We start from the raw sequence: 60,948 nt of genomic DNA on the forward strand, positions 1-60,948 counted from the left end.
ACGAGCTGGACCCGGCTCTTCCCTACCAGACAAGGCCCTGCCTTCCCAGGCTGCAACCTCGGCTTTTAGGGACAAATCATCTCTTTTCCGTGAAAAGCACCGGGTCTAACACAGCAGCGCTGGGTTCCGCGGCTCTGCCGCCGCTCCAGGCACCTCCACTCGCTCCGCTGCCTCCCCGGAGCCCCGCGGCCGCCCCTTCCACCAGCACCGACTCACCCCATTCCTGGCTATGGAGCCTCCCTCTCCGGCTGCCACGGGATGAAGGGGAAAGGTGGAAGCATCAGCCCGCGGGGAGCGTCACTCCCAGCACCTCAGAGCTGCTTCCGCATTCACGAGCCCCTGCACTCAGAGATGGTCCTAGAAATGCATCAAAACCCATGTGCTAAGAATAAAGTGGTAAACGGGAGAGTGACTGAAATTAGTCCGACTTTATTATGAAAAACAGAATAAAGTTGACTGATCCTATGTGAAAGGAACTGCCGTTTCTTCAAACAAGCTATACAGATACGGAGCAGAAACTCTATGGAATGTCCGAAGTTGGAGAAACATGTATTTAATAAATAATATAAAATGTTTTTCTTTCGTTAAAATAGAATTCTTGGTTTTATACCTACATCGAATAGCAACCTTTACATAAACAAAATAAAGCTGAGTCTGTGATGATTAGTTTAACACAAAATAAAAATACAATTTAACAATAGTATTAAAACAGCCAATGTCCAATCCACACAATATGTACACCATGGAAGAGAAAGGAACAGAAAACAGAAGTAGATCATCCTGAAATTCTCAGACACTTGGATATACATATGTTCTCTGTATATTTTAGCTATCTTTCCATTTTTTACAATATTAAAATTAATACTATGCTTTTTCAAAATATGTTTTTCAGATCTTTTTTCATTCGTAGAATTGACTCGTTTCTTACATTAATCAACACAACTAGCAGTATTTACTCTCTACTGTACAGCTCAAGATAGTCCTTCCTCCGTAGCTATTTCGAGCGGGGACGTTTTGGAGCTAAAGTGACGGCATCGCTGACACCTGCTGCGGGGGACAGTAAAATAAGGAGGTGATTTCAACCGGCCGCAGCGCGGAAACGCGTGAGCGGAGCGAGCGGGGGGTCCAGCGCTCCAGCTGCCCGAGAGGAGCAGCCTCCAGGGACTCCCCTCCTCGCCAACACGGTTCTCCCGCGGGGAGCGCAGAGCTCCGCGCTCCGTCCTGCCCTTCCCGAGCCGACGGCGCCGCTCCGGAGCGCGGCACCGACAGCCCAGCGGCTCTTTGGACGGCAACAGCAGCCGTTTTTACGGATCGCAACTCGGATAAAGCGTTTTTTAGCACCAAGTACTCCGTATTTCGTGCTACCTACTCACCGGCCCGCAAACGTGTTTATAGCACACCAAGGCAATCCCATGCCCCGTGTGGGTTTGTTTTCCCAGCAGCAGTGAGCAAAGCGAGTCCCAGGGATCGCCGGGCCCGAGGACGGGCTGTGCCCAAGGGAGGTCCCCAGTGTCACCTGGCCACAGCCCTGGCACCGGATCGGGCCACTCTGCAGCCCGGCCCGCTGCCCCGGTACCGGCCGCCCCGGCGGGACCCACCGCAGCAGCGGATGGACCCGGCGCCGCAGACCTTGCTGGGCCCGGGAGCAGCACAAGGGCAGCCAGGAGCCTTTCGGGACCTGGAAAATCGCAGTGAGAGCCAGAACGGGAAGAAACACTACGAGTTTGGCACATCTGCAGCAAGAGCCCTGTCTGGACTTGAATAATAAAATGTGCTTCATCACCTGCAGCAAGGGACACCCCGGCCCACCCGCGCTGCCCGGCGGACGCTGGACAACTGGGAACAGCCTTTTCCACCCTTGTTTTGCAGCTCAGAAAACCTCCCTGATCTTGGTGAGATTTTGCTGTGTGGCCGTCTGGAAGAGCAGCATTAACCTACAGCAGAACTGCCTAGAAGGGAAAGCCCACGGAACGGAGCTGCAGCTCCTCCGAAAGTCACTGCAAAGTGCTCAGCAGCCAAATCCTCCAGAACCCTCTTGTTGCAGCCCCACAACTCGCACGCTTGTGTCTACAGCTCCCATCCCACCGCACTGACCGGCCGTAACGCTGCAGACACAGGCGGTCGGACGCGATCCCTGCGCTCCGGAGAACACGGGCTACGCCAGGGCATCTACCGTGACCCCGACTGGAACACCTTCCTTATGCTTCAAAATATAAGGCAGAATCTGCCTATGCGCACCAGTCTTCACTACAGCTGCAATTTTCCTTCCTGAAAGTCTACCAAAAACACAGAATGTGAACGTGGATAGACAAAAGGCAACACTCATGGCTCTAAAAGCAATGTTTGTCCAAGAAAAAAAAAAAAAAAAAAAAAGAGAGAATTTGGTGTTTCAAATAGGAACTGCCCATTAAAAGCAGTAGCAAACACTGTTTTGAATGGCTGGATTTCAAAGCTCTAGAGATTTAGTTTTTTCCACTGGGAACAGTTACTATCCCTGGGATAGTAACTATCCAACGTGCACCTGAGGTTTGGCTACGGTCACGCTCTCCCGAGTAGCAGAGGGGTCATAAACCAACGTGTGCTTCTCTCCAGCTCTGGCCTGAGGTGACTTGGAGGAAGTTTTGCACATCCGTCACCAGCCCCCGAGCGCTCCGGCCGGCAGGGAGGGACACGGGGCCGGGACGGAGCCGGCGTCGCGCCAGGGCCACGACACCCCGGCGGTGCCCGCGCGGCCGCGGCTCAGACTGCGCTCGACCGCAGACAGCTCCGTTCCAGAGCCACGGGGCGTCACGTCAGGGACCAGCAGCTGCTCCCGAAGCCTTTTACCATCAACAGCAGCTATGCCAAATAATTAACAGAAATACGGAGAAGATAGCAAACTCCAAAAACACCAGCAAAATAAGTTACATGAGAAATAAAGAGTAGGTTTTATCATAATCGGAGTCTTCAAATCAGCATGAAAAGAGTATTGCGTGGTACTGTAGAAAAAAAATGTTCAGAATACCCAGTAGACAGTCAGTGCCAACAAAAAGAGACGTTTTCTATTCCAAACTTCAGTAAATACCACGACTACTCCTTATGGAGGATGCTTAGACACTAAACATCACTTACCAGTGAGGAGGATTCCTAGCTTGGTACTCTTTTTATAAATTAATTAAAAAAATAAACGGGGAATATCATTAAAAATATTATCTGATGGACATGAGGTATTTTCTAAAATGTATTTTTCCTTCTTTGCTATGCCAGATTACAGCAAGAGAATTTGCACAGTTGTCAAAGCACGGGCTATGCAAAGAGCTCGGCCCATCCCGCGTCCAGAAGCGAACACAGCTGCTTCCATCACACCTGTGTTCAGGAGAAGGAAACACCTCCGAAACGAACCACGCAACTCTGCCCCTTTGTATTTGGGGATGGGTCTGGACGCCCTGCGAGCAGCACAACCCGGCTGCGCCAAGGGGAAACCGCGCGGGCGCTCGGCAAACCTGCTGCTCCCGGGCGGAAAACCTTCCCCGGGGGTCACGGAACCAGGAGAACGCGTCCATTCAGCCCTGCCTTCTCTGCCGTAAGGAAAATAATAATAAAAAAAACAGGGAAAAGCTGACTTCATATGCCTAAAAGCTGTCTGACAATTAGAGATTATATCTCTGCTTTTGCAAAATAACAGTTTCCACATGACATGACTGATGGCTTAAGTAAAATTAATATAGCTCTGGCATCAACTCGTTCTGTCAGCTCCAGGCTCAGTTTTCTCCAACTTTTTTCAACGTGGACGTTCTGAATTCTCTAGAAACTGGAAATGCTGCAAGCTGAGCCCTATGGGGTACACACAGCTCTTCTGAGCCCGGCTACCAGGAGAGTCGGGGAGATTTCTTCTAGAGAACACATTTGCTTACGGTTTGGTAAAAAACAGAGAAGGATCCACAAGTCCCGTAACTGCAGAGTGATCCGGAACACGTACCAAGGTAGCCATACATTTGAACCCAGTACATGCACTAGAATGCATTGGATTTGAATAACTCCTTTATAATTTTTAAAAAGTGCAGTTGACCTGAAATGGAAAAGAACTGTTTTTATATTCACTGTAAACTTGTCAAAAGGAATCTGCTCTTTAAAAACTGTGCTAAAATAGTCAATGTATACAACAGAGCACTAGATGAAGCTACCACAAATTCCTCTTCACCAATTATTACTCTATCGTGTCAGTTATAGTACTGCATATACGTAGAAGAAGCAAAACGGTGGTAGCTACTATTAGTGAGTACAACAAACCAAGTGAATAATTGGACTTCAATGTTTCCATGAAGTAGCAATAACATTTAAACCACAGGACAGTTAGAATTCAGTACGTCGAAGTGCATCAGAGTCACACTGTTGATGATCAGCAGTATGGAGAAAGGTTATAGTAAAGTCAGCAGTAACGGTCGGAAAGAACATGGCAACATGACAGCTCAAACGTCCTCCAGCACGGCAAGTCTGCAGCTCCTTCCAGAGTCGAGGGGCTTGTCGATACCAGACACGGAAGGGTGAATCCTAACCAGCAGTACCCACTTCGGTTTCCAGGCTTGGCATAAGCCAAACAAAGGTATTGCAGAGAAAACAGTATTTTCCTTCCACCGGTAGTTCTAGGGTAACAGACCGTTTCCAACACCGCCAGGGTGCAGGGACGCGCGGGAGCCACCGCGGCCTCCGCGCGCGGGAGCTCCCGCCACCGCCGCGCCGCAACTCACGTGCCAGCGTTCCCGCCCGCGCGGCGCCAGGGACCCAGTTCTGACCTCCCATGCTGTAAACATCTAATTCGTCTTCTCCTAAGGACATCCTGCCTCCAGGACTGCACAAAGTAATTCGTTAACGAGGATGCTGTGAAGCGCGACACGTAGCTCTCCCCACGCCAACGTGGTTCTCCCCGGCTGCTACAGCCCGTTGCTGTTCCTGTGGCTGAGGGGCGGCTTGGAGAGCTCCACCACCGCCGAGCGGGACTTGTTGAGGAACTTGGGAGCGCGACGCAGCAACCTCTGCGCCTCAGTAAACGCTTCTGTCAGCTCCTTTTTCCACTGAACAAACTCTGGGTCGCTCTGAGGGAGATAAAGAAGTAGTTTGGCACTTCGTAATAAACTGCCAATATCGTCTTCTCTTTATGCACTTTTAGCAACTTATTTTCAATTTCTGCATAAACAAGTACCTTGGGATATTGAAAATACGTAGCCATTTGCTTCTATCACTCAGCCCAAAGGAGGCAAGTCAAGAGAACTAAAGTTGGTCAAAATGTTTCAACACTTGCCTCTTTTATCCCCTACAAGCATATTAGCTGCCATAAACTAACCGCAATTAATCACCTGTGTCACCAAGGCCTTAGAAGCCTGCCCAGTGAGATGTAATACAAAGCTAAAAGCTGCAAAAAACAAAATTGATTTTGGTACAAGTCACACTGAAATCTGTACTTTCAGTGATGACAAACTGATATAGCTGCAGATTTTCTCCTTTCAAAATAAAGTACAGGAAGAACTTCCCTAGTTTTGCTTAGTCTTAGGTTTGCTGCATAGCCAATATGTAACGTGAGGCCAAGAACTCACATGCAAAACATCTGATCCACAGCTACTAAAAACAAGTGTCTCACCTCACACTGCAAGACAAACTGTTTTCCTCCTTTAATTCTCAGTAAGATGCATTTCTTATCTTTAATTTGCGTTTCTTCAACGGATACTATTTGCTCCATTGTCAGTAGATTTTGCTAGAGTATTAGCAGAGAAACAAACAATAAGAGATAATTGGGCAAAAAAAATGTTCTTCATCAAATAAAGCCAATAGCTAATATTTTTTGGACTAGGCATATGAATGAAGTTATGAGCACGACGGTCATCACACAAACATTTCTGTATTTCTGAAGACTGACTCATGAACTAAAAATAGATTATAAGGTAAGAGAGAGATTTAGCAAGGGGCTTGGTTGGTTAAACAGAGACAGTGAAATAAAAGCCGAAAGAGACAACAATGATAATATGAAATAGGAATCTACAAATAGGTGTGTCTACAAACAAAATACACGCTATTTTCCTACAAGAGTTGCATATATTTTTTGCATTTCCAGGTATTTACTGGAAAGAAAAAAAAGGGCAATCTTTCTATCTGTATCAAAGGCCTGAAAGGGAATAGTTGAGGTCTATATATTTACAAAAATGAGAAGAACGTTCTGAAAATCCCCAAACTTTACATAACTATACAAATGATTCATCTGGACTACATGATCACAGCTGAACTAAACTAAAGCTGCTATAGCATTTTATTTCAAAGAAAATGCTATAGCATTCATTACCTTACCAGCTTATGTTTTTTTGTATAAATAGTCCAGAAGTCCTAAATGAAAAATAACACCATGAACTACCAAATTCCTTTGAAAATACAAACGAAAAACAGATTTTTCAAGGCAACTTCACGCTTCTTCAGAGCGGCGTGGTTTCCCAGGGAGAGGTTACCTTGAGGAGACACTCGAGTCCATTGGTCTTTTATCAAGGGCAGGTTCTGCTTGCACGGGGGGACGCTCGAGCCTGGAGCTCGGGTTGGCCTCAGCGCCCGCGTGTCCCTCCTGCCCGGCCCTGCTGTCCCCGGGGCGCCCGGCCGCACTCACCCGCGACTCCCCTTCTCCTCGCCACTCCAGCCGGTTGGGGAAGAGGTAAAAGTAACGCCGCTGCCACTGGGTCAGGAAGGGATTGCCCAATTTCAGCATGTACCCGTGCATGATGCAGTCCTTGCCCAGCGCGTAATCTGCGGCGACAGGAAACATCAGTTTGCAGAGCGTGGCACAGGACCACGCGTGCGAGCACGGGGTGGCCACTGCGCTCCCATGGGCACGGGCACGCGGAGCCAGCCCTGCCTCCGCTGCTCGGGGCAGCACAGACCTTGCTTCCTTGAAAGCAAAGCAAAATAATACCTGATTTACTGTTAACAGCATTGCACAGTGCTACGCAAAGAACAATCTGCCCTGCAGCTGCCTTTGCAAACAAGTCAAGTTTTCTACACAGTTTTCCAGTCCTCTTTACCATGAAATCAAATCCTCAGGGTTCTGCGCATACACAATAAGCACGAGCAATGAAAGGCTGCACACAGTCATCCTTAAAGATTGTGCTGAAGATTTTCCAAAATGTTATATCATCACACAATGTTTCCAAATATTAAGAAACACGACACAAACTAAATGAATTCTATTCCTGATGAATGAGAGCAATATGAGAGCCTATTGTTTGGAACTTCAAATACATGAATTATTATCCAGTAATAGAAGATCAAAAAATACAAACAAAAACCACAACGTATTTGATAATTACCTTCCTCATGGCCAAGCTGCTTATTTTTAGCCCTTTTTCTGGCCTCGATTTTATCTGTGTCTGCATTCACTGCATCATAAACTGTTTCTGCTACTTCTTGTTGCCAGCGCTCCGATATTACCAGAGGGAAGTTCTTATACAATTCCTGGTCACTATCAAGCAACTTGCAATAGGAAAAACAAACAAACAAACAAACAAAAAAAACAACATTTTAATAAGTTTGACTATTCTTTACCACAGCAGTCAATGGTTTCTCATATAACAGCATTGTCTTAAAAGATGCACTGAACTGTAACCTTGTGAGAACAAATAGGTGCAAACATTAGATAGCAGAGATAGTAATTTAATCAAGGGTATTAGCTTATATAGAGAAAAGAGGCCACATATTGAAAACATTTTGGTTTAATAGCTTTAAAAAGCCTTATTTAAGGTTGATCCATCCTGTTCTGCAGTCATTACATTTAAATTATTTAAAATGTAAGCAGCTACATTCCTAACTCTGTTGCATTCTTGAATTTGCTGCATGTTAAAAATGCCAAACTGCATTAAAATCTTCTTCAGCAGAAAAACTCCAATGTAAGAAAACAAGTAAAAGAGAAGCAATGGTACTAGCACTGTAACGTGAAAAGGGATCTCTTACACAAAGACACTTCATGCTTTCCCAGCTTCACATTACACTTAATAATTCACGTTTACCTCCCCTGGTGCATCCTGCAGAGCTCGCAGCCCCCTCGCAGCGCTGGATTTGCTTCCCCTCTCCCCCCACGCTGCCACAGCTCCCGAATCGCCCCGAAGGCACCTAGTGCTGCCGGATCCCCGCTCCAGAGCACGTGCTCCTTGGTAACAGCAATATTTTGCATTTAGTCATCACACGCTCTGATGCGGTACAAAAGCAACCAGTGTTTTCCCGATGAGGTTTTAATCCGAGGTGACTTGACGCTCTGGGCAGCCTCTCCTCCGCGGCTCCCGCGTTAATCCGCGGAGCACCGGGGTTTGCGGGAGCAGCGGCTGCTCCTGAAGTGCCCGGCGAGCCCGCTAGACTGCACTGTCCGCCCGGCGCAGCGACCGCCCCGCGGCTCCGCGGAGCGCGGTGCCCGGCCGAGGGGACGCTGCGGCCAGAGCGAGCGCGGCCGGACGGGGCCCCGCGCTGCCTCGGGACCGAGGCCAAACCCTGCAGGCAGCCGAACAAGGGGGACACGGAGGCAACGGGGCTCTACGATCCACAGGTCTGTGTCGCGTTGGGAATCGATGGCCCCTGTGTGCACCTCGTTCTTCCCTGCAAAACGGCCCTTGGAATTGCAGCATTCCGCAGCCTCAGCCTTTGAAGCCTGTTAGAGCAGCACCGAAGCTGTGAGTTTGCTGGGACAAAGCCAGTCCTGGCTTCTTCACGTTTCTCTTTAAGCACGTAAAACCTTTTTTATGCCACTTCTGTGATGACAACAGGTGACACTGACAGACAAGCTCCTCTTTTAGGCACAGCAGCGAGAAGTTTTTAACTTAGGAAGTTTGGAGCAATTGGTTTCTCTCCTGCCTCATTTCTGTAGTAAAAATAATAAAGTTGGATCATCGGATGGGGTATGTCCAACCGTGGACTCCCTCTGGACGCTCCAGGGCAGGCGCAGGGAAGGACACACCAGCTCCACTAAGACAAAGGGCCAGCTCCTTCAACCCAGGATTGTTTCCTTCAAGATTTTTATTCATAAGTTTTTGAAATATCAGAACCTGAAAGTTATTATATCACTTTGGCAGTGTTTGTCAAAAATGGCAGTTTTCTTAAGATTACAACTGAATGTGCGTTTAAATCAATCAGTGTTTTAGGAATGGTAGAGATGTTTTTTCCCCCCCACACATGGCAGGAATTAATTAGAATTTTTAAAACTGCAAATTGTTAATTATTCCTGAAACTTCAGGGAAATCCTCAAGCTTATCTGATCAACTGATATATCTGCTTTATCATACAAACCTTTTGATAAGAAGGTAGATTTAAGTCAAAAAGACACAGACTTGGCAAGCAAAAGCAAACAACAACCAAGTCCAAGATACCATTTCACAACAACATGCTCTAAAATTAGCCATGATTCAGGTTCCAAACTCAAAAACAATTCTTTATGCCCTTAATGGATCCACGTCAGCACCCCCGAAGCAGAGGAATGGCACATCCCTGTGCCAGGTGAGCCACAGCCCAAGCACCGCTCTTCACCTGTCATTTAGAGCTGTGTACCTTAATGCCTTTAGTGTCCTCTTCATCAAAGGAGCCAATATCAAAAGCATCTGCTGCATTTACTTCTCCCCGGGGAGGAATCAATGGTGGAGGATACTGGAAATAAAAGTAGCATAATTACAGATAAATTAATGTACATTATTTAATCTACAGACAAATAGGTCCTTTCTATTGTTACACACATTATACGCGACTGCGTAACAGAATGTCACTTGAAATTAAATTTCAGTACAAAACAGTTCTCCATTCTTTCAGTAGATCTTCCTTATTTTTTATTTATTTATTAAAAAAAAAAAGAGAGAAAAGAGAACTAGCTTAGAGAACCATGCAGCAGAAACAAAGCAGCTGTTTGATGGCAAGTAGCTGCGCTGGGGACAGGAATCTCCAAGTTTTCTATTCTGCTCCCTGCACAGGCTTCTTTACTGCTTTACTATGAAGCTAAAGTTATTATTTCAATCCTTTACCTTCTGCAAATAGACTTGCTGCCAATCGATCCCTTTGAAGAAAGGATGCTCTTTTACTTCTTGTGCACTGCAAAATAAATTAACCGAAGTCAACAAAATGAAAGGGCTTTTCAAAAACATTTGAGAAACTCAAAGCTTTCAAAGGTCAAGCATTTACACCACTTGAAAACATCACTAAAATACTTGGTTTTTTATGTAAAACATACAAACAAAAAAAAAAAACACAGAAGAAGACTAATATGGAAGCAGTGCAAGTAGTGGTGCAGGTCTGGGAAGCTAGCATACTCGTTATTCCATGACACACCATTTCTTCAAAAGACAGACACTACTCCTCTGTTGTCAGATTCTATGGGTTAATTCTAAGCAACATGCTCACTCCACTGCATTTGATATCATACTTATTTTATAAGCAAAATAAGCAACTATCCTCGATAGGCCTAAGCTAGAAAAGTAATCTCAGACTTGGTGATTATCATCAAGGAGCCTGTGATATAAAAACCTCCAAATATATCCCTGGAAGAACCTTGCACCATCTTCCGTATGACTGTTACTCAAGAGGTATCACACATTGCCAACAGTTTCTCAACAGTTGTTTACTCCTCTCTCAGTTTTCTTTCCTGACCTCACATCAGGCAAATATTGCTTTTTAAATAGGTGTCAGCAACACCTTAGAGACTCGTGGCAATGACACTGCTTCTCTCCGAATACAGGAGGTAATAACATTTGCTATTTGAAGTAGAGGCAGCCCAAAATGAAGCAAGTACGTGGGGCTCTCTGGGAACCTTTTGGGGAATAACTCCTACCATTACAGCTGCAGCAACACAAATAATAGTTTTAGCTATCGTTACACCAAATCAAGTAGCACAACTTCATGTCAAAACAGATCAGGTAAAATAACACAAAAACTGAACAGAGGTGAAAAGTACTAACATCCATAATAAGATATAAACACCCCCAAAAATGAACATGATTGCAGAGAACTGAATGGGAAGAGAGAAGTGTCTTTAATGACAGAATTTTGTAATGTTTCCACAATCAAAGCAAGCTCAAATGCAGTATTATGCAACTGCACTTCTCAGTGTTTTCTTTCCTAAAGTAAAATTATCGGGAAGTTGATTTTTACTTCATATTAAGTCACACACTGTAAAAAAAATAAATGTTTTTAAAGTTACAGGTGCAAGGAGGAGAAGACACCTACCTTCGCCCTTGGCAGCCAAGTCTCTTACTAACATCCCTCTGCAGAAGCCCTTCCAAAAGGGACTTCAGTTCAGGAGAAAATGAATCTGGTAACTCCACATTCTACGAAAAAAATAGTAGTACAAAAAAGGCATTAAACTACAGAAGTATTTTGATCTGCTTTCATCACATAGGAAAATAGCTTTTCTTTAATAGCATTTGTAAGCACTACCCTTGTGCGTGTGTGTGTGTAAGTACAGCTCTTTCCCAGAAAGCAGGTCATGAATAAATACATGGACTTTTTGTCAGAACTGCAGTTTACTACACAAGAAAAACCTAATTGTAACTGCCACCAAGCTCCTTACCACGGTGAGCGTCATCCGGTCGATCTCATGCTTATCTTTGGTTTTGTGTTGTCTGAAAGGACTGTGTCTGTGGAAATAAGAAAATGCACTAATAAATGTAAAGCCATAACGTATTGGGTTACATCAGCAGCGGCAACCCCAGCAAAGCGGGGAGCATCCTTTTAATCCCGTTCTGCCACCTCATCAATCCTGCCCTGCAGGACAATAACACATGAAGTGAAACACTTAGCACTGACAATGGAAATAGACTTCACACTAACATATAGTTCAACACTGTGCCTACTAGTCACATCTTAGAAACATCATTGCTTAAATTCTTAACACTTTGTTTTCCTTTCTCACCGCAGAAGGCTGTGCCACTGGGGAGAGAAAAAAAAAAAAAAAAAAAAAAAGGGCAGTGCATCCTTCCTGTTTGCAGCACAACTGCATATGGTGGACATGAACATCAGACCCAGATAAGAGCAACCTTTTAACGCTCTTCCAGACAACATAGAGATTTACCTAGCAGTTCATTAATTACCTATTGTAATGCATTATTGTATTACTCCCTGACACTATTTTATTTACTGGCTTATTTCACTGGTGACCTGCTTCTCTGGAGTCATTTCTTACTTGTCCTCCAACTGCATCTGCACAATAGATCTGTTGCACAGACCAGGACTGCATTTTTCTGTTTTTAAGGGTGCTAGGTAAGGAGGCAAGAGTAAATTGCCTCAGTAAATGGAGAACGTGGTCTCAGATACTTAGACAAGAGGCTCTGACAAGACCAGGAAAGCAAATGATTGACTGCAGACTTACTGCCAGGACTGGGACTGCCTACGTTTATCAAACACTGAGAAACAGCACTGCACCCTGCCCAGCGCTCCGCAGGGAGACCAGGGCTGCTGCTCCCAGCAAGCAGCTCCAAGCACATGCAGGAGGAACCCTACCAGCCAGGGGGATGCCCTAAGGCTGTGTCCAAGGGACTCAAAGGGAAAAGCACCCAAAACAGAAGTCAAGGAGTCCCCTGTGATCTCTTCTGAACTGCTCTTCTCTCCTCCCAGCAAACCCGAGCTGTTACACAGCTTGCTACCTTCAAAATGCTTCAGTGAGTGATCAGAGAGCCAGAGCATTGCTCACAGCTGCGCGATGCTGTCCATAGTTCTCAATAGCAAAGAAAAAAAAAGTATTTAAACACTACTACTTTATTTATTGACACACACAACTTCAATAATTCTGTTAAAAAATAAATGTTGAATTGATACAATCTTCTATTTTGATTTGGATACAGACTTACCTTCTTTTGTATGGTACTCAGAATACATAAAGGTAAGACTTTATAATTAATTATCACTTATTACAAGGACAAAGAAAAGGCTAAATGCTGAGAAACATTTACAGAGAAAAATGTGAAAAACCTTTAAAGATTATTTCTGGTTTACCAATAACGTTGAGGAAGCTATTTTCAAGAAACACTTGCCAACCACTACCTGTTGACCATTCAGATGAATCTGTTACACTTGTAAGTTTACTGATGAGATAACAGTTGACAAAGCTGGTTTTTATACTTTCACACACTAATACGTTCACATGGCCAAAACTCTGTAGCTGGAAGCATCCACACATTACAAAAAAACAAACAAACAAGAAAACAAAACAAAACAAAAAAACACAAAAAATTACTCGAGAACTACAGAAGCAAAGATCAGGTACCATGCTAAAAAAGGGAATAACGCAGCAAAGTCTTTTCACCATGAGAAAAGATCCTAAGCACAAAATGAAGTTCCTAACCCAAAAGGGCAGCTAGCACAGTTAAGCAATGAACACCAACATCACCACATCTAAAACCCTGAGCTGTGGGTTGCCCATCAGGAGAAACCATGGGAGACACCAGGCCTGGAGGGCTCCTGCCTTCCTGGGCGCCCCAGCCGTGCGCCTGCTAAAGGAAGTGGCGCTTGCACCCTGGTTTGCTTTAATCCTTTGTTTTGGAAGCAACACAGGCGCATTTGGGTGTCGGATGCAGTATGGGCTCCGGGCACGTGTTAACAACAGGCAGCAAAGCAGGTGGAGCCTGGACTCACCCTCTCAGCAGCTTGAAAAGCATGCAGCCCAGGGAGAACCAGTCGGCGCTGCTGTCGTACGCGGTGCCCTTCTGGAGCACCTCCGGGGCCATGTAGCCGTGGGTTCCTCTGCGGAGCAAAAAGGAAAACCCTCATTAGGATCAGAGTAAATATATATTTTCTTAAGAAGAAAAAACTCAACCAACTTAAAAAGCATGAATTCTTAACAGCATTGTTCTTTTGCTTTTCCTCTGGCCTCACATGCATATTCATGTTTTCTGTCCCCATAAATCTATAGAGGCAATGGGATACCTTAAAACAGAGGCAAGAGGGAAAAGTAGACAAACTACAGCACCTGCTTTTACCCTCTGCTTGATTTGAAAGCATAAACTTTTCCAGAAACTACTGTAGTGTCTTATTTAAAAAAAAAAAAAAAAAAAAGACAGGGACAACCTTTCTTTTTTGCATATGTTCGGAGACTAAATCAGGGCAAACAAGGACCTAAAGACATAACATGTTGGAGAAGTTATGGAGTCCACATGTGACACACCCAGGTCAGATCCCTGTTAGGACCTGATGTCAAGAGATAGAAAGAGATTGGGTTTGGGGGACGGAAATTGTCTGAGGTTACAGAAAAATTCAGAAAGATAAAATAAACCCTGGTTTTTAGTCAGCTTTGGAATATTTAATTATCCATTTAGGACAATTAAAACAAATGTGAACTTTAACTCAGTCAAGTTCTTATCTTCTCTGAACAATGAATCATCTTGAAATAATGTGTCATCTTCCAGCCATGCCCACACAGCAGCTGCTACAACTGCGCAGGAAAACACAAAGGGAGACTGAAAAACGCTGTAATGCTTCCAGTAAAGCTTTGTTACAGAGAAAGCCTATGCCATACAAGTGTTATTTTCCTTTAGGCAAAGTTAAATCATAAAAAATATGTAAAGAACTTATTTAGTATTAATTTTATGTGCAGCAGAGCTTGCTTAATACTTACACACTAGCATGGGGCTTCTTTTTGGAAAAATCGCAGGCCAGCCCGAGATCTGATATTCTGACATGCCCGTGTTCATCCAATAGGATATTTGCAGGCTGGAATTGCATAAACAGAGAATGAATACGGCTCAGGATTTTCCCCTTGATGACAGTAAAACCCCCCAAAGCACCAAAGCAACAAGCTCAATCATCAATACCCTCTGGATTGCTACTGTTATTAAAAAAGAAAACAAAAACACGTCTTTCAAAGTCAACACACCAAACACTTCATAGCCAATATCTACACCACTCTAGCAGAGCGATGCTCTTCAGTTCCATGCAAAGCCTATGAAAATCTGAAAAGCGACAGAAAAGAGAGAGACAGGGCTCAAAACGTGAGGTTTTGCTTTGAAGAACAGGACTGACATGGCCTCGAGTCCTCCCGAATGGAGGCAAATTTACTGAACGGGATTCACCGTAACACGACCAGCCAAGCATCTTCCAGGCCTGCTGGACTGGGTACTAACAAATTAGAGCCATGTTCAACAGTCCCTAGGAATTCGGACAAAAAGCAGAACACAGACTCTCGATCCTTGCCAGGAGAGGATTCGGGTAAGATGCTGGCACAAGAGCTGCCTTTATCGGCCTTTCCGCGTTGTTTGTGGCTATCTAACAACCATCCGTGCAAGCAGAGGCCCTGCGTTAACCATTACCTTTAAGTCTCTGTACACGACAAAGCGATTGTGCATGTGTTCTAAGCCCAGGATGATTTCAGTAGCATAAAACCTCATTTCTTTTTCAGAAAACACTCCATGCTGGGAGAGGTGGTAGTGCAAATCTCCTCCTAAAATTAGAGGAATTGGGACACAATTAGAAGAGGAGTAAAATCTTCCTGCACTGAGGGGTGGCAAGATACAGAATGGGGGGAAAAGGGCAAGTGTGGGGTAGTGGGGAGCAGAGTAATTGCAGGTTTTAATAACCAAACACAAGCGGATTCAGGTGCTGGATTCAAGTGCTTGCACATTCAGCCATGGGCAGGAACACTCTGCAAGAACAACCCCTGACCAAACACCCGAGAAATTAAAAATGATCAGTGTGCAACTCCATTAAAAACACACTGACTTTGTCCCTGTTTGCATTTAGTCAATGACCCAGCAACTGAGTCTTAATGGAAGGGATTTTCACAGCAAGTAAACTGCAGTCATAGACACAAATTTCTGCAGAACTGAATAAATTAACACGTACAAATATTCACACTGGGGATGTTCTCACACTTTTTAAATCAAAGTATAGAGACAATGCAACATCACTCCATGAGCTAAGTCAAACCACCAGCACGAGGAAGAGCGAATATTCCGAGAACACAGTTTCTGATCAAGCTATGAATCTAAAATAATCAACCAATTATTTGAATTTGACCTACTGCTTAGCTTTTAATGAGATTCCTCAAAGGCAAAACATCAAAGCCGGTGTCAATTGCTTGCAGGATCTGAGCCCTATTTCTCAATCTATTTTTTCACTTTGCAGCATGGATATGTAAATATATTCCAGCATCCCTAGGAGCTCCCTGCAGGACCACTGCCAGGGTTCAAGTTGGAGCATCCCACGGAGCATCCTCTGCAGCAAGAGCTTCTCTCAGCACTGCCAATCACCCTCCCTGTGCCTTTTCCTCAGAGCTATTCCAAAGCTTCTGGAAATCCACCTTTCCTTTGGTGGATGCTTCCCCCAGCTATTTCCTTTGCAGCGCTCTTTAAATTAGCACTTTGCTTTTGTACCTGCATATTCTAGCACCTAAATCTGCTCATACCTTTCTCCATGTGACCATTCTTTCCCTGAGCATCCAGCCTAACAGCTCCTCTTAATTTAAATGTGCTAATGTTAGAGAAAGGGAGATGTTTCAGCCTGCTCTGCAGATCCCTGGTCTAGGTCCCTGCTCTCAGGTGGGTGTTTTTGGATGCTGCGGTCTCCCCCCATCCCGCTCACGATCCCAGTGTGGCCCCTGGCCACCGTTCCTGTGACACTGCCCTGTCACCAGCCCCACTCACCATTCATCAGGTCCAGAATGAAGCAGAGCTTGTCCGGGGTGTGGAAGGCATAGGTCATACACACTATAAACGGACAGTCCTAGCAAGGGAACGAGCAAACAGTTTATATCGAGTGATAAACAGATTACTATTTACAGGACCTAAAAACATGTTATATTTTCCTATGGTATTTGCCAATATTCATAACAGCTTGTTAAATCATGTGATGCTTCACATACAGTTTAGAGGTCTTAAATTTGCCATCAGGTTTAATTTTGAAAATAAAAAACAATAAATCAAAGACAAAAAGAAATGCAGGTAGCATAACTAACCTCTAAAGACTTCCAGCTGCAGAATATAAGATATTCTGAACTACTTACTTGAGCTAGTACCAGATTTAAAGGAAAAATACATTAAAAGGAACAAGTTTTATGGCAGCTCAGAAAAATAAACAATCCTCTTCCCAGGAGAAGATACACATGACTTTCCCAAGGGCAGAGAAAATGTTTAGGTTTTGGATCACTAATCAAGAATCTGAGTCACCTAATAAAGGAGATTCCAGAAGCAATGCCAAAGGGAAGACACCTGCATCCTTACGGCCTGTTGGACCGGGGTGCAGGGACAGCTCCCGAACGGGGCCGGGGCCAGTCGGGCTCCGCAGCGCCGGGTGCTCCGGGCAGCGCGGACACCCCGGGAGCAGCAGCCATCCCGGGAAGCAGCAGCTTCCATTGCCTCCTCTTAGTGCAGTTAACCCCAGTTCACACAGGTGTTGGTGGCTGCAGCCATTAAAGAACACGGTGGGAACGCCCCTCGTTAGTGCTAACGAGCTGTTCCCGTGCCCACACACCTGGAAGGCAGGTGCACGAAGCGGGGATGGTGGCAGGGCCGCAGATCTTGGCTAGGGCAATGCTGAGCCCGTGTCCGGGCCTGGTTCTGCTGACACGCTCGGAGCCAGGCTGTGCTACCAGAACAACCGGACCGAGCCGGGACCGCCGGGACGGGAAGGGCTCGTCCAGGCCCTGCGGAGCTGCTGGGAAGGGAGCCCGAGCGCGGCCAGCGCCGCTCCAACAACGTCCTCAGCTCTGGGACTGCGACAGGAACTCGCGGCCCTCCCGATTTAGAAGCAGCAAAACACGGTGGCCTTGGAGCAGCTGCGAGCAGTGACGCGGCCAGGTCCATGGGACCTCCCCGGGGCCGGGATGCGGCTCGGTCCTCAGCGGAATCGGAAACGGGAGGAAACGGCCCCGCCGCGCTCGCCGCCAGGCCCGGCGGTCACGTCTCCCAGTCCCGCCGTAGGGAAGGCCCCAGCAGCAAAGCTCCACGCGCTCCCTTCCATCCCGCGGGGTTGCCGGGTGTCTCGGAGCGATCCCGCCGCTCTGCCCGGACCGGCCGGGTCTCTGCGGCGCTCGGAGCAGCGCGACGGCCGCGGGACGCGCTCGGAGCACCCGCAGGAACGCGCCGAGCGGGGCTGGCGCTGATGCAAACGCATCCCAAGGAAGCGTCTCAAAACATTAGGGCAATCAAAGCATCCAGCGGGATTTAGTGTTGGAATTTCAACACCATAACACAGGAAAATAAAAGAGTGTTTCCACCCCAGAGCACCAAGTGCCTGGATTTTAATGCAATCCATTTTTCCAAAGAAGAGAAGTCTTCAAGCATAAGTGTGATGAATAATTCATTTTAGCGTAAACCTTTTGAATCTAATCACTACCTCTTCACTGTTTAACACAGAGCAGAGATTTGTAATGGTGCCATAACATATTTTGCAGTGGTTCTTATGTCAGAAAACGAGTATTTTCCAACATAAAAATAAAAAAGTACAAGAAGTATTTACCTTAAATGAAATACATTTATCTTAAATGAAAGATAAAGCAATAACACAAATTTCCCAAGAGACTAATATTTCTAATACTGTGTTTTAGTTACACTTCTGATCTGAAAAAAATAAGCAGAAGTGTCACAACAATATATGAATTAAGAGTATTTTGGAAACAGTTAAGTTTCATCTAAACAATTTTGCATTGAATCCAAAATAAATTATAGAAGACAAATCTTTAGTAATACACTCTATGGAAGAAGAAAAGTGAGAATATCTGGCATAAACTGTAGGAGAGTAACATTTTAAAGATGTTGCCGTATTGAAAGACTGTGGATAGAAGCATTTTGGTTCTAACATTTTCCTGTGAACACCCGAACATCCAGCGAAGAGGCCGACGCGCTCGCGGCGCGGAGCACGGCCACGGCCCTGGCTCAACAGCAGCCCTGTCCCGCCAGGGTTTTCCAGGCACGTGGGAGTCCCCGCTTCCACACGCTGAGATGTCACCTGCCCTTTCACTGACGGTCCTTGAAGCCCCTGCAAGAATCTGGGAGCAGATGCTGCTTTTCCATTGAAGTCCAGACTCCTCCCGATCTCGGTGCAGGTGAGAACAACGTGCCTGTTCTTCTCAAAAAACAAACAGAAATCCCAATCCCAGATGGGTGAATTCCGAAGGTGTTTAAGGGCTGTGTCCTGCCTGGAGCCGCACGGAGCGGAGGCCCGGCCGGGACACCGGGACACGGCTGCTCCGGCGCCGCCTCCGCGACGCTCCCCAAGGCGGGAGCTCCCGGCTCCAGACGCAGCTGCGCACACCGAGGTTAACACAGAAAGGACCACGCAGACGTGTGTAACCCGCACGGCTGCTCCCGCGCGTCTCCACGGGACAGCGGGGCTCCCCGCTCGGCGCCGACCGCGCGATGACGCGGCCCGGCCCGCGCGGCCCCGCGGAAACCTCCGGGCGATCGGCTTGTTCCACCCGTTACAAAACCCTTTTAATTCTGCATACTCAAAATGCTCCAGACTGTGACGCAATGACAGGTATTTCCAACCTGACCGATGGCCTTTTGTATAAAATCTCTCTTCGCATTAGAAGAACTAAGGAGGAAATTGGGAGGAAACGGCAGGGCCATTTGTCTTCTTCAAATGTTTTTTTCAAACTTCTGAGAATCTAAGAGAAGCTGCACTGTAATGAGCTGATAACCCTTGCCAAAGGAAACCAAGGGAAGAAGGCTTTGCCTTCCTCTTCCCTTGCTCACGGCGGGCACCGGCTCCAGCCACCAGCAGCCTCGGAAGGAATTTCACACCATTAGACATGAAAATTCACGTTCAGAACCGAAGCTTAAGGATCACAAATTAAAGTTAAATAGAGAATTAGCAGGAATTTGTCTGATTTCTTGCCTAGCCTGCGCTACAAATTTTCTCAATCGCCCTTCAAGAATCCTGACGCTTCTGGATAAGCTGAAACTCTTCTTTGCTGGAAAGAAGTAACTTGATTCAAAAGTCTAACTGATAAATCCAGCCCAACTCTTGCTAAACTGCTCTGACCATTCATTTCACAGATAAAAGGAGAATTTTTCAATCATTTCTCTAGCTCCATTTGCAAGGAGGCCTGTCTCAAAGCCGCCTCAGATTGATGGGCCCCTGATCAACGAGGGACAGCAAGGATGCTGAGCATGCACTTAAAGGCCAAATATATGACAAACTAGACTTGAAAAGAGAAATCAGCATTTCCTAATCCACGTGGACAACGCAGGATTTCTGCAGTCTGCAGGAACAGGGCTCTCCTCTTTGAGAGCAAAGCGCACAGCTTGCGGCAGCGCTCCCGCAGACCGGGCGCTGCCCCACGGCACCACGCGCTGCCCCACGGCGCCACGCGCTGCCCCACGGCACCACGCGCTGCCCCACGGCACCACGCGCTGCCCCACGGCACCACACACTGCCCCACGGCGCCGCGCGAGATCCCATCCCGTCCCTCATCCTCACGCCGGGCTGCAGACACGTGTCAAACACGACAGTCAGGGGCAGAATTAACCTTCTGCAACAGCCACAAGCACGGTGATAAGAGCTGATTTCTTGTTTAACGGGGCCAGTGGAATCAGCAGGTTCTGGCACTTCAAAACCTGCTTCGAAACTGTCTGAGAGCAACATGTTGAGGGCAGCACCGCGCGGCTCTGCTACGGGCAGCGAGAGCGGCCGCTGCGACCAAAGCCAGGCAGGTTGGGCTTTCTGTGCCTCTGTGATGCCTCGAGCTTTCCACAGCCTTGCACGCTACCTAGACACACTCACCTTATACACACTCATAGCTACTCGGCAGAAGTGTATTTAAACAAACAAACAAAGATAAGCCAATGTCATGGTCATAGGAGGAGGCAGAGGAACCAGCAACTTCAAGCCCTTTTTTTTCCTGAAATAGCACCCTATATTCTTATAAAAGCATTACATAACTATAACAGAAAATATTTTTTTCTTTACCAGACACAATAACATTTTGGAAAAGCTTCAAATATGTTTCAAAATTCAAAAAGAATTTTTAAAAATCGAGATGGTAAAAAGTAAGACAATTAGCTAAGGAATGGGTACGTCCTTGAGCCTTTCTATTGGAGATGCTAACATCCACATACACCCAAACTGAAAAGCAAGTTTATTTTTCCATCCTTACTTTGGCACATTGCAGAGCCTGTTGAGTATTTTGGCATGTCACACAACTGAATTATTGAAATAGGTACTGTATGTAATGGCTTTTATTATGTACAAAAAAAATAAAAAGACGAAAACCAAATGAAGGATACTTACTCCTGTGCTGACAAGAGACAGCATAATTCTTTCGTTTAAGGCTAATGTTTCTCCTTGCTTCATCTTGATTCTCTTCTTATCTAAACATTTCATTGCATACCTGAAAATATTAACCATTCAGAAAAAGCACTGGAAAAAGGCTCCTCATATGCACAGTACTTTTTACAAGCAGTTATGCAATGTATATTTACAGCAGCCTGTATAGAGCTTCTTTAAAAAGGCACATGATACTAAAACATGACAAAACAAGAAACCCTTCAAAACATCACAGTAGAAAAGACAACTTTCACTAGAAGCCGCCTGGCAAAAAGAGATCCTTAAGCAAACAGACCTGTGTGCAGCAGGAAGAATCCATAATGATACGGGCATCATCGTAGGTCCATCCTCAATACCTTTAAGGAGGAATTTGCAGTTCGAACTAACACAGATCCCATTAGACCTCCGTTTAGTTTCAGCTCTATTGGGAAGGTAACATCCTGAGCGCACAGTGTGATGTTAATGTTTTCCTGGTGTGCGTTCTCCTCCCAAGGATGCTCAGACACGCTCACGGCAGCTCTGCAGCCTCCTCAGCCTCACGGGAGGCAGCCCAGGCCGCGCTCCCTGCGCACGGGCAAGGCCGAAGGCCGCGCGATTCTTCTATCATCACGGTTTTTAATTAAAGTAGAACAACAAAGCTACAGCTTATGAAGTAGTAAAGCTCTGCTTGAAAAAGCGTCACCCTAACAAGCACCCCCAGGACACGTCACGGTCAGCGGGTGTTTTCCCAGAACGTTCACGAGCCTCCCACGAGGCAACGGCAGCAAGCGACACCGAGCGACATCTGCCTTCTCCTCTACCCATTCCCGGGCAGGGGCAGCCGCGGATTTTCCGGCAGAGGTGTGTGAATGATAACACCAAGAGAACAGCAAAACTGACCAGGGTTGATCTCGAGTTCCCCCTTAGAGCTCTGCTTAACATTGAAACTATAGTCCTGCCAACACAAGCACCGCTGCTTCTGCCACTGAAACGTGTGCTCACGAGGGCCAACCTGTTCATTTGTACAAGTGCAGAATGCCACACTTGGAATCCGCCCAGGCACGATCCTGCACACGGAAAAGCCCTGGGGTCTTATTCCCGTGCCAGCTTTTAGCCTTGCCTTGGGTGACTCCTCTCCCAGCTGCTCCGTCTCCACCTCCGTCACGGAGGGAGCCCAGACCGAGCTGGAACTGCCCCCCGAGGAGCAGGGGAAGCAGCAGCTACGTGATCCGCTGCATGGCAGAACAGCAGCCTACAGCAGAGCGGGGCTGACACCTCGCACGGCCACCCGTTTCCACAAGAACATCGTTCTGCGCTGTCAGGCTCTGATCCAGGAAATCAGTTAAGCACACACTTAATTTTAAACACATGTGCCGTCTCCAGTCATTTGGACAAGACCATTTAAGTGAAGGATGTGCTTCAGAGTTCTGCGAGATCGGAGCCTCGCTGCCGGAGACACGGCAGGATCAAATATCAAATAGAACAAAGATGATCCAGAAATTAAACACTCTTGGCAAAAAACATAATTCCAATGAAGTACACAGTAACGTGACACTGCTCTGCAGTGATTTTCTAATAAATTATTGGAAGAATTTCTCACATAGTTCAGAGTTTACAATTATCTTTAAAATACACTGCACATATACTCACATTTTCCCAGTGTCTGCTTTTCTGCAGCCATACACCTCACCAAATCCTCCTCTTCCAATTATTCTATGTACACTAAAATCATTCATGGTCAGCTGCAAGGACAAAAAATAAGGTTCATTTTTCAATATTATGAAACTTACTGTGAAAATCTCTAAATAAGCTACTAATGTATTGAAGGCTTAACTATTACCATTCATATAATATTTCTTTAGAAAATGCAGCACCTTAGTGTTTATTTTTCAATATACTTGCAAAAACTAGAGAGTAACAAAAAGCACTAGGGCAAAAACGCGAGCGTTGTCAGCGAAGCCCCTGGCAGGTCTCGTTCTGCAGAACAGGATGGCTGTTTCTACAGACAAAGAAGCTGCACGAGGGGCACGTGGAAGGACAGGGCAGCAGCTAAGTCTAAGAAAGAGGAGACAATATCTGAACTGTAATGGGAAGAAGAAGGGAAGATGGCGTGGGGTTGCCAAAGAAGCCCTTCTAGCACTTCAATTTCTTACAGTTATTATAAAATCGTAAGGCTATTAACTCAAGACAGGCAGAAAGGATGTCCAGAAAGGAATTGTTAAGAACTGAACATCTAAGAATAGAACAGCAGAACAGCAACGTTCACGGTACTTCTTAATAAGGCCTCTTAAGAAGCAGTGTTCAAAAGAACATTTTCTTTCCCATATTAGCCTTTGACAAGATAAATACGCTTGTAGGTACTTACATGAATATTTAGTTCTACATTTTTCCATTGACAAAATCTAGTAAACTTGTCACTGTAGGGGAAAAAAAAAAAGTTAAAAAGTTACCTGAGCCTCCTGTTTACAGTATGACAGGAAATGTCAACACTCTGGTACTGGGAGCAGAATTTATAGGGCAAGTTGTGGTATTGGTATTTAGTAATCAATACCTTTATTTATAAACAATTGCAATCTCTCCCCCCGCTAATCACTCAATTGGACCTACTTAATATTTTGCATCCTTATAAGAGAAAGAAACTACATGAGATAAACCCTGTAACAGTAAGTGCTCAATGTTTCCTTACATCATTCAGACTCCATTTTACATTTTTTTAACCCACAATCTAACTTTGGAACTAACAAACATTTAAATGACAGAAAGAAAAAGATAATTTTAAGAAAACAGAGGCAACTCAAGGTATCTTAATGAACCAAAGGAACATTTTAAACTAACTTTATTTTAAAATCGGAAAATCAGTATTATTGGAAGCTGTTGCCAGAAAGTTTTCGTATTCCCAAATAATTTATTAACTATTTATTTCAAAGAAAGACACTCTTCACACAAGGCATGCTGATGCTAAACAGAATTTCTGTGTTTTCAATCACATAGAAGAGACTGTTTCTCATGAAAATATGCTAAAAAAACAAAGTTTGAGATTTTTTAAAACTTTTAAGATCGATATAAGCAGTCTGGTCTTACTGGTACCTGCAGCAACAGAATGATCTCCAACAAGCCTTAGAATTGTGTGCCCAATACTCCTGACATTTATCATGATATGCACAAAGTTAGCCATTTGCAGCTTGCTCGTTCTATATTAACAAGTCATCAAATTAAGTTTACTAAACATTTTTAGCTTTATTTAGGTAGAAAGTTCATACAATACATTATGTTCATACCTTTCCATAAATTTTTGAAATATTTTTCCTCGGAGACTATCACAAATTTCTTCTATATACGGCTAAAAAGGATTAAGAAACACATTTAATATTTGAGCACATCATAAACTCATTATGCAATACTATCCATTAAATACAATTCACGTGTTATAGTTGCAAAATTTGCTGCCATTAAAAGCTCGGAGTACCAGGATGTTTTAAAAGCCAGTGTCCAGTGCCGGGAAAAACCTGCACGGAGCAAGGGGCTCCCGACAGCTCCGCACGCGGAGCCACCGCACGGACAGCAACTGCCTTGGATTGGGTGTTCTTGAGCCTTCACAGGGCTTAGGAGGCTCCTCGAGGCATTGAAGCTTCGTTTTATCTTTTGGAACCTGAGCAGTTGTGCTGAACATACAGTATTTCCATGAGATAGAAGACAGTTCTCCCTGTGGGGGCTGTATAAGCCCTGTGCATTAGCACCTACCTAGGGACAACGAAAGGAAGCCAGTACTGAAGCTTTGCAGGAGACCTGCAGCACCCAGCTGCAAGTTTATTTTCTTTCACACATGTTTAAACCCAGCACATTTCACTCCCTTACAATCTACACTCCCCACAGAGCCACATTTAATTTCTCTGGTGCTTCTCTCCTTCCTGCCCTTACTAAGATATCAGCACCTTCAATTCATAAGTGAGTTTTTCTATAGAGAAATACTTTTCGTGATGTGTTATGGCACGCAGTGATTTCAAATCCCAACCCAATTAGCAGTGAGCTCCAACTCCAGCAATGTAGTTATCAGCTTGACAGTTCCCCTAATTGCAACATTAAACACAGTTCACTGAACAGTAAGAAAATCAAGCAGGGGCAGTATTCACATTTTCTCAACGTATACAAATACTTCAGACGTATTGCAAAGGGAAACAAGCCCACAGACACTCCCATGACTGAGGAGGTTCGTAGCTGCAAAAACGCACTGGTTTAATTCATCTTCACTACAAAAGTCGGCATCAATTTGAATATCTTATCTTACATCAACCTCTATTAGAGCTGTAACCATACAATAAATATTTATTTTCTCCTTTATTTTCCAAAGAAAATTAAAACATAAAAAAGAATAATTCAGCAAATGAGCTATGATATTATTTATTTTTCTGTTTAAATTGAGTGCAAGCAATGCCTATACTTCTAGATTTTTGTCTAGATTCTAGATTTTTTTAAAGAAAGATTAAGAAAACCACCATAATTTAAATCCGGCAGGAGTTCCTAATTCAAAAGGTAACTTCTGACTCGTTTTTGCCTTTTGGAAAGTCAGAAAAAACATGCAAGATAATGCAAATGGCAAATTCCTCACCATCATCAACTACAAATTAATTTACCTGAGAATTAAAGGAAAAATGTACATGTTTACATATACATAACCCACTGTTCCACTAAATCTCCCTGCTTTCAAAGATTTCACATTAAACATTAAGGCCAATCCTCCACTCTGTGCCTGGTTCATGCAGGCAGGAAATGCAGCTTCCGGACGTAAAGCGATTTATTCTAAGCCATCTAAAGGCTTTAAAATACACAATTTAAAAAACTATTTCTATTCACATACCAAGGTATATTTTGGTCTCCTAAGTGTGCTTTAAAATGCTTTAGAAAAGAAAATTAGCAATCTATCATTTGTAGTTAACTTAGACGAAGAGGTCAGAATGTTATTCTACTACAAAAAAGAATTTTTACCAAAACTTTAATTCTCTCTCCTTAAGTATGCATAAAGTCACTCACTGTCAAATAAGTGAGGAAAACTCGACCATTCAAGACTCTCTTAACCTACCTGAAAAAGGCTGGCTGGCACTTGTTTCTTGGCTAAATGCATTTGCACATGATCTACAGCTTGTTTTGAGAAAGGCTTTTGAAAAAGAAAAGGAAAGATTACAAACAGTTGGAAATGTTAAAAATTTAATTTAAGGTCTCCAGCACTGTCATTCCTTTAATTCTAAGAGAAATAAACGTATTTCAAAATGGATGCAATAAAGCTTTCACTAAGTATATTATATGAACTGTGCTGGATGCAGTATCAACCCCTTTCTTCTAAAGCCAGAAGAGGAGAAAGGTGAAGAGAAGAGGGCAGCAAGATGCTCCTCCAGCAGCTTGTGGGGTCAGCTACAGACACAGGAGTGGACGTGGCCCTTTCACCCCTAGGGACAATTGGGACAATAGGGACAGCTCGACAAAGAGCTGCTTAAACCCCTCCCTCAACAGACTCCATGCAACTAGGGTGAAACACTCGTCAAAGTGTTCTTGAAACAGAACTAAAACCAAATTAAACAGTGTTAACTGTACGTCCATAAGCCAAAACTTCAGCTGCAGTAAATGTGTGCATTCATTGACCTCAACAAAGCTGCATCTGTCACCACGTCACCACGCAGCCCCGTGGCTTCAGTTTGTCGTATTGCAGCTGCAGAGTCGACTGCCTCCAGCACAGTAAGGAAGATTGCCTGCTGCCAAGGGAGTCCACAGCAAACCTGCATGCGAGCAGCCTCAGCCAAGCCTCAACGTTTACTCTAAGCTTTCAGGGTTGTTGCAGGATCTGGGAGGCGAGTTGTTTTTTCTACTTATTTATTTATACATATACATTAGTGTGGGTGCGTGGCTGCACACAGATGCACTCGAATATAGACACACAAACTATCCGCATTCATTTTATCTTATTTTGAAACACAGCTTTAGCTTAAAGAAAATGTATAAAATAGATAAATCCTCCAAATATTTCCTTTGCGTATCACCAAATCTAATAAAAATTGGATTCTCACACTTCCTTCCTTCCTGGAAAAACAAAAAAGCTGAATTCAGACCAACCCAGTTCCCTGTGTTTCAAATTGAAAGCTGCAGTAAGTATTTGCAGAACCTATTCCTTCAGCAATGGTTGTAAGTGCTCTCTGGGTGATGCCGGTTAGTTTAAATCACCACAGCTTCCAAGCCCCTAAAGCAGTGCACGGAGGAGGTGACCGCGGGTGATACACACATGTGAACACGAGAGCAGCTCCTTCATTATGTACGTGTCGTAGATCTGCCGGCTTCTGCTAAGACGCTCTTCCTCGGAATCCAGCTTCTCGTATTCCTTTATCTGCAACACAGAAGATGAGCAGCGCTCAGAGCAGCCCGTTTCTAACACTCGTCACTCACCAGGTACAAACAGGGCTGTCTCCGGCCGCTGTCCACTCGCTGTCCCCACAGTAACGCAACCCCATGGCCCACCACGGCCCGCCAGCTGAGATCACTTCTCTGTTCCCAGCAACTTCGCATCAGAATGATTCAGAACACTTTTAAGAAGCATTTCTTTGTTTTAATTACTGCAATGCCTCAAAAACGATTAGAACAGGCAGAACCTCGGTGCATATCAGGCTGTCCTGCTCGAGCGCGGCCTCCCTCCTTCCTTTTTATGGGCAGACACTTCAGGCGAGAGGCCTCGAGCGCAGAAACCACCCCGGGCCGCGCTGCCTCCACGGCCGCCTCCCTCCAACAAGAAACGCAGGTTGTCGTCCTCTGCATTTCCCAACGTTCTCTAAAACCGAATCAAGATCTTCTTGAGGCCTGAGGAAAAGGGCCGGAGTCGCTCGGAGTTTCTCCCACGTGAGCCTATCCGGCACAGACATCCCCAGGAGCCCCCCGTGTTGAGGCCACCAGCCAAGCAGGCCGCGCGCCGGCCTCGTTTGCCCCAGCAAACCCTCAGAAAGGGTCTAACAAAGTCCCTTGTCAATCCTGAAATTAGAATGCATTAGTTTTCAAGCAGCTAGAAGCAAAGTTCTGTTTTCTTTTTTTTTTTATAAAACAGATTGGGATGAATCACTCATCCAGCTAAATGCCTGATCGTGACTTAAGCTGCAATAATGTGAAATCCCTGGAGTGCAGAGCCCTTCTACATCAAGCAATTTTTAATGTAACAGTGTACTCATATTATTCTACATGTAATGAATGCAGTAAGCAAATCCAATATTAAAAAAAACTCTTCTGAATCCAGTATGTCACAGAAGAAAATGCAATGAACTTCTCTTTAAATATCTTTAAGGGGATTTTTCTAAAAGTGCATGACGAAGCATTTACAATTTTTTTAGGCAGCACTTTGCTAATAATTAAAAATACAATTTTGAATTGTTTCAGAGATAAAGAGGCAGCTGGAAACATCTTGCTGCAAGATACAAGCTGCAAACAACTTGTGTTTTTGATTACTGATGACAGTGATACGTTCAATATATAAAAAGATGGGAACGGCAGAAAAACATTGCTCTGTATGAGAAGGGAGTATCTAATTTGAGAGGGGGAATAGGATATTGCTAAGAATTTATCTTCCAACTGACGCCAGCGGATCCTATTTTGGGTTTTTTTCAGCCCGCTGGCGACGGGAAGCGGAAGCCACCGGCTCCTGGCGCAATCCAGGCACGCGGCGGCGGCCGGCGCCGAGCGGCAGCGGCTCCGGTGCAGGGGCGCTGCCGTGTCCTGAGCGAGGGCAGCGGCTCTCATGGTCAAAAAGGGGCTTTGGTCCTTTGTGCCACGCGGGCGGCAGCGGCGAGCGGAGCACTAGGGAGCACCGGGCGACCGCAGGGTGCGTGTGGGGCAGGGGAGGAAGATGGACTCCTCTTCCTCCGACTCCTCTTCCTCCGACTCCTCTTCCTCTGACTCCTCTCCCTGTGCACACGAGGGATGGATGGAGCGAGCGGGGGCTGCCAGCCATTTCCATGGCAACCGCCACCGGGATGCCCGCGCCGCACGGGCGCTGGGGAGGCGGCGCTCGGCTTCGTGCCGCTGCGCGCCGGGCAGCACGAGACGCGCTTGTCTGCGGGGCCTGGCTGCTTTTAGCATTTCTGACCTTCGAGCAAAAACCTTCTCTGCCGGTAATGGACACCACCAGCTACAAGGAAACCCCCTGGCCTTGCTTTCAGGTCTTTTGCAAAGAAGGAATCCACTGCTGCAGGTGCAGGGTAAGCCAGCAATGCGGGGTACTCGGCAACTTCATCTCAGCACCTGCAGCTGCGCTCAGATGTATTGCTAACTTACCAAGGAAGATCAACAGCATGTCAGAGCTAACTTTTAAGGTATAAGAGACATTGAGCACACGGAGACTTGCAATGGGTGTATCTAGAGCTCACATCTCCTGACTACCTCAAGCGACGCGGAGCCACGGAGCGCGCCCGGCGAGAAGAACCGCGCGGGCGGCTCGAGGGCAGCTCACCTCCTCATAGAACTTCAGCTGGGGCACAGCCTCATCGATCTCATTCATGCAATAGTCTTTAAAAAGCAAAAATCCTGGAAAACAAAAACAAGACATTTTTCAGAAGAAAAACAAACACCACAAAACGCACACCCCTAATGCAGTGACTCGTAACAGAGGATCCGCAGGAACGGCAGCTCGGCGGTTGTTTATAGCTGCGCGAGTGCCCTTAACTGCCGAGGCCGAGCGGATCGGTGAGCGGCTCTGCCGCAGTCTGGATAGAAACGGACCATAAACATAACTCATCTCCCATAGGTACCTTACACAAACGCAATTCCTACCAATTCCCACCTGCTGGAAGCTTTGTAAGACGCTTACGTAAGGCACTGAAATTTTCCACTCCTCTATGCTGGCCAGTTTGGGAGGACTGTTTTTTTCCTCCACAGCAAAAAGCAGATATCCGTACGTATTATTTTGTTATCTGAAATAGACTTACCCCCTTTTTTATTATTTTTCACAGTAAAAGCACATTTTTCTCAGTGCCTCTGCACCTTTATTTTAGGAGTACTGGTTAATGCTGTCTCCGATACCTTTCATAGCCTGCCAGGGGACCCCGCAGGGCTACGGGCCATTTGCAAGGCGGCTCTCCAGGGCTCTGCAGCCACGGCCGTGTCCCCGGCCCTGCTCACAGCACGGAGGTGTCCCCGTCCCCACGGACCCCTATCCACCCCTCTACTCTGCTCAATGCAGGTGCCTGCTGTCGCAGCTAGCGGCTTGGGTTCCCGGCAACTCCTTTAGGGCTGCAAACCATCGCGCTTTCAGCTCATTTTGGCAGGCAATACCTTTCCTTATTTAGGCTTACTATGCACTTGTGGAAAGCACACCCAACTTTTGTAGGTAAGACCATCGAAATGTAAACTGTAACAGCAGAGCAAGCAAGAGGAGCCGGCGCGGTTAATCCCGGGGCTCTGGCGGGCTGGCTCCAACCTCCTCCCGTGGCGCCTGCTCCCTCCTGCTCGGGGCTAGAACGCAAGACACGAGAACACAACCTCAGCAGCAGGGATCCACCAGCGCCAGCTCGCTATGCTGCATCTCAAAGGTCACATTGCTTTCTCCTAGAAGTCTCTGCAATGCCCAAGCGATGCTGTCCTGCCCTGGCAAGCGAAGCACGGCCAGCACGGGCCGCTCTCCTTCCCTGGCCCGGCAAACGCGGGCAGCAAACAGCAGGTTCTGCAGCGTGGGACACGGCCACGCAAAGCAGAGGGGAGCAAAGACCGGGCCAGCACAGCCTGTAGACACGTGGTGCATCACACAAAACGTTCAGGAACTGCTATAACATCCCCTTGGTAAGACACGCAGAAACGACTGCACTGCACTGGGTTCCTTCGGCCACAAGGCACGATGGCATCTACAGCAAAGGCTGGGTCGCTTTGCACCATGCTCTGGTGCAAGCCTGAAAACACAAATTCTTCTAATTTCAGACTTCTGAACCTCCCAGCAACATGCTTTATGCACCCAGAAGTAATTTGCTAGCTCTTACGTTACACATGATCACAAACACCAGCGATGCAGAGGGAAACCACACCAAATTAGCCCAACTTTTGTTGGGATAAGGAACCAAACAGACAACAGTGGTGTAATTAAGAGACTACAGAGCGGTGCAAACAGAGCTGAATGCAGCCAAACAGCAATCCCTGGCACCTTCCCAGCTACTGGCTGTTTACCAAAAAACCCACAAACAACAGCAAAAGAAAAGAAAAAGAAAAGAAAAAAGAAAACACAAGGGCAACTGTGGGAGGAGTGGGGAAATGGAGCAGCCCAAGCTGGAGCCGTGCCGCTCCAAGCACTTCTGCACCCTCACACCTTCCAGACTGCTGAAGTATCACAGAAGTTCACCAGAAGAGCGAACACGGAGGAACAGCCTTGTGCTGGCTGCTTTATACAGACCCATTCTGAGAGGTTTTGTTTTTAATTGTATTGCTATGCAAGAACCGCAGACTCAGATCTAAAACCAGGAGAAACGAGATACTTTTGCAGATGCTTTGCAGTTTCCACTAAAGATGGGCAGAATTACTACAGCAACATTTTAAAACGAAAGACAGCTAAGAAGAAATACAACAGTAACACCAATTATAGTACAGACAACCTTTTCTCATGGAGGGCACTAATGCTTAAATTATTATTCATTATTGGGATATATAAGATATCTACAAATTAATTTCAAAAAAATCATAATTGTATGCAAAGTTCCAATTTATATAGTAATTTTTAAAAAAAACACTCCTTGGGACATGCTTGTGGGAGGGCTGATGAGTTTTAGTGTGTGCAACTTGCTCACCCAAAGGCAGCACCTTCGGGGCTGGAGGAAGATGTGGAAGCAGAAGCAGCTCCTTGTTCCAGAGCCCGAGCGGTGCATTTCACATCAGCCGACTTCCCTTGAAGGAAAGGTTTCTGTTTTTCTAAAAAAAGGCACAGTACAATGAAACCACAGGCAGCACCGGGTATTAGGAGCTTTCTAAGCAGCAGCCTGGAAAAGAGACACCCGCCCTGGCCTGGAATCAAATCCCAGGTTATATCAGCCCATAGGTTTTCCGTGCTGCCTTTAGTTAAGATCCACACCTTCCCACTGGAATTTTGCACACCTTCAAGAGTGCAGTTCTTGCTGTTATGTGACAGCAGCAGATAGACTCTCGGGTGGTTTCAGCACTGGAAAAACACACTAAAACTGAAACTGGATAGGCAGCTGCAGAGTTCATTAATACTTCTGTAGTGCAAATTAACAACATAATTGCTCATCCTGCATGGGAATTTGGCCAACTGCCTTCAGTGAAGTGAGATCAGGTGCTGGAGCTGGAATTTAGATAGCCTTTTTATTACATTATGGCTGGGGAAATTCACTTCTTCCAGAGCACAACAGAGCATTTTGCATTTGATGGATATGGATCTTACCCCGTCCGAGTTTCCGCGCGCATTCCGAAGCTTGGCTAGCGGCGGGCAGCCCCACCTGCCATTTTTAAGGCTACGAGTATAAAACAGTAAAACTATTTTAAAGCATAAACTATTTGGCGGGGCCCAGCTCCGTCCTTCCCTGCAGCACGCTGCGCTCCGGGAAGCGCAGGGCCGGAGCAGGGCTGGGAGAGCCCTGGAAACGCGGCCAGGGACGAGGACGGAGCGGGGCTCCAAAGGCAGATCCGGGAACAGCAGGATGAGCCTGTGGAGCCTGGAGAACCACGATACTAAGGGAGAAAAATCACCGGGGAAGCTGAGAAAGAAAAACAGATTGCCAAGGCCTGGGCTTACCAAAGGCTGCTTGTGACTTGTAATTAATTCACTAAAAAATACAGGAAAACAGAAAGATGAGCACTGCTCTCTATGATCAAGAGGGGTGCTCAAAAGGACCTAGAACACCTAAACCTTAAGAAAATTCAAGATGACTTGGTGGGTGAATTCTCCATCTGAGAAGCCTTACTCCCTGGCTTCATCAATCATTGGAATGATTAACCTTAAGCTACCTACTCTTTTACAGTGTTACTTCAATTGAAAACCTACTCCTCGTTCCTCTTTTTGCCTTTATAGAACCAACGTCATCAGCTACCAGCAACCTTAAACCTTCATCTTTTCACCCTGTCCTAACCTCAAACGACATCCCGACTGGAACGTAACGGCCTCGGTATTCAGAGCACTTGAGTTTTGCCCTCCTCTTGTCACGGGGGATTGTGCGTTGCCATCGCAGCCCTCAGGACAGCTCTTCTCTTACAGCTCTTCTGCAGAGAGTGAAAAATTACCAGCCAGGAGCTGGAGCTCTCCGATAATAGCAGAACTAATTGACAGAAGTAGCAGTGAATAAGTGACAGGAGTTTTGAGAAATTCGGGGAGAAGAGATGAAAAGCACAATAAGCAGAGTTAACTGCGTACTGAAGAGTCAGGTAGAGAACAGAAAGCAGGAATTAAGAAAATGATAGCATAGGTAACAGATGAAAGGAACCAGCAATTATTTATGAAATAGAGATGTTGACAGCTTTTTTCTTTAAGGATTGCTTCTTCTATTCTATAAAATTTATACCACAACTGGATCTATAGTAGTTAAGAAAAAAAAAGATTTATTTTTATAAGCTTTTTCTGGTAACCTCAGAGTGATGGATCATATCAATAATATACGTGGGTGGGAAAGAACAGCCAGCTCCACACCTCCACTTCCAAAATAATCTCCTCAGCCTTTGGACAATCATTTTTTCCTATTTTGTTTCTATGGCTAATCTGAAACAGCTTAGTTTGGCAAGTGCCATTAACTGCCACGAACCCAAAAATAATAAGAAATGTGAAGAGGGATAAGGAAAGAAGCTTCAGCTCTGGAGCTCAGCCGGATCCTGGGGAAGCGCTAAGGAGCGCTCCGGGATGAGATGAGCACCAGGAGCCCCGGAGAGAAACTCTGGGGTGTCCCAACTCCGGGGCCATCCGCAGACAGCGTCACCCGGCCACACACTTTGCAGGGGAAGGGATTCACGTTAACCCATCTCTGCTGGGGAAAAAAAAATACTCCAATTTTTATCTCAAATAAACAAATTTCTAACTCGATTTCCAAGTTTTGCACGAAATCCTGACCCTTAGGCCAATGCCAAGACTTGCCCTAAGTTCATTAGGGCCTGGATTTTATTTCCTCCGGGATTTCTTACTGCCGGAGCGGGGCCGGGAGCAGCACCCAGCAGGCAGCTCCCCGGGCAGTTCCACGAGGGCCGCCCTGGCAGGGACCCCGTTTTGCAGCCGACGTTACCCGGGCACGGGGTCCCGCCATCCCCAGCCTCACGTCGCACTCGGGTTTCATTAGCACTGAACTCAAACACGCCTTTAAGAGGGGTAAATAAAAGCGTTACTAAAGCAGAGATGAGCAGAAGTCACCAGGTATCACAGCACAGCTAAAACAGCCACATTTAGCCCCAGTGTAAGTACTTGCAATGTCACAGATTGAAAGGAAGCTGCATCTATTCACGGCAGACCTGAATTCGGTCCAAAATGCTGATGCAGACTCTTTCTAGCGGGCAAAATAGCAAATTAGGAAACAAAAACCTCGAGCTGCTTCCCAGCCCTATGCAAACGCGTAGCGGGTAAACACAGAAGGGAGCACCAAGCAAGCGAGCGCGTCGCGGCACCCGGGGACCTGCAGGTGCCACCAAGGGAGGGCCAGGCCCAGCCGCGCCAGCCCAAATCACCCCTGGCTGGAAGCGAGGGGGGACTCGACGGCCTCGAAGCTCTTCCCAACCACGGGGATTCTGCGATTCTCCGATTCGGAGAACACAGAACTGCTCCTTAATGATTTTAAGGCCTTCTACAGAGCAATCTGTAGCCTTTGCACAACAGAGCGCCTGTGTCAGAAATAACAGGAATCATAGTTGTTCTTTTCTGCTGGAAAATTCCAGGACTATTCCTCCAGTGTCCTCCCATCTACTGTCTTATCCCACTTTATTTCATTTGTCTCATATAATGCAATAAGCTCACCATGAATATCAGTAACAGATCTGGGTTTCTGATCCATAAAATTAGGAATAAAGGCCTATTATTATTAAACCACATAAAATCAGTAATTCTAACCAGCCTACAGCTGTTACAGGCTAGCCAGTCAAGTTCAAAACCTTGTTCTCTGTCACACATGTGCTCAGTTGCCATAGCGCAGGGTAATTAAGACCACCTAAAGCTCCAGAATTAAGAGAACTGGCAGCTTTTCCAGACTGAAGAACCCGGCTCCTTGCAGGGAGACTCATCCGCACAGGGCCCTGCGCCCTGTCCGCCTGCAGAGCCACGAGAGGCCTCGCGGCCCCGGAGCCTCCGCGTGTTCACCGCTCGTTTCCAACACCAGTTACTCGTCTTTAAGCTCTTTTTCTAACGGGCTCACACACATGGTTTGGATGAGAAGTGTCTGCACGGTAATCGGTCAAAGCAGAACCCTGTGCAGAAAGAGCAGGGGGAAGAAGGGGTTATATGTGACCCAAGACGTGGCGGCTGCAGGAGGACGTCACCCCCAAGAGAGGCAAGCTGAGCCCAAAGGAGCAGCCAGGGAGCTCCCCGATGGCTCCTGCAAATCAGTATGTGAAAACACACCATGGGCAAAAAGAACATTTCAGGTGCTTTTCAAGAAAACACTGATTTCCAGCCATATTTTGCAGTGTGCTTTAATGCACACAATGGAATCACTACCCGCTCATTCCAACAGGCTGGGGCAGCCAGGCCTCTAAGTGCTCGACCTCTGTGAGGACAGCACAGAGCTGCACAGGAGCTGCAATATTCAACCAAGGTCGTGTTCCAGGAGGGCCCCGACGTCCTGGGCCAAACCTACTTCAATGGGGGCTTCGAGGTCGAGACTTTTAAGGAGCTAACATACCAACTTCGATTATTAAGTCGATTATCATTCCTCTCCACCCAGAAGAGGGGCTCGGAGCAGAACGCTCTAAGATGCAGCTGTAAATTATTAACAAAACCCCGTGTCCATGGTTCACCCGCTGCAGCTGCCACTGGGCCTCTGCCCCGGCGAAAAACACGTGTCATCTTATTAACACCCCCATGAACTGCCCTTCTGAATACTGACCATACAATAAATCACTTTGAATCCATGAAGAGGAGAGCACGGGGAAAACTTAGCTCTGAAGCACATTCAGTGCCTTTTTTCATGCTTTGTTCTCCCTCCTATGCAGAATTCCTGCTGACTAAAGGAGATCCACACATCCATTGAAAACTGAATATCAAAGGCATTCGGTCTATCAAAGGTGAAAGAAAAAAGGTTCTACATTAAAGAAAGTGTCTCTGAAAGGCTTAGGACTAATACCACTAAATGAAGATATATAAAAATATTCTAACTTTTAACAGAACAACCACATATTTAGAACGGAAGCATTTCGTTTCAACCAGTCCATTACTGCCAAGGACATGATGAAATGCCTTCACTAGTGGTAATCAAGAAACACATGAAAATGTGACGGTTTATTCTTTTTTTCACAAGGAAACAGAAGCTACAAACCACACCAACAGCAGCAGCTGAAAACGCCAACAGCTTTACCTTGTTCTAACATTCCTCCCCGCATCACAAAAACATCCAGGCCCTGCGAAGGCCATGACCTTTTTTTCCCCTTAATCAATATTCCTCATGATACAACTCTTGAAAATTACTCAGACCATGCAAGTCCATATCCCTCAATAACGGGAACCTGCCCCTCACTCTGCAGAGCTGCAGGCTATGGACAGAGCCCCGCTATGAATTATTTAATGTACAAGCGAGAAAGGGAGCAGGAAGGAAGGCAGGAGGCAGTGGAGGGGCGAAGGGTCGATCCGCTGCCAGGAAAGGGCTTCTCCGGGACAGGGCCGGGTGCAGGAGGGTGTCCCCAAGAGGGTGTCCCCAAGAGGCCTCGACGTGCGCGCGGCGCCACAGCGCCTGCTCCACAACAGCAGTTGGTGGCTGCAACACCAATCGGGAGCATTCGGTTGGGAAGAGAGGGGCGGAACGCCTGGGAGGGCAGGTACACGGCAGGGATGTGACATGGATGTGGCGGGGATGTGACACGGATGTGGCGGGGACACTTCTCCTGAGTGGCCTTCAAAGCCTCTCCCTGGTCTGCTCTGTGCAGCTGGGAGAGGAGCCCGGGGATTGGGATGGGGGGCGCTCCACAAAGCTCCCCTCGCTCCATAGGGATCGGGATGGAGGGTGCTCCACACAGCTCCCCTCGCTCCAGGGGGATGGAGGGCACTCGACAAAGCTCCCCTTGCTCCATAGGGATCGGGATGGAGGGTGCTCCATAAAACCCCCCTCGCTCCAGGGGGATGGAGGGTGCTCCATAAAACCCCCCTCGCTCCAGGGGGATGGAGGGCGCTCCACACAGCTCCCCTCGCTCCATAGGGATCGGGATGGAGGGCGCTCCACAAAGCTCCCCTCGCTCCAGGGGGATCGGGATGGAGGGCGCTCCACAAAGCTCCCCTCGCTCCAGGGGGATCGGGATGGAGGGTGCTCCACACAGCTCCCCTCGCTCCAGGGGGATCGGGATGGAGGGTGCTCCACACAGCTCCCCTCGCTCCATAGGGATCAGGATGGAGGGCGCTCCACACAGCTCCCCTCGCTCCATAGGGATCGGGATGGAGGGTGCTCCACACAGCTCCCCTCGCTCCAGGGGGTCACTGGTGGCGCTGGGCGTCCCCGGGTGGCCCTGCCGGTCCGGCTGCCCCTCCGTGCGCGCGGCGCCCCGCGGGCCCCGTTCCCGCTGCGCTGCCCTCACCGCGCAGGGCTCGGCGCGGAGCCGCCTCCGGCCGCGCCGCGGGCACCGCTGGGCAGCGGGAGCCCTTGTGGGCAGCACCACGGAACACCGGGGGGCTCGGGGCAAATCCCGGCATCGCCAGCCGGGCACCGCAGCACCCTGAGCGCTGGAGCTCCCAGCCCGGCAGCTCCGCACGTCCCTAGGGCCTGGTGTGAACAACCTGCAAAACCTCTGCGCACAGGCGGGAGGGCAGGGCTGCAGCGCTGCGGATCCGACCTGCTCTCCTTAGCAACACGCGGATCCGAGTTTGCTCCTGCTTATCCTGAGTTATCCCTGCAAGATGGATCATTAGCACTGGCAGAGCTAGAGAGTCTGGCTCATTAGGAGTACAGAGCGATGCAGGTAGATATCATTAAAACTATTATTAAACCAAGTTACAGATGTGGCAAATTAATCTTTAGCTATTTCATAGTGATGTTTGGAGGCCTAACGGGCCTGTGAATTGTTCCAAGGCACAGAGGAATATCTCCTCGGGAAGGAAGCTGCGCCGGCTGGCGATGCAGCGAGGCGCCGCTGCGCTCCGTCCTGCGCAGCGGGATGCTCCAACGGAGGGGAGGCCAAGCCCCGAGCAAACCCCTGCCCTCAGCAAACCCCTGCCCTCAGCAAACCCCTGCTCGGCGTGGAAATCACTCTGCAGCGCTCAGGAAGTGTTTATCACATCTCGGTTCAGAGCCTCCCAAACTGATAACCCCTCCTCGGCGCTCGAGGGAGGCTCTGCCAAGCCGCAGAGGTCTGAGAGCTCAACCCAGCAGCAGCATCTGCACTTTTACCTTTCTCCTGCTCACAGCGCCTGCAGAAAGCCCTTTCCAACGCACGTGCGCCCTTGAGCAGCCTGGACAGTTGTCCCTGCCACCAAGGTGCCACCGAGCTGCCCCTCGCTGCCCACGCGCCGGGGGAACCCCAAGAGACCCAGCAGACCAAGCCCCGGTGCCACAAGGCATCCGGCTAATCCCAAAGGAATGAGTTTACGTTTGTGCTTCCTCGGGGAGAGCACACAGAGCTGCGGCTCCGCTGGGCTGCCCTGCACCGTCTGACGCGTATTTCCTGCTGAAAAGCTAAAAGCAGAAACATCCAAGCGAAATTGTTTCAGATCATTTTCAATTCCTTATCTATACTTGCTCATTTCTCCCCTACTATAACCTACTTTAGGAGTTCAAAGCTTCCAGTCGGCTTAGAATTCTTGAGCATCTAACCCAGAAAATGTGAAATCACACTGCTGTGTTGAGATAAAGACTACTTACTTCCTATGACTTAAATCTTCCACGAACTATATTGTATACAAATGCTAATACATATCACCACATGCACATGACCCTTTACGTGAATTTAGGTGACACCATAAGTATTTTGCCTATTTTATAGCTCAGACAAAAATCTGCAACTCCGACAATGGAACATCCTCATCTCCTAATAAACAAAGCACGTAGCGGAGCGTAGCCGACTGCATTCCAACAAAGAAATACTCAATTATTCATGATTGAAAAAAACAGAATCAATACATACATTTTTTATATTGGCTTTGGATCCTATTTGCTTCTGACAGACAGACACATAAAAACCACCTGCAGGTAAAATACAAAGTCGACAGCTATCAAAGTTCCTTCATCAATGGCCCTTGAAATGCTCTGCAGTACAGTTCATGCAAGTATCATGCTTATTTTAGGACAAAATAAAAGGTGTGTTGCGAGAAATGTACTTCCAACAAAATTATGAGATGAAAACTAGCTGTTAAAACTAATTCTGTGAAAAACGCATACTCTAAAAGGGCTGATTTTTGTAACATACCTCCATGTGTATTTTTATTTCCTCCCCGTCAGTGTACCTACTTGAGTCTAAGCAGAGAATCACTCTGAAAGAACAACTCCACAGTAAAGTGTCCTACGTCAACAGTTTCTGTTTCAGTTCACAATGACAAAGTTTCCGACGTTTACTTGTGGTTGGATTTTGTGCTGTTTTTAGTTGATGATATGAACTGTGCTTCAGAGGTGTGCAAGGAAGCACGAGCCCAACAGCCTCCGAAGGCTCCTGCAAACCACTGCCAAGCCAGGTTCGAACGTGAACCTGAATGAAGAAGCAACACGAGGGAGGAGCCCAGCCGTAGCACAGCACTTTAAAGGTCATTCTTCGTTCCTGCAGCTACTTCCCAGTTCCGATGGCGCTGGGCTGCTCGGAGGCGGCTGTTTTTCCCAGGTCACAAGCAGATCCCGGATCCCGCTGGCTCCTCAGGAAACCCTCCCAGGGCACATTTTGTTTTCCCTGTCGCGTGCCCGCGCGCTCGCTCGGCACCGCTAACGCAGGGCGATCCGCGGCCCCGCGCGCTGTCGAGGAAGCGCTCCAAGAGCGCGACGCTCCATGGCCAGCGCTGACCTCAGCCGCTAACGCGGGCCGTGCCCCCGCGCGCCCTTGGGCTCTGAAAATAACCCCCGTTTGTGCAGCCGCTTTTGGGGCCAGGTTTTGCTCAGCCCCCCTGCGCCAGCCCGTGTCGCTGTGGGGGCTCTGCAGCCCCTCTCCGCTCCGCAGGGCCCTCTCCCGCCGCGCACGCGTGCGCCGGCTCTGGAAGCGTCACCCGTGGCTGGAAACAACCAGAAATAACATCTATTAATACAAATTTTACGTCACTGCCTGCTCATTTAATGGCTAAAAAATTCAGGTGCTTTTCTTTCCTCCCAACCAAGTTTTACTCCTTCACTGTTATTTCCTCCGAGGACTATTTAATTAGTTCGAATGCCAATGGCACATAGATCTTGTGCTTAAATTAAACAATAGCTTAAATAATGCTTTAGGGAGCTCTTTTCCAAGGCTGTTATTTTTAGACATCTCGGGGAGCGCAGTGCGCTGTGCTCCCACACTGCACAAGAAAGAGGAAGGGCAAGAATGTTTTTCTCAACAGATTTTAACTCAAGATACATCTAATCATTAGCATCAACATTTTGAAATAATGAAATATGATGGCTCCATACTAGAAAAAAACAAGTAAAAAAAAAAAAAAAAAGGCAGGTTGCGCTGCCCTAAGATTTTTTTAAGCTGTTTTCACGCTGGTTTTTCATCCGAAAGGGCTCACAGAGGACCTGGCCAGAGGAAACGGAGCCCAAAGCTCGGGAGCAGGTTCCGCACCGCGCGGCGGGAGGAAAGTCCCTGCTCCAGGGGCTGATCCGCCCTGCGGAGCCCGTCGGAGGCTCCGGGGCCGTCACCCGAGAAAGGACGTTCCTCACCAGGGCAAAGCTGATGCAGTAAACAGGAAAAAAGAAAATATTTACAACTTGGTATCACAGCTTTTAAACAAGCATTTTATTTAAAGAAAGTAAAACAAATTATAACTGGTTTGGGGGGAAGAGAGAGGGGAAATGCAAGTTATTTACTAAACAAGGTGAAAAATACATTTAGCAGTACTTCCAGCTGCCAAAACAGCTAAAATATGTTCTGTTCTAACCTTGCACCAAGGCCCAAACACAAATTCCCTGTAACAAAGAGGAGACTTGAGGCGGGCGCAGACAAAGTGCCGCGTGCCACGAGCTCCCGGGCAGACCCCAGCCCTGACCTGCACATAAAGGACTCTTTGCCACCGCGTCCCAGGGGTCCTAAGCCAACATCATGTTATTCCTCGCTGCCACGAACAATTTCCCTGCAAGCCTGGGACAAGGAGGACTCGTGCGGCCCCGGGGGCCGAGCTCAGCTCCTGCTGCACCCCGCATTGCCACAGTCACCAAACACTCTCCAGAAGCTGCTCCCTGCAAGTGAGCCCTTCCTGCAGCACCGCACAGCCCAGAGGGAACCGCAAATACAGTTTTGAGAGAGTGGTGAGGGGAGCGGAGCGGATTCCATACATAAATTATACCTAAACAAGCACTGGAATGCTAGAAAATGTCTTTTTTTTTTTTCTAAAGCAAGCGCACAATCTGGCGCTGTAGCAAACAGGATGTGGTAAGAAGAAAACTAGTTAAGGTGGTTACATATTCCGCTCCGACACATGCTGTACTTCCCCATGAAGCTGGCGTGCAGAGGAAGCCAGCGGTGCTGGGAACGGCCGGCCGGCCGCGGGAGAAGCGCTGACAGGGCAGCTCTGCCCGGCCACATCGTCCCCGCGTCCTCCGCAACTCATTGGGTGACACTTACGGAGCCGAGGATCAGCCGGGACAATCGCTGATATTCACTCTGCCATCAAGCGGAGAGAGAACTTATTGGCCACCATGAAGAAAATGGTGTAAATAAGAGGACTGACGGTTGCTCATGCAAATATTGTGCAGTCCCAGAGCACTGCGAGCCCCACAGGGCCCGGCCGTGCTGCAGCTCCTGCACCGTTGGCACCCAAAGAGAAGGTTGCGCGTCCCAAGCCTGCAGGAGCCTCTGGAGCCACAGGGAATGGCGAGGAAAGGCCGGCCGGAGCTGGAAAGGATCCCAAGGGCCTGCGGAGGTCACTGGACACAGCCACAGCTGGAAGGACTCGCGCCACAACCAGACACGTCACGACGAAAACATCCAACAGGAGCAAAAGAAGTTACTTCATTCCGTGGTATCAGAAAGACTTGTACCAGACAACTGGCTTTTGCATTTGAGAAACAGGGGAAGCAAGAAATGGAGCTGTAAGAAAGGTCTGTGGTCTGGAAAAAAGCTTAACAGCCCTTATCTACATCACTCACCCGAGAGAACAAAGACGAAGCCTGATGGCGTTTTATAATCACTATACAGGGAGAAAGCATCATACACTAGAAGGCTCTTTAGCTGATAACATAAAGGCATAGGAAGAGCCGGTGGTGAGAAGATGAACTCAGCTGCTACAGCTCATAAGCAGATACACATTTGACTGAGAATTGATTTAAACTTCTTAGAATAGGAACTAAGATCTTGCTGTATTTCTTGGCCACACATCTGCATGCAAAGCCCAAAATCAGCTGAAGCCTCCACCTATCCTTGAGATGCAAAAAGACAGTAAGTGTAAAAAGGTGATTGGGCTTTTTTAATTACCACACCATATTTATCTTCACAGCATTTTGCATAACGCTTGCCCAAAATTGAAGGTACTTTACCACATGCAATTATGCTAATGTCTGGAAACGGAACTAACTTAATGGCAAAGAACAAGCTAGAAAACGCAATAAAATTTAATGAACAGCCACAGTAAGGAAATCCGTTATTTTCAACGTAATGGAAAGTCTTCTGTTAAAAACAGCCACATTTATCTTTTAATTTTTTTACCCTCTACTCTAAAGCATTCTGCAGAAGAAAAGAGCCTCAAAAGTAGCCAAACTCCAGCAAACTGAGGGCAGAAAAGCTCCTCGCAGCCCTGGACCGGAGGGTTTTGCATCTCACACCCCCAGTGTCCAACGAGGTGACTGCCAGGGTCTGCTGGGGGTGGCTGAGCAGCCCGGGGACATGGGCTAAATCCTGCATTTCTGGCACGGCTGCACTTACCAACTGCAACCAAACTGACCAAAACAACGGCAACATTTTTCACTGTTCTTTGCAGCAAACTCCTAATGAAGAGGAGTCAATATATAAATAGAAATATCCATTACACACAAGCTGGTGTGACTGATTTTTTTTTAAAGCTTCATTTTATTGTCACTGCAGACTCCAGCAATTCAAGTCAGCCCTCGTTTAGATCAAGTCCACTGAATTTGCTGCTCCCGTGCAGTAACAACACATTCACATTCAGCAGAAGGAGAGAAGGGAGGCAAATGCCAGAAGAGGTCAGCACAGAGGAAGCAGCGCCGCGACACCCCGCACAGAACTCCTGCTCGGGAGAAAAGTCAGTTTTTCCGCACAGAGACACAGGCTGCCCGGCAATTACTGCAATGCGATGGGAAGGTGCATGAGACTTATGTACACGTGCTGCAGGCCAGTGTTTCCACCGCCTCCTGTGCAAACAGCTACAAATCCTGTTAACGACAACCCACGACGCCGCTCATTAATTTGGTTTTGGCAACACTCGCCCCGCTCGGTCCTTTCCCTCCTCCTGAGCCGCACGTTTCGGGCCGCAGGAACCCCGGCAGGGCCCTGGCACACGAAGGCAGCCTGTTCTCGTGAACCCCCCAGCCTCACGGCACCCGCTCCTCTCTTTTGCTGCCCATCCTACTAGTCAATTTGTTTTTCTTCATATTTGATCTGTTTCCCAGAGGCTTAACTCGTGATGAACCTCCTATTTCTGCAACAGCTTCTCACTTCTCTGAAGGCCGCTCAACCTCACTTTTCAGCTTTGCAGCCTCCGTAACACCCTATTTCAGGACTTCCTCATAGGTCACATTTAGCAGACTGCTAAATAAGGTCTGCTCGTTCTTGCTGCTCTCTCCTGGCCTCTTTCCAGCAGGTCCACGTATATTTTGGAGCCCAGTGCCAGGACTGGACGCAGCACTCTGCCAAGGGAGGATTATTTCACATGCCTCACAGGGTACAATCCTGATTTTATATTATAGCTACGTGAATAGCTGACACGTCACAGCTTATAATTCACTGCAACATCAAGCCTATTAAAAACGCCCGTGTGATCTGTGATTCTCCATCCTGCATTTGTGTAACTAATTATTCCGGGGTAACTAATTACTCCTGCACAGGCGCAGACGACAGGGCCCGTTCTTATGGAGAAGGAATTCGCCTCTTCCCCCATCCCCTTCTCCAGTTGCCGGGATCCTTCCCGGTGCAGCCTCCCCTCCGCAGGGCCGTGTCTTGCCCAGCACACGCGTGTTCTCCATGGCAGCTCCAGCAGTGCCCAGCGCCCCGTGCTGACCCGTGCTGACCCGTGCTGACCCATGCTGACCCGTGCTGACCCTGGCACCGGGACAGGGACGGCACGGGGACGGCACACGCGGCACTGCCACCACTGTGCCCTCGCGAGGGAAGAAACCAGCCCGGGCTGACACATCCCATTGGTGACAAATCCACGCTGAGCAACACATCTTTTCCCTTGGTGCTTCCAAACAAACGTATTTTTTCCAGTAATTTTCCAAAATACGAGAGTAAGTTGACATATTGGTTGGCTGCTTCTTCCCTTTTGTAACATTTCATTTTTTCAACGTCTTCGCTTTATTAAGTCCTGTCTATACTGCAGTGTTCTTAAGACCACGCACAATGTTCAGCATCTTTTACTGAAAAAGAGCAGGCAAGCCAACCTTTACAACACAAAAATAAGTAACACTTTCATCAAATATGACTTACCAATTTTCTGATGGAAAATCTTGTCAAAGGTTAATTCACCCCTTTCCTCAAGATATTTTTGCATAACACTGCGGATGCTGAAAGAAAGAAAGAAAAATGAATTACTTGAAACCTTGAAAATGATTTTTTTTTAAAAGACCTTTCCCATACGCTGGAGAAAAGCATCGCTGCGATGAAACACCAGGGTAACAGATTCCTGCACAAAGAGATGCCACTACCCATTTATTTCCATCAGCTCATACCACAACAGACAGAGCCCGGGTCTGCGCCGGAGCCCAGGAGAGCTGCGAGCGCCGAGGCCATTAACTTAACAGGCTTTTAGTGCAGCCACAAGCACAGCCCAGCGCTGCAGACGATACCAGGAACAAAAGGATTCCTCGGATGACAGCCCAGAGCAGAAACTCAACTGATTTCACACGATTAACTCCGAGATTTCAACACTGCAAATCACTGTATGAAATTTGAATCCTCACCTATGAATTCCAAGCATCACTTACTAGTATGAAATTAGCCATGAATGGTCTTAATACATCTACTTTTTTAAAGACTTTTCAAATATCCTTGGGGTTTGAATCACACTCAGGGGAAAAAAAAAAGTCTCATTTCTCACTGCAAATACCAACCCCGGCACCTTTTCAGCCCCCAAAATTCGACTTTGACACCTCAAGCCTGACGCATGAACAGTCCATGCTACACAGGACAATGTTGCTAAAAATCCCATCTAAGAATCTCTGCTTTTCTAATGAGGTTCCAAAAACAAAATCTATGGAATACAAAACACTTACCTAATGTACTATATGTGCAATTACTTTATATTACTATATATTGCAAAAATAAGCCATTTAGACCACTAGCTTGGCTGCAGTGCCCTTAACATCTCCTTTGCCCACTTTGTCATGTCAGAATCGCACATTTAACTATATTAACACATATTAAATTCGGTTATTTACAAAGCAACCTTAATATTCATTTTAATACAAAGCCCGCAAAGATTTCATATGGGCAGCAATGCAAGCAGATATATTCTCAAGGCAGCACAAAGCACAGCAGCATCGCACTTGGCTAAAAGAAGTATATGGAGTCATGGCGCTAAGTCAAAATTCCCCCACTCTTTTCTGTCTTTCTGACAGAATTTGGGCATTTTCACACTGTTTGTTTATATAAAGACAACCACGACTATTTTGCACGACACGCTCGCATCCTAAACGAGGTGGTCAAAAATCCCTCGCTGATTCCTGCTTCCTGCACATGGAAGCCCGAGCACCTCATCCTTGCAAGAGGGAGGCTGGAAAACGCAGAGCATGAGGAAAACGTTCGGACATCGACTGACCCTGCCAGGCCGCCCCGCAGGCCGGTGCTCCTGGTGGCGTTTTCCTGGAGAAACGCTGGATACCCAGGATTCTCCTGCCTCCCCATGGAGGGCCGGGCCGCCCTCTCCCATCGCTGAGGCCCCCAGCTCCGAGGGAGCTCACGGGTATTCCCAGTCTGGAATCGGCTCCGAGGAAGGGCAGCGCTTGCACTGCTCTTCAAACGACCATTGAGGCACAAGGTCCGAACGACGGGACCAAGGGGGGAAAAAGGGTATAACAAAAGCCAAGAAATGAACTCCAAGGTCCCCAATCCCAGTCTAGGACATTCTTCCTCAAGGGTTTCCGCGCACGTCTCCGAGCCCCGCGGGAAGCACAGGGCGGGCGGCCTGGGGGGCTCCCGTCCAGCACTGGAGGGGTTTGGCCATCGTCACCCATCACGACGTGGTCACGGGGCTCCGTACGGCGACATCCCCAGCTCATCCACACACCATCAGGGATGTGGAAAGTCCCTTTAATGATAACGATGCCAAGGAAGCTCCTCTTTGCCCTAGCAAGCGTACGCCGAGATACTGCACAAACGCCTCTTAGTCCGGACAAGAGGAGAAGGGAATGAAAAAGCTTGAGTTGCCAAAGTGACCAAGAAGATCCATGTAACAAGCAAACCCTGCACATGCTTCCCTGTGTCCCCCGCTACCAACCGCTCCTGGTCCCACGGCGACACGTCAAGGGAGCGACGTGTCCTGGACGTCTGCTCAGCTCAAGACCCTGGTCACGTCTGGAAGTGCAGAACGACCACAGGCTACACGAGAGCAGGCTGCAGTTCAAGCTCTGAACTCACCGCCTCAAAATCATCTCTCTTTAGGCATACGAACAAGTAGAACAGGTTATTACGATCCAAAATAACAGCCTTCTAATTCTCACGCAGAAGTTAAAGGTAAAAATCCTACCGAGTTCAAAAGAAATGAAGTAGAGTCCATATATTTCTCATACGGATGGAAAATTTTTAAATAGAGCCCAGCACATTCCACAAGCAGGAAAGAAGCTTCTTGCTCTGCTTTTGCATATTGAAGCCTTATTTGCCACACATGTAAACAACCCCGGATTAAAAGCTGCCTTTCACAGAAAAGGAGCCACTGCTAAAAATCAAGACAAAAACAAAAAATCTTTAAAACTTTATAGTTATTTTCCATAGCTTTCAGAGCAAACAATACGCTCGTGTTAAAAGTGGACTTCTTGCACAAGTTCATCTCAGTTCATGGCATGATCTACCTTAATAGCAACACCCAAAATAAACAGAAACAAAAGCCGGCTAAAAATTAAATCCAGGGAGACTTCAGAAACAAAAGCATATCCGACTGCACGGCATCAAAACCTTTTGTCCATATATTTTATATTTCAGAGAGGAAGAAAACAGCAAGCAATAGAAATTTTAGAAACCCTCAGATTGCTGTCCAAATTGCTGAAATAAAAGGATGTGTGTATTTGGGGGAAATCACAAGCAAGGCTTAAAATGCTGCGAGAAATGCAAAGACGCAGCCTGAGCTCTGCATGTCTCCTTGGCATTTCCAGGGCTGAACCCTGCGTTTTTCTTTGTTGTTTTCCCTGGGTCACGGTTTCCCTTGGGTTGGACGTCCCGGGCAGGCTCTGTGGGGTGTCGGGCACGGGCAGCGCGGGGACCACGCATCGACGTGGCGCGAGGGGCCGGGGACCCCGTCAGCGCCTTCGTCCCCCCGTCACGAGGCTCTCAGCAGGACCAGATCACAGGATCGGTGACACGGGGCTTCAAACGGCACCCCAGAGCTCTCGGTGCCACGCTCGGCACCCCAGCCCTTGTCACTTGATCAAAGGAAACTGCTGAAACGCAGCCTTCAAGGTTGGAGTGTTTTCTATAATTAAAGAGCTTTCCCTTTCAGCAAGTATGCAGCGTGGCACGCAGTTTGACAAGACACAAAGACAGTAATTACAGTGCGGGTGCAATGAAACAAGGTGAAAATACCTACTCAGACACACACTGCCAAAAACTGGAAAAAAAAAGAAAGGAATGATGATGGAAAGGGATGTGTGCACTGCAAAGGGACACACATCCACAGCGCTCCCTCGGAGATCGGCTCGGCCGGGAGGCGCAGGGCCCTCGGGACGGGGCTTCACCCGAGGCACGAGCCGGGCTGCACGAGGCCTTGGAGCAGCAGCTCTTCCCCCTCGGAATATGGGAAATACTCCAACACAAGCAGGGCTGTCGGGAGGAGCTCGCTGTACGTGGAACCGCGCTGCTCAGAGCGCGGTGACCCGCCGGGTCTGTGTTTGCGAGCGCCCACGTCACGGGGCAGCGAGTGCCTTGGCACAGCGCGCGGCGGGCGCCGAACGCGCGGCCACGCGCCGGGAGCCACGGAGCAGCCCCGCGGGCAGCGCTCGGCATGACGTTTCCTGGAAGTTCGTCAGTTCATCACAGAGCTGCATGGATTTTGTCCCCGGGGACGGTTTCGATCCCGAATTCTCCGGCAGCGCTCTCGCACCCGGGAAAGGGCCGGGGTTCAGGAGCGGGTGCACGCAGCCGCGCCGCCGCCGCTGGAACGACATCAAACAGCTACTTACTGCTGGCCTTATTGCTACCGTGTCTTAAAGGAGTTTTTAATTATTTATGATAGAAGCACATTATTTTTTCATAGAGTTGAGGTTTGTGGGTTATTATTTATTGTGCACATGAACACATGCACGCCAGAGCTTGAAAAAATAAAATGATGCGGTTTCATTGTTGGGCCTTATTGCCAGCACTAAAGGATGGCAAGTGCATTAAGGATGCACCGTTCTTCTTAGCCACGTACTCACTGACGAGCTGGAACAGCAAGCGGAGAACAGGAAAACAAACCAAGAACGAAGGGGCAGCCTGCAGAGAGCGGCCCGAGGGAGCACAGGGCGGTATTTAATGCACCGAGGCTCCCTGCACCAGCGTGGCCAAGCCCCGGGAGCTCAGGCTCCGGGCTGTAAAACAGAGCAATATTCTCTTCTTCTTGCGAGTTCGGAACGCCGGCTCTTCCAGGCCTGTCCCAGCTTTCTGCCCCGTGCGCGTGCTGCACCCGCGGGTCCGACGGTGCCGGTGAGCGCTGTCCAAACGTGAACACTCCATGAAGTCGCCAGGCACCGAGCAAGGCCTCGGCCACCGCCGCGGGCACCTTCCCTCGCAGCGCCCCGGGCTCCCTCCTACGCTGCTCGCTCACTTCCCATTTCTTCTTCTCTGCTTTTTCCTCTTCCCTCTTTTCTTACTCAAAACCTAATTCTCTTTTTCAAACATACCTGATGTTATTCTCACCTCGCCTTCCCTGCCGCGCTCCCGATGCCCCCTCACCCCATCCAGCTTTTCTTTCTCCTTTCTTCGGTGCTTTCTCATTCTGCACAAATGCAAAGTAACTCAGACAACTAACAAACCCCTGAGCCTGCTCACACTCTAAACCCTCTAAGATTTAATTTCAGATGACATGGAAGTCTGAAAGTCTGAAGTATGATACTACCAATACGTCATTAGTGATAGGGCTTCTCCTTGGAAGCAATTTTCTGCAGAGCAGAAAAGAAAACAAAGAGACCTGACAGAAGACAACAGGGAGCAGGAAGTTTTCCCAGTCTAAAGAGCACGTCGAAGCCTGCTGGAATCCTCGCCCACCCGTCACGCAGGTATCCATCCATCCATCCCACGGGTTCCCGCCACGCAGGTATCCATCCATCCATCCATCCCACGGGTTCCCGCCACGCAGGTATCCATCCATCCATCCATCCCACGGGTTCCCGTCACGCAGGTATCCATCCATCCATCCCACGGGTTCCCGTCACGCAGGTATCCATCCATCCATCCATCCCACGGGTTCCCGCCACGCGGGTATCCATCCATCCATCCATCCCACGGGTTCCCGCCACGCAGGTATCCATCCATCCATCCCACGGGTTCCCGCCACGCAGGTATCCATCCATCCATCCATCCCACGGGTTCCCGTCACGCAGGTATCCATCCATCCATCCATCCCACGGGTTCCCGCCACGCAGGTATCCATCCATCCATCCCACGGGTTCCCGTCACGCGGGTATCCATCCATCCATCCATCCCACGGGTTCCCGTCACGCAGGTATCCATCCATCCATCCCACGGGTTCCCGTCACGCAGGTATCCATCCATCCATCCATCCCACGGGTTCCCGTCACGCAGGTATCCATCCATCCATCCCACGGGTTCCCTCCACGCAGGTATCCATCCATCCATCCATCCCACGGGTTCCCGCCACGCGGGTATCCATCCATCCATCCCACGGGTTCCCGTCACGCGGGTATCCATCCATCCATCCATCCCACGGGTTCCCGTCACGCAGGTATCCATCCATCCATCCCACGGGTTCCCGTCACGCAGGTATCCATCCATCCATCCCACGGGTTCCCGTCACGCGGGTATCCATCCATCCATCCATCCCACGGGTTCCCGTCACGCAGGTATCCATCCATCCATCCATCCCACGGGTTCCCGCCACGCAGGTATCCATCCATCCATCCATCCCACAGGTTCCCGTCACGCAGGTATCCATCCATCCATCCCACGGGTTCCCGCCACGCAGGTATCCATCCATCCATCCATCCCACGGGTTCCCGTCACGCAGGTATCCATCCATCCATCCATCCCACGGGTTCCCGTCACGCAGGTATCCATCCATCCATCCCACGGGTTCCCGCCACGCAGGTATCCATCCATCCATCCATCCCACGGGTTCCCGCCACGCAGGTATCCATCCATCCATCCCACGGGTTCCCGCCACGCAGGTATCCATCCATCCATCCATCCCACGGGTTCCCGTCACGCAGGTATCCATCCATCCATCCCACGGGTTCCCGTCACGCAGGTATCCATCCATCCATCCATCCCACGGGTTCCCATCACGCAGGTATCCATCCATCCATCCATCCCACGGGTTCCCGTCACGCAGGTATCCATCCATCCATCCCACGGGTTCCCGTCACGCAGGTATCCATCCATCCATCCATCCCACGGGTTCCCGTCACGCAGGTATCCATCCATCCATCCATCCCACGGGTTCCCGTCACGCAGGTATCCATCCATCCATCCATCCCACGGGTTCCCATCACGCAGGTATCCATCCATCCATCCCACGGGTTCCCATCACGCAGGTATCCATCCATCCATCCATCCCACGGGTTCCCGTCACGCAGGTATCCATCCATCCATCCCACGGGTTCCCGTCACGCACCCAGCAGTGCCAAGGGGCAGCTCTCCGGCCGGACAGCGGCCCCGGCTCCCGTCCAGCGAGACCCAGCGCAGCCCAAACACAGCGGCCGCGGGGTCCCAGGGCTGCCCTGGGGATGTGACCCCTAAATAACGGGCTGGGGCTCCCCCGGGCAGGGGACAACCAGGCTGCACCACAAACGCTCCGTTCGTTTCCACCTCGTCGTTCCTCCACCTCGACGTTCAGCGAACGTGAATGCTTCTCCGAATGACTTGTTCTTGCAGACCAGGGGGTTCGACACGACGACTTTCGTTCAAGCCAAGCACGAGGCAAAGCAAATTAACAGAGTATAAACCCAGAACACGTCAGACCATCTAATCTGATCTACTTATGCATTATTTGTAAACTTCCCTATATGGGGGGAAAAGATGGGGTGAGGGGGAAGATCATGTTAGACACCAGTGAAATAACAGTATACCCAAACATGGAAAAAAAATGTGTATGTTCCTTTTATTTTGTTGCTTCTGAGCATTCTATATTACCGGAATAACCCTGACAGCAATGCAACACCCAATTAACTACAGTATTATTGATTTTTCTATTAAAAGCGATCACTAGTACTGAGTTCGTGTGCCCCTTCATTCTCATCAGACAGCAAATGAAGCTGCTGTGAGGAAAACTTAACTGCCCAAGTTTCCCTGGATAGACCTTGCACATTCCTGTACCTCCTGCACGCCTACCTACACCGAGTGTCATGTGTGTGTTTCATGCATGCCTGTACCTACAGCAAGCACCTGTGTGGACCCAGAGCTCAGCACTCCGTGTGCAGAGGACAAGAGGAGGCTCTGCCGCCTTCCAGCCCAACGTTCCCCATTCCTATCCCATTTTCCAGTTTTGCACATCCGCTAATTTTGCAAGCTGGCGCTAAGGACACTTGTGCTGAAGCACTGAGGCTGCAGAGCACGGACGTCCTCAGCGGTGTTGGGGAGATCCAGGTGCAGCAGCGCGTCCCCAAGGATGCCCAAGGCGGGAGCCACCTCGCCTGGCCTGGAGCACACGCACTACCCGACGCTCCTCCAGCACCACCTGCATCGTCCTGGCTGCAACACGGAACTAACAGAAAAGCTTCGAAGCACACGGGTTTTCTCAGGAATAATCATCCTGAACGGCAAGGCCAAGAGCCTGCCCTTCCACCAGGACACCACTACGGAGAAGGGATGGGGGCAGAAGGGGGAAAAACCACCTTTCTTCACTCGTGGTGCAAACCAGTCACTCATCGCTCGTTTGTAAATGAGGACGATTGCCCTAAACTGCCTGCAGATTGGGAGATTATTGATGCACCTGGAATATCCTTGGAAGCTACTGTGCAAATCCAAACAATGACTGAGGAACCAAGAACTAAGGCAGCCAACACCAGCTGAAACTGCTGCGCTGGAGTTTCTGCTCTGTTTGCTTTCTTAATCCCAGCATGCAGTTTTACAGAGACTTAAATGTTTACCTGTGCTATCCAAATCCATCATAAAGCTGCTAAAATTGCACCAAGGATCCTGCCTCAAAGGCCTTCAAACCAAGAACATCAGAATCAACATGGGGCAATTCAGAAAAACAGCAGAACGGCGCTTGGTCGTTACACACAGAATACTTCTTATAAAAGCGTCTTTTAAAGGTCTAGCCATACAAATGTCATAAAAATACAAACCATCAAGAAATATCTGTCCTCAAGTCAGACTCTCAGACTTCTTCAAACAAGTTAACACAAGTGTTCCATCTTTTTGTATTTTCTTCTGGAGAAAACAATCCTTTTTAAATAAATAAGCATCCCTCTATAGCCTCACATCCAAAATGCTGCAACACCAGCAGGTATCTCAAAGCAAAATAAAAGCACAAAACCGACCTCAAGGATCTCTTGCTCTTCACTGCGCACTTCAAACTTTAAATTAATTCTAAGACTCCAAACACAGGTGCAATGAGAACGAAGGAACACTAATAACCACCAAATACAGCAATGGGGAATGAAGACTGGCAAAATCTGGGTAAAAAGGGCAAAGCCGGGCACGGAAAGGGACGGGAGGAGCCGCAGCGAGGACGGGGATGGGGGCCCCAGGCAGAGCTCCCGCCGCTTCCCTGGGCCTGGGGGCAGCCGGAGCGCGGCCACGGCACGGGACAAACCCGGAGCATGGGACAAACCCGGAGCGCGGCCACGGCACGGGACAAACCCGGAGCGCAGGACAAACCCGGAGCGCGGCGCATGGCACGGGACAAACCCGGAGCACGGGACAAACCCGGAGCATGGGACAAACCCGGAGCGCAGCCACGGCACGGGACAAACCCGGAGCATGGGACAAACCCGGAGCGCGGCCACGGCACGGGACAAACCCGGAGCATGGGACAAACCCGGAGCGCAGCACACGGCACGGGACAAACCCGGAGCATGGGACAAACCCGGAGCGCGGCCACGGCACGGGACAAACCCGGAGCACGGGACAAACCCGGAGCGCGGCCACGGCACGGGACAAACCTGGAGCATGGGACAAACCCGGAGCGCAGCACATGGCACGGGACAAACCCGGAGCACGGGACAAACCCGGAGCTACCACCCGGAGCGCGGCCCTCCCAACGCTCCCCAACGTGGGATTTTGTTCCGCGTGGCCTACGTGTTTATTCAGCGTGGGCACGATTTTCTTGGAGAACCTGCTAAGCACGGGGCAAAGCTCTTTTTGTGGAAAACAGCTGGATTTGCTAAAGCTGGCAACTGCCACTTCCGTGTCCGTTTAGGTCAATTAAGTGATTCAGTTTATGCACCTGCTCCTGACTGCTTCTGATAGGATTTTTTTTCCTAATTTTGTTAATTACCGAAAGCAGCGTTACTACAGACAACCAGATTGCACAGGCTATTGCATGGAGCTCACAGAGCGCTCCCAGCCCTGCCCGGGACGGAACCGAGCGCTGGGCACGGTCAGACCCCGGCCCTGGCTCTCCCGAGGCGCAGGGACACGTCACGGCATAGGAACATTTGGGGAAAAAAAAGAAGATTCCGTAAACGTGCCTGTTTGTAGCAGAGTAACAGCCACCGAGCGCTGATCTCCTCCCAGCTCATCCACACCTGGGATTTGCCCTTACTCTTAATTAAGGCGGCAGCGCCCTGGGGAAGGTCTATGTTTAAAAACATAAGCTGCAGCCTTTTAACTTGCAGACGGGAGCTAATTAGAGCCCGTCCCTTCGGGGCAGCCCCCGTCCCCCGCGCTGCCCGCTGCGGAGCGGGACGCGGCCCGCGCGCTCCGCTGGGATCGCGGGACGGAGCACGCGGCGTCGCGGAGGACGCAGCGTCGCGGAGGACGCGGCACTTCTGTCCTCACCGGGTGCCTTTGCACCTACAAAACATACACAACCGCAGCGCCCTGCTCCGACACGCGGGTTCCCTGCCCTCTCCAGTACCTGCCGTGGGGATGTTGTTCTTCCCCACCGCTCCGCGCTGCCCACCCAGGGAAGGCTCCGGCTCCCATGAAGATCCCAGCCCTGCAGCTCCCCCCGAGTCACCGATCCCGTGCGGGACACGCAGCGAGGCCGCGCTCGGCCCTGCTCCAAACACACCTTTTCCCATTAAGACAGCACAAGTCCCAAGCTAAATCTGGGTATAAAGCCAGCATGGTTCCTTAGCATCCCTAGCTTGCCCCACATGGGCTATTTTGACCGTTTTTACTGCCTTCTCCAGCAGCATTTCCACCAAGAGCCACGCTGGAAGGAGGCAGCAGTTCTGAAGTCAACAAAACTGAGCTTAAACTGCTCTGTCGTCCGTGCTCGCCCCGAGCCAGGATTGGGCTATTCCACTACAGAAACACCAACGCTCCGTCTACCTCGTGAGGCCAGGTCAGCGTTATCTTCCCCTTCTCCATGTGAAGAATCAAGCACTGCCTTTTCACCCAGGCCATATAAATTAAGAAATAAGCCACAGGCTGCTCGTTTCACTTGCTGAATTTCACTGCCCGCTGAAACCTGTCCTGCACTTTCCCAAAGCACAGGAGGGTGACGCTGTGTTGAACAGCCCAGGAGTACGGAATGCTGTTTTTAATTGCCCACTACGCTTCAGATTGTCTGTGTTTAATCAGTAACTGAAAAGTACATACAAACAACAGGGAGAAAATAAAACTCATTTTACACTAAAAAATGTGAACATTAAACAATGACCTGAACCGCTTTAAAATTCGAGAACCAAACTTATGTTAAACAGGGGTCAACGGATCCAGTACCGCATTAAAAAGGGTTCCTGATACAACACATTCAACTAATTTATTCATTACTGATATAAGCAGATAGAACAAGCTTCAGTAAAATAACACCACATTGCACAAGCAAAGTTATTGCGACACAAATTCACCGGAATTAGCATTTAGAGCCTTAATCCTTCACCATCTTGTATTTAATTTTGCATTCAATGGCACTACTTCTGTGTAAAGTTCAGTAAATGCGTAAACCTGCGCAAACTCCGGGCCTGATTTCCTCCGAAACGGCGTTTTGGAGGGTTTTCAGCAGCTGCGTTCGCACAACGAGGAAGAGGCTGCCTGGAAGCAGCAGGTTCTGTGCAGAGAGCGGCCGTGGGGCTGGCGCGAGCGGCCGCGCGACGGGAGCGCACGCGGACACGGCCCGGACGGGAAGCGGCAGAGCCGGCGCCGCGGGGCCTGCCGGGAAAGCCGCGTTCCGGGGAGCGCCGGAGCCCTCGGGAGACGCCTCGGAGCGCGGGACGGAGCGGAACGTGCTGCAAACCGGGGGGACGGATGACGGATATCGGACACAGCAGCAGCCGGAGCAGCGGCCGGTCCCGCGGCAGCACGAGGAGCCAGACGCGCTCGGCGTGACCAAGGAAAGGGAGCGCCGAGAACGACGCGCGCCAAGGGCCAACGCGGGCACGAGAGCAGCGGGCACCAACGGCACCAACGGCACCAACAGCACCAACAGGCACCAACGGCACCAACAGGCACCAACAGCACCAACAGGCACCAACGGGCACCAACGGGCACCAACGGGCACTGGGAGCGTTTGCTCCAGGACAGCACACTGCAGAGAGAGGGCACGAGCAACACCAAGGAAAACAACGTCAAAGAAGCAGAGGAGAGGCCAGAGAAGAGTTTGGGCCTCCAACTCGGGGATGTTGCAGAAATCTGGAGAGAAAAAGACTCTAAGGATGCATGTCAGGTGCATTTATAAAAATAAAATAAAGGATATAATAACGCCAAGAGACTAAGCAGAGAAACAAGTCCTAGTGGGAGACAGTGCTTGGGATTCAGCAGCATTGAGCACCATAACAGGAAAAAAAATCACATAGAGCTCAGGATGACATTAGGAAAGACAAAAAACCAGAGCAACGTCCCTGGCAGCGGGAGCCTCGCGAGGCTGCAGCAAGTGCCGGGAGCGCAGGGCCCGTCGGGGACTGAAGCGCCGGAGCAGCTGGAAACACCTCCGGAGAGCGAGCGGAGCGGGGGTGACAACGAGCAGGGACGTCACGGCGCGAGCGACACCGAGAAAGAGCAGACTGCAGCATCCCTGCATCCTTCCTCCCCCTCGAGCGGAGGGACTCGGGGGAAGCAGGGGATGGAGGAGAAGGGCTGGCACAAAAATGACAATTAATGTGGGAGCGGGGGGATTACAGAGCGAACCAGCCTGGGGAGGGAGCGCGGGATGATGAGGAGCACCTACAACCGCAGCGAGAGCCCAGGAGAGAAGCCTGGGGAGACGCAGGCTGTTTTGTCACCGTGCCCTTCGGATCCGCGCACCGAAAACACCCTCCGCGTACGTGATGTTTATAGTGAGGAACCTTTTAATGTCAACTGTCCCGCCGGGAGCAGCCCGAGCCCCGCGAGGACAGCGGCGCCGCGGGGCCTCGGCCAGGCCGGGCACCCATCGCCCGCACCCTCCACACGGTTATTTTCCCCGTTTTTACTACGCAAATCCTTTACCTAGAGCTGAGTAGCTGTTTGCAAATAAGAATTTAAAAAGCTGATCTGTTTTCTCATTCCCTTTAACCACAGTAAGGGAAATCATAATTTACATGGAAAAGGGAAAAAACATCAAAAGGCTGCTGAATAGCCTAGGAGGGTACAAGTGCAGTTCATTCGCTCTTTTTCTCCCAAATTCCTACAGCATTTCACAGCAATTCTGCAGAAAAGGATTAGCGGCTTTATGTTTGCTCATATTTCAGTGTACGTCTGCCTCCCTTCCCCATTTAGGTCCTATTTCTGTCCAGGCAGAGCCCCGTCCCTCCGTCCCCATCTGCGTGCAGAGCAGTGCTTCAAGGAACAACATCACAGCAAAAAAAAATCCTGCAGCTTTCCTGCTTCTCAGCACGGCTCTCCGGAATGAAAGGAGGAAGCAGAAGGGAAGCAGAAGCAGATGACAGGAGCTGCAGAAAGGCTTGTTTTGTTTTGGTCTTTTAAAAACACACTGTGCGTTTTCCTTGCGCTCCCTCGCCTCCTTGGCCTTCCCTGTCCTCTTTCCTCCCAAATTGTGATATTTAACAGTTTCGGCACAAAAACAGCCTGAGGACGCCGCACGTAAACTCAGCAATAATCAGACCCTCGGCCAATAAACTCTTCGCCCTCAGGGTTTATTTGCTGCTAAGCCTTGGCCTGCAGCCTTGGAATCTACTCTGCCTCCACTACGGTTATTTCCTTATAAACAGGAAGCCCCCTCGAATTTGCATCGCTGTGAACTCACTTGCCTCTTTCGGTGTCAGCCTTATCTCGCAACGATAAAACCACTGACAACAGGTGTATCAGCACCAGGAAAAGGCCGAGTGCACCAAGAGCAGCAAAAAACCTCCGTGGTTTTTGTGCCGGAGGGAACAGCGGCTTCGCCCCGCTCCGCTCCCTGCCAACCTGCTCACGGCCAAACACAGAGGGGTGCAAAGCGCCCGATAACGCACACCACGGCAAAACCGCCCAGGAAAACCCGGCCTTTTTATCGTTATTGTTAATATTGCATATTGGTGCATCCACCGATGTTTACCCCCAGCTGATACATGCTATTCTATTCGACTCAGTTCTGCCAATGCATCACTGCATTTAATGAGAGGAGCTGGAAGGAAAAAAAAAATACAGAAACCAACCGAAGGCTTCTGACACCAGAATAACGGTCACCATTTCCTAGTGCATGAGGAAACCCTGGTTTCAGTTAAAAACTGAAAGGTTCAGTCATTTCCAGCGCTGCAGAGCCGTTTGTGGTCCCGGGTTAGGTAAGTCCCTGCTCCAGCTCGTGCCCCGCTTCCGTCCCGCTCCGCGGGGCCCTGCACGTCTCTGCCGCGCTCCTCGCCCCTGCGCAGCGGGACGAGCCGCAGGGCATCGCGAGCGATTCTGGTTTAATATTTGATGTAATTTTGAAGGAGGGTCCTCCCTGTCGAGCGCGGTGCTTTGCCCTCCATAACCCCCAGCTCCGGGGGACGCTCCGGCCGCAGCCGAGGCCCCGTCGCGCGGTGCCAAAGGCCGAGCAGCCGCTACGGAGCTGCCCGCGGCCGCCGACCTCGGCAAGACAGGAGCGCGGCCATCGCATGTAACGGACGGGCTCGATTCTACGGACACAGCATCGCCGGGTGAACCTGACAGTACCAAGAGCCACCTCAGTCTCTCCTGTGAGCCGAGCTCAGTCAGGCTCCAAAACCGAGCTCCAAACTGCGGGTGCCCCCGCGGCTCTGCCCGCTTCGCCCACCGCAGCCCTGCGCGCTGCCGGCTCTGCGGGACGCGCGGACACGACGCGTGGACACGACGCGCGGACACGATGCACCGGCCGCTACGCCAGCTCCGGGAGATGCAGCTGTATAGAGAGAAAGAGGGCACGAGGCGAGGGGGGACGCTGGCTCTGAAGCGCAGGAATAAATAAGGAGCATGGGGAACTCTCAAAGCGTTTTATCGCAGACGGAGCACCTAGACCCAGTTTTGTCACCAGACCGCGCTGAGGGGCTTGGTGGCCTTCCCAGCGCCACAGCCAAGGCCGCGGCCGCGTCCCCCCATCGCTGCAGACCCTGTCCTGCCTCCCCTCCCGCAGCTCCTGACAGGTCGCCCGAAGCATCCAAAAAATAAAACCATTCTAAAAAAGCAGAAGCCCCCAAGCCGCAGAACGAGGCAACCCGCTCCCCGCTCGGCTCTTCCCCGCGGAGCCGCAGGACGCCCGGGGCTCCCGGGGGACACGGCGGGTCCCGCGTGGCCCCAGAGCCGCCCGCACGAGCCGCGCCGCGCGGCGCTCGCCCCGGTCCCCCCGGTCCCCTCAGCCGCACCTGGCGCCTCGGGCCGTTAGCGGCGGCGGCGCCGAGGGCCGGGCGGGCCGGGGCCGCGGCGGTACCTGGGCTCGGGCAGGCTGATCTTCTTGCTGGCCCTGGCGGCGGGCGTGCTCTTGCTCTTCTCCATCGCCATCAGGTAGCTCACATCGGCCAGCACCGCCTCCAGGTCCGCCATGTTCCCGCCGCCGCCGCCGCCGCCGGGCTGCAGATGGAGGCTCGGCCGGGGGCAGCCGCCCCCGAGCGCGGCGGCGGCGAGCGCGGGGCGAGCGCGGCGGCTGCTCCCGCTCCCCGGCCGGCCCCGCTGCGCTCGGCTGCGCCGCCTCCCGCCGCCGCTCCCGCCCTCGGCGCCGCCGCCGGCCCCCGCGCGCGCCCTGAGCCCCGCGCCGGGCGGGAACCCCCCGCGGGCGGCGCCGCTCCGCCCCCCGCGCCGGGCCCGAGGCGGCCGCGCGGGGCCCTGCGCGCCCGGGGAGCCCCCAGGCGGCCCCGGCGCCGCCGCCGCCAGCGCGCGGGGGGCTGCGGCCTCCGCGCAAACCCGGGCCTGGATTCCCGGAGCGGAGCCTGGGGAGAGGGGGGGTCCGCGCTGCCCCCCGCCCCGCGGCTCCGCGGGGCAGTTTCATTCATCTTGACCCAACTCCCCCCTTTTGGGGGCTGTTGCAGGAGAAGCCGCGTGGGAGCGAATGCGCCGCTGCCTCAGCAGCTTCCCCGCGAGCCCCGGTGCACAACGGGCCGCCACGGGAGCGCCCGGGGGTCGTTGGTTTATTAACGGGCAGATCCGCGGCCCGCGAGCCCCGTTGGCAGCGCGGCTGCTGCGCGGGCCTCGGCGCGGGCTGCACGTGAGCGGCTCCGCGGCGGCGTCGAGCCCCGAGCTTGGCACCCGGCGTGCTTGGAGCGCTCGCAGGCGCCGCCGCTCCCACCGCTTCCCGCGCGCATCGCTGCCAACTGCCAGGGAAACGGCGCGTTGTCGCTCCGCTGAAATGTCAATGGGAGCCAACGCGTTTCCGAGACGGTGCCGAGCGGGAGAGGGTTCCCGGCTGGTGGGCGCAGGCACCCGGTGCCT

At 49.5% G+C, this 60,948-nt stretch overlaps 1 protein-coding gene across 1 annotated transcript; it reads right to left on the reverse strand.

Annotated features, from left to right (window-relative positions):
• Window positions 1-4,757: 4,757 nt before the first annotated feature.
• Window positions 4,758-60,143, reverse strand: GRK3 (G protein-coupled receptor kinase 3). The gene is made up of 21 exons (XM_088525051.1): window positions 59,954-60,143; window positions 45,103-45,179; window positions 29,684-29,757; window positions 27,479-27,580; window positions 26,288-26,362; window positions 24,489-24,550; window positions 23,576-23,627; window positions 22,861-22,952; window positions 21,196-21,295; window positions 16,608-16,686; window positions 15,276-15,406; window positions 14,585-14,679; window positions 13,606-13,713; window positions 11,546-11,612; window positions 11,203-11,303; window positions 10,005-10,071; window positions 9,541-9,636; window positions 7,320-7,482; window positions 6,623-6,759; window positions 5,615-5,728; window positions 4,758-5,072 (listed from the first exon to the last, which is right to left on the reverse strand). The coding sequence occupies exons 1-21, from the start codon at window positions 60,064-60,066 to the stop codon at window positions 4,911-4,913; spliced, it is 2,067 nt and encodes a 688-aa protein (XP_088381177.1). The 5' UTR covers window positions 60,067-60,143; the 3' UTR covers window positions 4,758-4,910.
• Window positions 60,144-60,948: the final 805 nt, after the last annotated feature.

This window comes from Tinamus guttatus, unplaced genomic scaffold, assembly GCF_059628265.1.
Source record: "Tinamus guttatus ecotype Peru unplaced genomic scaffold, ASM5962826v1 Tinamus_guttatus_pri_ptg000223l, whole genome shotgun sequence".
In the NCBI taxonomy this organism is placed as follows: domain Eukaryota; kingdom Metazoa; phylum Chordata; class Aves; order Tinamiformes; family Tinamidae; genus Tinamus; species Tinamus guttatus.

What these genes read in the sequence shown, in the direction of transcription:
- GRK3 (XM_088525051.1), bottom strand. Translation starts at nt 60,066, where the DNA reads ATGGCGGACCTGGAGGCGGTGCTGGCCGATGTGAGCTACCTGATGGCG. An exon ending in TCGTGTACAGAGACTTAAAG is followed by an intron (nt 14,680 to 15,275) that starts GTAATGGTTAAC and finishes ATGCAATTCCAG; the next exon opens with CCTGCAAATATCCTATTGGA. An exon ending in ACCGGATGACGCTCACCGTG is followed by an intron (nt 11,304 to 11,545) that starts GTAAGGAGCTTG and finishes TTTTTTTCGTAG; the next exon opens with AATGTGGAGTTACCAGATTC.